Source organism: Photinus pyralis, unplaced genomic scaffold (genome assembly GCF_008802855.1).
Source record: "Photinus pyralis isolate 1611_PpyrPB1 unplaced genomic scaffold, Ppyr1.3 Ppyr1.4_LG10, whole genome shotgun sequence".
NCBI lineage: Eukaryota > Metazoa > Arthropoda > Insecta > Coleoptera > Lampyridae > Photinus > Photinus pyralis.
The window spans coordinates 16,705,069-16,766,016 of record NW_022170250.1 but is presented as its reverse complement, the minus strand read 5'-3'; the positions used below and the strand labels follow the sequence as shown (position 1 = coordinate 16,766,016).

The 60,948-nt window shown below is 37.3% G+C and overlaps 4 protein-coding genes across 6 annotated transcripts; 3 read left to right on the top strand and 1 right to left on the bottom strand.

Moving 5' to 3' along the window:
• Window positions 1–4,237: 4,237 nt before the first annotated feature.
• LOC116160865 (zinc finger protein 845-like) lies at window positions 4,238–6,497 on the bottom strand. The gene is made up of 2 exons (XM_031474001.1): window positions 6,451–6,497; window positions 4,238–6,403 (listed from the first exon to the last, which is right to left on the bottom strand). The coding sequence occupies exon 2, from the start codon at window positions 6,395–6,397 to the stop codon at window positions 4,262–4,264; it is 2,136 nt and encodes a 711-aa protein (XP_031329861.1). The 5' UTR covers window positions 6,398–6,403; window positions 6,451–6,497; the 3' UTR covers window positions 4,238–4,261.
• A 6,067-nt stretch (window positions 6,498–12,564) lies between these two features.
• On the top strand, window positions 12,565–19,178 carry LOC116161581 (PIN2/TERF1-interacting telomerase inhibitor 1). Its single transcript, XM_031474973.1, has 4 exons — window positions 12,565–12,919; window positions 12,998–13,120; window positions 13,172–13,971; window positions 18,600–19,178. Exons 1-4 carry the CDS (start codon window positions 12,847–12,849, stop codon window positions 19,119–19,121), a joined length of 1,518 nt encoding a protein of 505 aa, XP_031330833.1. The 5' UTR covers window positions 12,565–12,846; the 3' UTR covers window positions 19,122–19,178.
• Window positions 19,179–22,328: 3,150 nt separating this feature from the next.
• Window positions 22,329–35,489, top strand: LOC116161611 (endothelin-converting enzyme homolog). Of its 3 annotated transcripts, XM_031475013.1 has the most exons (12): window positions 22,461–22,475; window positions 22,532–22,591; window positions 22,932–23,001; window positions 23,056–23,225; window positions 23,273–23,507; window positions 29,018–29,400; window positions 29,448–29,618; window positions 29,674–29,825; window positions 29,875–30,044; window positions 33,411–33,593; window positions 33,643–34,077; window positions 34,126–35,489. In XM_031475013.1, exons 2-12 carry the CDS (start codon window positions 22,580–22,582, stop codon window positions 34,488–34,490), a joined length of 2,346 nt encoding a protein of 781 aa, XP_031330873.1. In that variant the 5' UTR covers window positions 22,461–22,475; window positions 22,532–22,579; the 3' UTR covers window positions 34,491–35,489. The 3 variants fall into 3 exon arrangements, with proteins under 3 accessions (XP_031330874.1, XP_031330872.1, XP_031330873.1); XM_031475014.1 differs by lacking the exons at window positions 22,461–22,475; window positions 22,532–22,591 and adding an exon at window positions 22,329–22,374; XM_031475012.1 differs by having other exon boundaries at window positions 22,423–22,591.
• A 24,244-nt stretch (window positions 35,490–59,733) lies between these two features.
• Window positions 59,734–60,750, top strand: LOC116161981. Its single transcript, XM_031475489.1, has 4 exons — window positions 59,734–59,815; window positions 59,862–60,034; window positions 60,081–60,218; window positions 60,269–60,750. The coding sequence occupies exons 1-4, from the start codon at window positions 59,734–59,736 to the stop codon at window positions 60,530–60,532; spliced, it is 657 nt and encodes a 218-aa protein (XP_031331349.1). The 3' UTR covers window positions 60,533–60,750.
• The last annotated feature ends 198 nt before the right edge of the window (window positions 60,751–60,948 follow it).

The following is a 60,948-nucleotide window of genomic DNA, read 5'->3' as shown; positions in this document are numbered from 1 at the left end:
GTTTCAAAATCAGTTAACTTCACACTACAAGTACACGGAAATAAAGTCAACCCGGCAACGTTTAAAAATAGCCACCCGAATGAAGATTCCCTCCAAAACTAAACAAGATCCCGCTTAAATTTGAAAAGTGGCACGTGATCAAACATCTAAGGCAGAGCCCCCTTACGTTAGTTGTAGATAACGCTTTGACCTGAAGCACAGTAGGGAAGGAACGTAAAATAAAACACTCAAAATTTGAAAAGTTTGTTTAATAGTTATTGCTCTTATTAAGATTGTGAAAGCTCGAAAATTTAAGTTCAAGTAAATTACATTGCAAAAATAAACTTTGAAAATTGTAGTTCGCCGAATAAAAATAGAAATAGGCTGGAAATAAAGAACTTACCAATAAAACAAGTTAAAAAGTAATCGTAAACGATTTACAAAAAGCGCATTTCTACTTGCATTCATTTCCCATTTGTAAGATACAACTTCTGTTAAAATCGTAATTATCCGGCCACAAATATGAAAAATAGTGTTGCACATGTGCAATCCATGTTTGACGTCCTACTTTAATTTCTGTTTATAAGAAGAATTTCATTTCAATGCTTTTCTAAATAAGAAAGTTGAAACTGCGCATGCGCAAATCTAAATTTTGAAACTAACGTTAGATTTTCCTTTGTTCCAAGCGCCTATGTATCAAATTTCATTCAAATACTTTTATAAATAAAAAGTTTGCAATTTGGTTTATAATGGTCGAGATGCGAAAAGGGCACTGTGAATTTTGAATCGATTCGACTCAATTTTTGGCATTGCGTATTATATGGCTAAAGCTATGCCCATATTGAATTTCATGCAATTCAGTTGATAACTAACGGAGATGTAAAAGCGATCGGACATTTCTAAACAAAGTTATCGTTCACACGGACAGATAGAGGGACAGACAGACAAAGGAACAGACCAACAGACAGACGACAGACAGCAATACAAAATTATAAACGATCTCTAGGATTGTTAATAAAAGGCAAAAGTGTAAAATTATGGAACATGTAAAAAACGGTTTTTTGGTTTTTTTTACAACTTTTTTAGCAATAAACGCAGAAAAAATTCCTTCCTTGGTGCAAACCTCGACACCATAACGAACCAAATAGCGAAAAAAGTAGAACAATAGCGTCTCAACGAACGAGCGGACGGACGGACGAACGGACGGACGGATAAAGTGGTCACAATAACACATTTTTTTGTAGAAATGCGCTAAAAACCAGCCGTCAAATTAATATTAAATTGTGTAGTAAAATTAATTGTTTGTAATGATGTGAATGTGTAACATAAAATTATAACAACACAAAAAGTAGCGGGTAAACTTCAACTTCAAAAGGTAAGAAGTTGAAAACAAGTTTTGGGAATTATGGGTCAGGTAAGCAGGTACCAAGATTCTAAGAAAGGGTGAAATACGCAGGATGTGACTCATCTTTGTCGCAATAAAGCTCTTTTGTTAAAAGCAAGATACGAAATTACATTGCCTTGTAGGCAAATTTAACTAAAAACAAGATATGAGAAAATTACGAATCGTAACTCAGTTATCGCACATATATTCTAAACTGAAGAGCTTTGATTAGCGTAATCCCACTCCTGCAAGATAGGTAACCCGTCCCTGGTTTCGGGGTTTCGAGCCTACAGTTGAATGTCGAAGACAATCACGGAATTAGGTGTCGTAGCTCAATTTTGACTACCGTTTTACCACTCCCGTGTATGCTTCATTCACGGACAAAAAGGTTAGTTACAAGCAACAAGTCAGTACATACATCAAACGAATCGGTAATTTCCACATATTAAAATGAAATGATCAAAACTTATATGAATATTACTTCAGGGACAAGACCAAGTAATCAACATCAATAAACATAAATTAAGCAAGCATTACACCAAAAACGTAAACAATTACAAACAATAGCATAACGGTATCACATATGTAACTATGCATTGCGGTTAAACCAAGTAAATTTCAAAAACAAAGATTCAAACAACAAAAAGTATAAAATGTGGCATACAAAACACAAATACGATATAAAGAAATGCAAAAATTACTACCTGCATTACACAAAATAACAACAAACATTTATGGAGCGACGCGTTCACGACCGCCATTCAAAACAAGATGCCAACCCCCGTTCGTGCTCTCCAGATAGCGTAAAACGCTTTCCCCTCCTAAAATTTGCGTGGTTGCCAACTCTCAAAAATGTCTGCATCGCCGTAAGTTGTATATACAGGGTGGAACCTCTCAAACTCACATCAAATGTGGGTCGGGCAATGTGAAGTTAGCCTCGCCCATTTTACAAATGTTGTAATAGCTATTCTATTGCGAAACAAACGATTTTGTTGTCAAAGTAATCAATAAATAACAAAAAAACAAACAATATCATCCCTGAGTTTTTGGATTTTTTTATGGGGCGAGGCTAACTTCACTGACGTCATTTTGCGCTAATTTGTGCTGCTAATTTAGAATTTTGTGCTCATCACGTTAATGAGTATTTCAACTTTTTCAAATGAACGCTCTTACTGATATTTTTAGCTTCAACTAGCTTGAACTAAGTGGCTATTGCGATCACCATTTTTTGGACATGTCAAAATTTCATCAAATGTCGACATTTTAGATCCTTTTAAGCAACTTTTAAAGAATAACATTTTTTCCGTCTGCGTATACGACGTTGGCAATTTTCCGAGATAACGGCTCGGCGGACAAATCAAAATTGAAACTCATCGTACACATGCGGCATCTGTAGAAGAAAATCTTAACATTTTTCAATTTCAATTTGAGGAACTTGGTGGCCTCGAAAAGAAAAATCTGACACGAAAAACTCTATCCGGGTGGCACAATGGATTCGAATTGACAAACATTTATTCCAAAACACAACGAAACAACAAGAAAAGCTTATAAAGCTTGTTTGGACATTTTACCCCGCACGCAGACGGGCGACGAATACAATAAGAAATCTTTAAATTACTGCAGTGTTTTTCTTAACAATCCAAATAATCTGGCCACATTTAACTCACACAGAAACGCTGACAGGTTCTGAACTTCACTTTGCTTTATAACACAAAATTAAACGAATAACGGTTTGATGAGTAAGATAAACCAATTTTCGGTGGTCGTTCGGGAGGTAGAAACATTTAACTTTGAATAAGAAGAGAACCTTAACAAAAGGCCTCGCTGCGCTACACTGCTTCCTTTTTCAACTCAACAAAATTTTTTCCGTAATGGGACAACACGCGTTAAACTTCTCACACAACTTTGATGAACTTGCTTCTGCAGCGATTTACTATAAAAAATACCTACTGCGTCTTCAACAAAGCAAATCGGTGAGTGCGCGACTCTGATGCTTAAACGTCGCTTAACAACGCAACCGCTACGACAACGGCGGAAATCCGCTACTCTTAACGAAATCACCGAGGTACTGAAACACCTAATCATCTAATTAATCGAGTTGCGCCTCTTTATATTGCTCACACAACGCTCTAATTTAAATTTAGTATTCTCACGCCATCTAGGTATTTCCTTTGTAAACCCCTTTAGTTTAGAAGTCAGTTATTTTTATAATAGATTTGTTATTACCTTAGTTCTTTAGTTCGCCGCTAGAGGTCGTAATTTTTTTTTGCATATTCTCTGCACTTCTTCCATCCATTCAAAGACGATCCGGCCTTCGTGTTGGTTGCGTGCAAATTTTTCTTGATACACCATTACTTTTTACTTGTTTTGGCTATTACCATATTTCTTTGGAGTGCTTTCTCTCCATTTCTGGTGTGCTGTGGCTGTGCTTTGCGGTAATTTGCAAGTAATTAGTGTGAGGAGAAATCTTATTATTATTTCTACTTCTTAATAAATATCACTATATGTATGCATAACAAAAATGATCTATATTTATTATATGTTTATGAAGATTTTGGGAATTAACATATTCACAAATGAAGAATCACAAATGAAGAATTACAGAGGCTTGCAGTGATTCAAATTACATAATTTATAAAAGGGATTGTAATGACTACTTAATCAATCGATATCTAAAATTTTTTAAATTAATGTAAACTCTAAAAGAAACGTTAAATGTTACACAAAGATAAAAAATAAAGAATTCAATTATATAAACCAACACATTATACTACTAAATTCTGTTTTCACTACCTCAGTAAGAGCATTACCATTGAATTTATAATAGTTATAATTTCAATGGCATTACCTACCAATTAGAAATGGAAATGCAATTTAGCAATCAGGTCACATTTAAAGTTAAGATACATTGTGCGTTAAGAAATGTTGCTTCAAACGGCTCTTCCTATTTGTTGCATAATCACAAATATCACATTTGAAATCTTTCGAATCTTTGTGTATTGAGAAATGTTGCTTCAAAATATCCTTCCTATTTGTTGCATAGCTACAAATATCACATTTAAAACCTTTTGAAAGATTGTGTTTTAGAACATGAGCCCTCAAATTCTTCTTAGTATTTGTTGCATAATCGCAAAGGTCACATTTAAAAGCTTTTGAATCATTGTGCTTTAAGAAATGTTGCTTCAAACTGTTCCTCCTATTTGTTGTATAATCACAAATATCACATTTTAAATCTTCCGAATCATTGTGTGTCAAGAAATGTGCCTTATAAGAGCTTTTAATGTTTGTTGAGTAATCACAAAGGTCACATTTAAAACCTTTCGAAACATTGTGATTTTGCAAATGATTCTTCAAATTCTTCATAGTATTTGTTGCATAGTCACATATATCACATTTAAAACCTTTTGAAACATTGTGTTTTAGAACATGACTCTTCAAATTCTTCTTCATATTAGTTAGGTAATCGCAAATATCACATTTAAAATCTTTTGTATCATTGTGTTTTAAGAGATGTACCTTAAAAGTGCTTTTAATATTTGTTGCATAATAACAAACGTCACATTTAAATACCGTCGAAACATTGTGCGTTTGTAAATGATGGTTCAAATTCTTCTTAGTATTTGTTGCATAGTCACAACTGGCACACTTGAAATCTTTTGAATCATTGTGTGTTAAGAGGTGTGCCTTATAAGTGCTTTTAATATTTGTTGAGTAATCGCAAATCTCACATTTAAAACCCTTCGAAACATGGTGGGTTCGCAAATGATGCCTCAAATTCATCTCAGTATGTGTTGCATAGTCACAACTATCGCACTTGAAATCCTTCGAATCATTGTGTGTTAAGAAATGTGTCTTATAATTGCTTTTAATGTTTGTTGCGTAATCACAAAGGTCACATTTAAAACCATTTGAAGCGTTGTGTTTTCGCAAATGAATCTTCAAATTCTTCTTAGTATTTGTGGCATAGTCACATATATCACATTTAAAACCTTTTGAAACGTTGTGTTTTAGAACATGACTCCTCAAATTATTCTTCGTATTTGTTAGATAATCACAAATATCACATTTAAATGTTTTTGTAACATTGTGTTTTAGAACATGACTTCTCAAATTCTTCTTGGTATATGTGGCATAGTCACAAACATCACATTTAAAACCTTTCGTAACATTGTATCTTGCATTGTGTTTTAGAACATGTCTCCTCAAATTCTCCTTAATGTTTGTGGCATAGTCACAACATTCACATTTGAAACCTTTTGTAACATTGTGTGTTAGAACATGACGCCTCAAATTATTCCTAGTATTTGTTGCATAATCACAAATATCACATTTAAAATCTTTTGAAACATTGTGTTTTAGAACATGAGCCCTCAAATTAATCTTCATATTTGTTGCATAGCCACAACTTTCACAATTAAAATCTCTCGTATCATTGTGTTTCAAGGAATGTTGCTTCAAACTGTCCTTCCTATTTGTTGCATAATCACAAACATCACATTTGAAATCCTTCGAATCACTGTGTGTTAAAAAATGTCTCTTAAAATTGATCTTACTATTTGTTGCATAATCACAAACGTCACATTTGAGATTCTTTGAATCATTGTGCCTTAGCAGATGAACCTTGAAACGACCTTTAACATTTGTGGTATAATTACACACGTCACATTTAAAAACTTTTGAATGATTATTTACAACGTGATGCCTCAAATTCCTTTTACCACTTGTTGAATAATCACAATTTGCACATTTAAAAACCTTAGTATTCTTGTGCGTCTGGAGGTGCATTTCATAATGTGGTTCATTATCTGTTGTGGAGTCACAAAACGTACATTTAAACTTTATAGTTTCAGACTTAATACTTGACTGCTCCATTTCCTCCCCATTGTTTTCTTGCCAACAATATTCTGCCTTCGAGGTTTCTGCTTTTGTAGTTTTGAAATAATCATTGCTTACAAAAATGTTTCTTTGGAGGGGCAAATTTATTTCTTCTTCTTGTTTTGGTTCAATTTTAACAAATGCGATGTTGTCATCCATGACTATCTAAAAAATAAAATAACACTTTATTTTGAAATCCTTACAAGATTTACCTCATAAATTTGGTGTAGGTACAGCAGCAAATTAATCAAAAAGCTGCCTTTTGTTTTCACCGGAACAACAACCACATCTTCCACGTGACTTCATAACTGTGGCTGCATTCCGACCTACAGCGCTCTCCAAAACTACTTCGTATGCGCGTTGCCTACCCTCCAGGTTGTAGGCTGGTTTAATGAAATCACCTTGGTCACAAATTTCACGTCACCTATAGCTATATATACAAAATAAAAAATTTTTATATTTATTACATTTTTATTAAACTAAGGTTTTGATAATTAACAAATGATTAAAACAGAGCTGCAAAGATTTTTATAATTAATTATAATAAATCGCAAATGTCATATTAGAATTAAGACATTGTGTCTTAAAAAATGTTGCTTCAAACTGTCCTTCCTATTTGTTGCATATTTACATATATCGCATTTAAAACCTTTTGAAACATCGTGTTTTAAAACATGTCTCATCAAATTCCTTTTATAGTATTTGTTCCATAATCACAAACATCACATTTAAAATCTTTTGAAACATTGTGTTTTAAGGAATGTTGCTTCAAAGAATCCTTCCTATTTGTTGTAAAGTTGCAAATACCACATTTAAAACCTTTTGAAACATTGTGTATTACGGAATGTTGCTTCAAAGAATCCTTCCTACTTGTTGTATAGTTGCAAATACCACATTTAAAACCTTTCGAAACATCATGTTTTAATTCATGTCTCCTCAAATTATTTTTAGTATTTGTTCCATAATCACAAATATCGCATTTGAAATCTTTCAAATCCTTGTGTCAAAAGATGTGCTTCAAAAGTGCGTTTAATGGTTGTAGTGTAATCGCAAACGTCACATTTTAACCCGTATGAAACATTGTGTTTTTGCAAATGAACCTTTAAATTTTTCTTAGTATTTGTGGTGTAGTCACAAATATCACATTTAAAATGATTGTGTTTTAAAAAATGTTGCTTCAAACTATGCTCCTTATTAGTTGCATAATTACAAGTATCACATTTAAAAGTGTTTGAATTATTGTGTTTTAAGACATGTTCCTTCAAACTGTGCTTCCTACTAGCTGCATAATTACAAATATAGCATTTAAACTTTTTTGAACCATGTTTTAAGAAATGTTGCTTCAAATGACCTTTAAAATTTGTTGCATAATCACAAATATCACATTTAAAATCTTTTGAATCGTTGTGTTTTAAACTGCCCTTACTACGTGTTACATAATTACAAATCTCACATTTAAAAACATCTGAATTCAGAACATGATGCCTCAAATTCCTCTTATCTTCTGTTGCGTAACTACAATTTGCGCATCTAAGATCCGTGTGCGTCACATTTTTAAATCCTTTAACCGCAAACCCAATATTTACCTACACCAATATAATGGCTTACTGCATTAGCATTCAAAAATATATAAAAGTAAACCACTTGGTGTATGTAGGTGCTTGCTCGGATAACCTAAAATTTTTAAGGCAAATGTTTACGTGCACCACGTGATTAAAATACAGCTGGTAGAACAACCACAATGCTCATTACGTTTGTCTAAAACCTCCACGTCTTTCCATACACTGCGTCACTGCGAATGTCAGAAGCATTTATATAATATGTTTGTTGACTCCATTTTTGTTTGAGTGACTATTTAATAAATGATGAAAAATAATTGACTCAAAAATTTTTTTTTTATGAAAAATAATTGACAAAAAAAATTTTTTTTTTGAAAAATAATTGACTCAAAAAAATTTTTATTTTTTTTCCAAATTCAAATTTCAAAACATGTTTTTGTCTCCGCAATTTTCTCACCATACTATGCACAATTTATAAGTTAAACGGTAACTAGATATTTGATTTATACACGTTTTCATGTAAAGTTTTTCAGCTCGGCCTGAAGATGACATTCTAGTCGAAATCGATAGCCCTTAGAAAATAAAAAAATGTTTGAGTCCCAATTTATTTTTCATCATTTATTTTATGTTAGCTTTTCAAACAAATTTAAAAAGAAAATCTTAAACCTAACGAACACGCGAGCCCTCTAGATGGTTGCCATCCGGCTATTCTACCACTACACCAATATGCGATATACATTATATCGTGGTGACTAAATCATATGAATAATAATAAAACATGTGTTGCATAGTCACAACTATCACACTTGAAATCCTTTGAATCATTTATTGTGTGTTAAAAAATGTGGTTTATACGTGCTTTTTTGTTTTTGTTGCGTAATCACAAACGTCACATTTAAGAACCTTCGAAACATTGCCAAAATTTGTAATTTTATACGCAAAAAATTGTCAAAATGTGTTAACTTGATACCCGAAAAATTGCACGAAATAATGTATTTTCCTTTATAGGGACAAGGTACTTATTATGGAATCTAAAAAATGGTCAAAGTTTGTAATTTGATACCCAAAAATTGTCAAAATTTGTAATTTGATACCCGAAAAATTGCACGAAATAAAGTATTTTGCTTTAGGGACAATATACTTATTATGGAACATAAAAAATAATCAAGTTTGTAATTTGATACCCGAAAAATGGCCAAAATTTGTATTTTTATACCCAAAAAATTGTCAACATTTGTAATTTGGTACCCCAAAAATTGCACGAAATAAAATATTTTTCTTTCGGGACAATGCACCTATTATAGAACCTAAAAAAATGGTCAAAGTTTGTGATTTGATACCCAAAAGATGGCCAAAGTTTATAATTTTATACGCGAAAAATGGTCAAAATTTGTAATGTGATACCCGAAAATTGCACGAAATAAAGTATTTTCCTTTAGGGACAAAGTCAAAGTTAGTGATTTGATACTCAACAAATTGTAAAAGCTTGTAATTTGATAGCCGAAAAATGATCAAACTTTGTAATTTTATACGCAAAAAATTGTCAAAATTTGTAATTCGGTACCCCAAAAATTGCACGAAATAAAGAATTATTCTTTCGGGACAATTCATCCATTATAGAACCTAATAAATGGTCAAAGTTTGTGATTTATACCCAAAAGATTGTCAAAGTTTGTAATTTGATACCCAAAAAATTGCCGAAATTTGTAATTTGTACGCGAAAAATAGTCAAAATTTGTAATTTGATACCCGAAAAACTGCACGAAATAAAGTATTTTCCTTTAGGAACAATGACTTATTATGGAACATAAAAAATAGTCAAAGTTTGTGATTTGCTACTCAAAAGATTTTCAAAGTTTGTAATTTGATACCCAAAAATTGCCAAAATTTATAATTTGATACCCGAAAAATTGGACGAAATATAAATAAATAAAGTGACAGTTTGTAACTTGATACTCAACAGATTGTCAAAGTTTGTAATTAGATACGCAAAACATTGTGAAAGTTTGTAATTTGATACCCGAAAAATAGCCAAAATTTGTAATGTGATTCACGGAAAATTACACGAAATAAGGTATTTTACCTTTAGTAACAATGAACTTATTAGGGAACCTAAAGAATGGTCAAAGTTTGTAATTTGATACACAAAAGATTGTGAAAGTTTGTAATTTTATACCCGAAAAATTGTCAAAATTTGTCATGTGATACCCGAAAAATTGCACGAAATAAAGTATTTTACCTTTAGAGACAATGCACTTTTTATGGTACCTAAAAAATGGTCTAAGTTTGTGATTTGATACCCGAAAATTGCACGAAATATAAATAATAATAAGGTGACAGTTTGTAACTTGATACCCAAAAGATTGTCAAAGTTTGTAATTAGATACACGGAAAATTGTCAAAATTTGTCATTTGATACCTCTTTTGAAATTTACCTCGGAATTTACTAAAGACTAGGCCGCGGCTACTCGGTTTACTACATTCCGAGAGCTTTTGTGTTTTAAAACATGTCGTGTCAAAGCGCTTTGATAGTTTGTAGCATAGTCACATTTAAAATCTTTTAAAATTTTGTGTTTTAAAATATGTCGTTTCAAAAGCCACCTGACTTCTGTGACATAATCACAACGGTCACATTTAAAAGCTTTAGAACTATTGTGTGTTAAGACGTGCGATTTCAATCTACCCTTAAAGTTTGTAGCATAATCACGATTATTACACATAAACTCTTTGGATGTGCTGTGTGTGTATAATCAATAGTAGGTAGCTATAAGATAAGCGCGCCGCAAATGGAGGTGATACACATACAATATTACTTTTGCTTTATAAAATTACCGGAAGAGGCGCGCACTGGCATAAGGTGTAAATTAATAGTGTTCGCACTACTTCTGTTTATCATTAATAAATGTCTACTTACTTTCCTGAAAATGCTTCTGTAGAAACCACACACGTTGACTCAAAATTTTCACTCAAAATCATATATTATATACTCAAAACCGCCACCGATATGCGGGCAGCCGGTCAATTGCCCAGAACAAAAAACTTAGAAGGGAAACGTAAACGGGAACAACTGAGTACAAACATAATTAGTTTGGAGAACATTCAATAGAGGGCGCATAGTTAGCGTGCGTGTTAAAGTTACTAAATCTAGTAACTTTAGTGCGTGTTCGCCATTATGACAGTTGAATTTTGAATTTCGATTGACGGCTTATTGTGCTTTAAGTATAATTACTATTCATTATTACAATGAATTCTGCATACACAAGTCGAGAACGTACATGTTGTGTGACAAATTGTGAAGACGTTTCCAAAAAATGGAGCCCGAAGTTTTTAAGAATTGGTTTAGAATATAATGTGGAAGAAATTTACACAAAAGTTTTTGGTTTGTGAACGTCATTTTTCTGGATGCGGTTTAGAACCTGGAACACGAAGAGATTTAAAGCGTGTGGCAGTTCGCACATTATATTAGCAGGTAACACTAATTGAATTGTAATAAATTGCCACATATTTTATTTTTAGAACGATCTGGAGAGCATCATACAGTAGAGTTCCATGAAGTTGATCTTGTATCTTATATAATCGTATTAAATTAAATATAACTCCTTGATTGGATTAATTGGAGTTGTTACTTATAAAACAAGTGCCCTGTACTCTTTGAAGGCCCTGACTGGTGAGGTGCATCCGCATTAAACTGAATTTATTTGGAACCCTAACAAATAAAATTGGACTTCACTGGCTGGATTCATTTACCTTTTAGGTTTCAGCTAGTCAAATCCAATGTTATTGTTACAGATCCGGAGAAATTCACTATAATGCGGACGTAGCTTACATTTAATATTTAAATTTGGCGCCATTCACGCAAAAGCTGCTGAGAACATACACGAGATGGCGCGTCATTTTTACATTACACTACAGTTTCCATTCTAAGTTTGTTGTTCTATGGGTCAATTGCAAATCCGAATTTCTTTTCTGTTTAAAGCGACATCTCTGTAATCATGGCTACACTAAAATGATACTTTTTAGTTCCCGTAATTGACACACCTCCAATTTTTAATCACAAATCTCATTTAATGCTAATCGCTTCGATCTCAAACTGTGAAGGTATTACAGTAAAAATTATCGCTCTTTCAATAAACAAAATTCATTTAAACTTTGAACTTCGATTTATCGGTTATTTTGTTATAGATTTGCATGTAAATACTTTAATACCTAAACCAAACCTGCCTTTTTCAAATACAATATTTCAAAAACTATGTACTCATTCGCGAAAAAAATTATTTGTATGCTTAAAATTGAGGTGATATTCTACACTTTCGCCACCTATCGGCGTAAAACGCAACAGATGAACCACCCACCAACAGAGGTTCAGTTTTTACATTCACTGTCATTTGAGGTTCACACCGAATAAAATATAGCAAATTCATGAGAATTTCCATTACATAAACCATTTATATAAAAGTCTTAGGTTAGGACTGTTTATTTACATAATATCATTGTATTGATAAACGAAATTAAAGTAGTCGGCTTCAAAGGGGCCTATATCTATTAAACTGATCCACCAATGCTTGGTTTACTTTACAAATGCTGTATTTTGCAGGCAATTGAAACTGTCCGCAATCATTTTGGATCACCCGGTACATGCAAGATATGCAACACACATTTACCGCTTTCCATTTGAGTGAAAGAGGAGCTCTAAGCTGTACCGTGCACGATGCCCTGTGTTCCTTTTAAGAAAGCTTCGAGCTCTGACGCGCCCGAAATTGGATTTCCCTTGTCCCCTCATGCCCCACCTTTTTGCTTGGGGCTTGTAACACTTTTGTGGTTATTTACGTACTGTGAATGTCAATTCAAATGTGTTAAAAATGAACAACTTGCAAAATGAGCTGCTCCGAACGAACTGCACCAGAGCTTCACGCACTCAAATGGAAAGCAGTAATTAAGCTGTCATCAAATTCGTGCGCATTTACGGAAACTTAACCTAACATTTACATGGGGTAACGTTAAAATTTTGCATTAAATTTACTCTTATTTTACACATTGAACGTACAAGTAATGTCTATGTTGGCTGAGAAAAAACGCAAACAAAAATGGTCATTAAATCCGCAGGGTAAACACTGGATATCAGGTAAAGAAAAATCAACCTGCCCTCTCACAATAGACAGTTTATTTGTACTCCTGTCAGCTCATGCGTTTCAAATTTTAGATTCCAACAAGTTTGGCTTAAAAATATTAGAAGGTTTGGGCTGGAAAGAGGGTAAAGGTCTGGGAAAGCAGCAGCACGGCATCACGGAACCGATTAAAATTTCGTATAAAAATGACAACAAAGGTACGTTCACTCTCCCTCCGCTGCCCGTTTGTTTACCTTCGCCAATTTCAGGTTTGGGCTTAAAAGAAACGCAAAGTTCGCTACAACAAGAGCATTTCAATAACTTATTGGCAACCTTGAACGACACGACGCCGCCGAACAGTTCTCCAATGCCGGTCGGCTCATTGGAGGAGAAATCGCAGAACTCTCGCGCGAGAGTTCACTACAAGAAATTTACACGTGGTAAGGACATTAGCCGGTACTCGCAGAAGGATCTAGCTAGCATTTTCGAAAAGAAAGGCGAAACTGCCGAATCGAAAACAATCAACGCCATCTCGACGAGTGGCCATTTTAAACATCGGGTGCCTCAACCCGACAAATCCGACGACGAGGGAGCTTCGCCCGGTTTCGGTTTTAAGAACCCCGCATTCGAGCCGATGGGCCAGAGTTTCACCATGGTTAAACACACGCTTGAACCCATCGTCGAGACGGAGAACGAAAGGGACACGTCTGCGGTTGTGGACGACGACAAAGGTTGCCCGAACGAATTCGAGGTGAAACGTAAAAGCAAAAAGAGTAAGAGGGGCGATTCGGAGAAGAAAAAGAAACCGAAGAAGACGAAGAATGAGTGCGTCACAGATGGAGGAATTGATAATCCGGCCTTGCACGTCGATGTCGTTGGTACGGATATCGCACACGTAAAGAAAAAGACGAAGAAGAAAAAAAATGGAGTCCCGCAAGTAGGCGACGCTCCTTCGGTTGAAATTGTGGACGGGGGCGGTGGCAAACGAAAGCAAAATGAGGATCAAGCACCGGTGGATCTCAATTGTAAAGTGAAGAAACGAAAGAAACATGTTGCTCCGGAAAATAAGGTAATAATAAACCTAGGAGCCCTAATTGCATATTAAGTTTGGACTAATTTGTACCCAGAAAGGTAGAATTTGATCCTACAAACTTTAGGCGGTAGCCACCTGGCTCAGTTCAAGCTCGCTCGCCCCCTTGCGGTGACCTTGGAAAGTAGGATAAGGTACAGTTTGCGTGCACATGACCTTGACCTTGGAAAGTAGGTCAAGGTGAAACTAGGGGATTCATTTTCGAAGTCAACGACCCCATTTTTGGCGGCGTCACATTTCACTCTACAGGTGCTTCCAGGTCAAGGTCTAAGTATATTTCATTTTCAAGGTCAAAGGTCCCATTTTTTTTGTGGTCATGTTGCATTATCCACTCAATCAGCGTGTCGTCCTAGTACTTTTTAAAGGTCATTGCCATATTTTATTTTCAAGGTCAACAAAGGACAATGACCCCGTTTCTTGTGGTGTCATATTTTATTTTTAATGTTTTCAGTGCTCAATGTCCCATTTTTGTAGATCAACGTGAGGTTTAAAAGCTACTCGCGTCCTGGAGATGACCTTGTAAAATAACTCAAAGTGAAACTCAAAGGTCCATTTCCCCTCTCTCGGGTGGTACGTGGTGATCTCCGTAAATGGGTAAAAACCTTGTTTAGGTAGTTGATTCCATAAATCGTCAGATGCCGGGCGGAAAGTAGGTCAACACAGCATCGGTCGAGTGTCGGATCAAAGGTAGATCAATGCTCAGTTCGGACGTTCCTAGGGGGAAACTGGTGTACATCCCTTTGAATTAATTTGAATTAACGTGAATTAATTTGACAACGTATATTAATGTGAATTAATTTAAATTAACGTGAATTAATTTGAATTGACGTGAATTAACTTGGATTGACGTGAATTAATTTGAATTAACGTGAATAATTTGAATTAACGTAAATTAATTTGAATTAACGTGAATAATTTGAATTAATTTGAATTAACGTAAATTAATGTGAATTAACGTGAATAATTTGAATTAATTTTAATTAACGTGAATTAATTTGAATTAACGTAAATTAATTTGAATTTTTGGTGTACACAAAAAATGATACTTGTTTCCCCCTAGGGTCGTTTACTCCGGAAAATGGGTTCAATATTTGCCTTGTATGTTGAGGTGTATTTTGCACTTTACTCTTTGTATTTCATTTTCAAGGTTAACAACATTTAATTGACTCCAACAGTGTTTTGGTGTCGTACCTGATTTTCGAGGTAAACAGAGGTCACTCATTCAGTCCAGTCGCTCACTCTACCCTGCTTCTAAACACGTTGGCCAAGGTGAAGATTAATGGTCGTTTGCCCCCTGGTGACGTCTTTGGGAAGTTGACGAAGGTGAAGCTATCTTCTGGTGGTATTAAGTTAATGTGAAGTTGCTTACACGGTTTTCAAAATTAGTTCAAGCTATCGATCAAAGGTCTCTCACCCCCCCCCCTGCTTTGGCACTGGAGGTGACATTGAGAAGTAGATGTTTCCAGCTGTCTTTAATTCAAGTGAATGTTTTCTAGACTAGATTTTGACAATTTTTCGGGTATCAAAATACGAACTTTGACAATTTTTGGGGTATCAAATTACAAACTTTAACCATTCTTTAGGATCCATAATAGAGGCATTGTCCCTAAAGTTAAAATGCCCTATTTTGTGCAATTTTTTGGGTATCAAATTACAAATTTTGACAATTTTCCGGGTATCAAAATACAAACTTTGACAATTTTTTGGGTATCAAATTACAAACTTTAACCATTCTTTAGGATCCATAATAAATGCATTGTCCCTAAGGGTAAAATGCCCTATTTCGTGCAATTTTTTGGGTATCAAATTAAAATTACAAATTTTGACAATTTTTCGGGTATCAAAATACGGACTTTGACAATTTTTTGGATATCAAATTATAAACTGTGACAATATTTTGGGTATCAAATTACAAACTTTAACCATTCTTTAGGTTCCATAATAAATGCATTGTCCCGAAAGGTAAAATGCCCTATTTCGTGCAATTTTTAGGGTATCAAATTACAAATTTTGACAATTTTCCGGGTATCAAAATACAAACTTTGACAATTTTTTGGGTATCAAATTACAAACTTTAACCATTCTTTAGGATCCATAATAAATGCATTGTCCCTAAAGGTAAAATGCCCTATTTCGTGCAATTTTTTGGGTATGAAATTAAAATTACAAATTTTGACAATTTTTCGGGTATCAAAATACGGACTTTGACAATTTTTTGGATATCAAATTATAAACTGTGACAATATTTTGGGTATCAAATTGCAAACTTTGACCGTTCTTTAGGTTCCATAATAAATGCATTGTCTCTAAAGGTAAAATGCCATATTTCGTGTAATTTTTTGGGTATCAAATTACAAATTTTGACAGTTTTTTGGGTGTCAAATTACCAACTGACAATCTTTTGGGTATCAAATTACAAACATTGCCCATTCTTTAAGTTCCATAATAAATGCATTGTCCCTAAAGGTAAAATGCCCTATTTCGTGCAATTTTTTGGGTATCAAATTACAAATTTTGACAATTTTTCAAGAATCAAAATACGAACTTTGACAATTTTTTGGATATCAAATTATAAACTGTGACAATATTTTGGGTATCAAATTACAAACTTTAACCATTCTTTAGGTTCCATAATAAATGCATTGTCCCGAAAGGTAAAATGCCCTATTTCGTGCAATTTTTAGGGTATCAAATTACAAATTTTGACAATTTTTCGGGTATCAAAATACGAACTTTGACAATATTTTGGGTATCAAATTACAAACTTTGACAATCTTTTGGGTATCAAATTAGAAACTTTGACCATTCTTTAGGTTCCATAATAAATGCATTGTCCCTGAAGGTAAAATGCCCTATTTTGTGCAATTTTTGGGTATCAAATTACAAATTTTGACAATTTTTCGGGTATCAAAATCCAAACTGACAATTTTTTGGGAATCAAATTACAAACTTTGACAATCTTTTGGGTCGCAAATTACAAACTTTGACCATTCTTTAGGTTCCATAATAAACGCATTGTCCCTAAAGGTAAAATGCCCTATTTCGTGCAATTTTTTGGGTATCAAATTACAAACTGACAATTTTTCGGGTATCAAAATACGAACTTTGATAATGTTTTGGGTATCAAATTATAAACTTTGACATTCTTTTGGGTATCAAATTACAAACTGACCATTCTTTAGGTTTCATAATAAATTCATTGTCCCTAAAGGTAAAATGCCCTATTTCGTGCAATTTTTTGGGTATCAACTTACAAATTTGGACAATTTTTCGGGTATCAAAATACGAACTTTGACAATTTTTTGGGTATCAAATTACAAACTGACCATTTTTTGCTTATATTACAAATGTTGACAATTTTTCGCATATAAAATTACAAATTTTGGCAATTTTATGGGTATTAAATTAGAAATTTTTGCCAGGAGATGGGCACCTTTGATCAATAATTTGACCTATATTTCCCACCAGAGGATAATAGCGCCTTTTGAGCTTTATCTCTTCCAAAAATTACGACAGTTTGCAATTTATTACCCAAAAAAAAACGGCAAAACTCCTTGAAAATGGAATGATACTGAAAAAATTGGTTTGAGTAAGCGACCTTTGTTTACCTTGAAATTGTAATGACACCACAAAAAATGGGACCATTGACCTTCAAAATGAAATAAGATCTGACACAAATGAGGCCAAATGATCGTCAAAGTTTGTAATTTGATACCCAAAAAATTGTCAAAATTTGTAATTCGATACCCGAAAAATTGCACGAAACAGGGTATTTTACCTTACGCACAACGCAATGCAGTTTTTATATTTCACGAATATTAGGACATATTTTTCTACAGGTACACTCCACTATACATTTACAAATATCAGTGCCCGAACCAAGGACCCTTACAAGTCGATTAATTATTTTTGGTTGCCTGTCAATGTAGTTAATTGTTTGAGATTCTCTGCCATACTTAAATTTTAACTATTGTCACCTATTGGTGGATTTTTCCACGGCGCGTTCTCCGCTTTTCAATTTCCGTTTCCTGCATTCCAGTACAAGCACATTAAATACTGTTTAGGGTGATGGTGAAACACATGAAGCTCCAATTGCAATTTCCAATTATAATTATTTTGGCGATTGAACCTATATTTTGTGGATCTACGATTTGGTTTGGACGGGTTTCCCGATTTCTCCAAGTTTTGGTAGTCTATACTTTGGGTTTTCCTAATTAGGTGAGTGCGGCCTTTTGTCTGATCCTGATACAATTAGTAGACATGCATCAGATACCATTGTTTGGTCAATGGAATGATTTAAATATTTTAAAAACCTTTTTGGAATCTTTTTGAATCGATATTAAATTTTTTGAATTTTTAAATGTTTACTTTTTCAAAATTAGTATACGAGGTCAACCTAACCTCATTTTTTTAATGGAACACTCTGTTTTATTCTTTTCAAAAATATAACACAAGAAATTCAGGAATCCTTTGCACCTTTTTTTAACATTTTTTTTAAATTTTTGAATTTTTTTGGAATCACTTGTGTATCTTTATTTTTAGTTTTTATTATCCAAATTTGTAATATCCAAATCAAGCACTTTTACATAAAACATTAACTGTTACAGGTAGCGGCTGATGGCATAGATAATCCAGCGTTCAATCCCGTAAGCGTCCCGGATATACAGTGTGATTTAATCATGAACGTCGTAGAGGAACCGGTTGCCGAAACCAAGCGCTCGAAGTCGAATAAAAAATCGAAAAGCGCAGGTCTGGACAATTACGGTTTCGATGCGAAAACGCAACGCATCGACGAAAGCATGGCGACCCTTTCGAATACCATCGAAACGTACCAGGCCGAAGTGGAGAATGACATGAACGAATGTAAGGACGCGGGAAGTATCGAGGAATATAATATGGTTGTGGGTGTGTCTAATGAGAGAGACGGCGAGAATGAGAGAGTAGAAGGTGGCGTCGTTTTGAGGTACAAATACGCGGCGTTCGGCAAGGATCCCCATTGGGCGGCCAGAAATAATCAGTCGGTCAGTTTCGCGAGAAAGTCGTATAAGCATCTTATACAAGGTGATATTGTGGTCGGATTTAACGAAAGTAATTTGCACGAAATAAAAGGTTATGGAAATAGGAGATGAATTGTGATACTTCTACACAGAAATGTATTGTACATGAATTAAAATCCTTATTTTCTTTGTCTCATTTCATTTCAAATCCATTCATATTTCCAGAGGTTAATTATTGTTTTAGCCTCGCTGTGGGGCGACAAAATGTAACAGCTGCGTTAACAATTCGAGATTGCTGGATTCATTTGTTTTTTTTTGTATTTGGTTGCGCCGGCTTTCGGGAGGCTAAATAAAACGAAAGTATTTATTTATTTGATTTATTAAAGAAACCGTTCCTATTTTGCTGAATACCACGATGGAAGAAAATACAAGTTAATAATTTGAGTGGAAGCAGCTGACGTATTTTTACGCGCAGAAGCAGTCGCTATGACCAATTCGTGCTGTGTCTAACGTACCTGAGATGCTGAACCACAGAACACAAGTACACGTGATCATGAATCAACAAATTGCCAGCCTTAAAATTTGTGGAAGTTATTAAATTATTTGCTGTGTGTATGGGTATCGACTTGTTGTTTGTAATCCAACACTTTTCGTCTTGAAAAGACAGTCACAGGGTTGGTAAATAACTGTAACCACATTAGTTAAGACACCTAATACTGGGACTGATCTCGAATCTCTACTATAGGCTCGAAAATTCTGAAGGAGGGCCCAATGTTACCTATTCCAGGGGTAGAATTCTGCTAACAAAAACTCTTCGGTTAAGAATCTATGTGCGATTTGAGTTCCGATTCATTAATTTTCAAATATTTGTTGTTAACGTTGAGAGGTTCCACCCAGTATATACAACTTGCGAGGATACATACATTTTTGAAAGTTGGCAACTATGCAATTTTTAGGTGGGAAAAAGCTGCCTGCGCCATCTAAAAAGCACGGACGGGGGTTACGTTGGGCATCTTGTCTTGAATGGCGGTCGTGAACGCGTCGCTCCATAAAAGTTTGTTGTTATTTTGCATTTTTTTATATCGTATTTGGGTTTTGTATGCCACATTTTATATTTTTTTGTGTTTGATCTTTGTTTTTGAAATTTACTTGGCCTAACCGCAAAGCATAATTACATATGTGATACCGTTATGCTATTGTTTGTAATGGTTTACGTTTATTTGGGTGTAATGCTTGCTCAATGTATGTTTATTGATGTTTTGGTCTTGTCCCTGAAGTAACATTCATATAAGTTTTGATCATTTTATTTTAATATGTGAAAATTACAGAGTTGTTTGATGTATGTACTGCGACTTGTTGTTTGTAACTAAGATTTTCTCCGTGAATGAAGGAGTCACGACGGTGGTAAAAACTGTAGTCAAAATTGAGCTACGACACTTAATTCCGTGATTGTCTTCGACATTCAACTGTAGTGTCGAAAACCCGAAACCAGGGGCGGGTTACCTATCTTGCAGGAGTGGGATTACGCTGATCAAAGCTCTTCAGTTTAGAATCTATGTGCGATAAATGAGTGGCGATTCAATAATTTCCACATATCTTGTTTTTAGTAAAATTTGCTTACAAGGCCATGTAATTTTCCATCTTTCTTTTAACAAAAGGACTTTATTGCACCAAAGATGAGTCACATCCTGTGTATTTCACCCTTTCTTAGAATCTTGGTACCTGCTTATTAATTTTACTACACAATTTGATATTAATTTGACGGCTGGTTTTTTTTATTGGTAAGTTCTTTTTGTCCCAGTCTATTTCTATTTTTATTCGGTGAACTACCATTTTCAAAGTTTATTTTTTCAATGTAATTTATTTCGACTTAAATTTTCGAGCTTTCACAATCTTAATTATTGCGATCATTATTCAACAAACTTTTCACAATTTGAGTGTTTTATTTTACGTTCCTTCCCTACTGTGCTTCAGATCAAAGCGTTGTCTACAACTAACGTAGGCGGCTCCTGCCTTAGATGTTTGATCACGTGCCGCTTTTCAAATTTAAGCGGGATCTTTTTGAGTTTTGGAGGGAATACTCATTCGGGTAGCCATTTTTAAACTTTGCCGGGTTGACTTATTTATTTCCGTGTTCTTGTAGTGTGAAGTTAGCGTAGAACCTGGGGGTTAAGTACACTACAGCTGGCTACGGCAATGGATTTTAGACGAACCGTGTTGATCACCTGCAGGGGCTGCAGGCGTACTTCGTTGGTCCGTAACTAACACAGCTGTTACCAGATAGAATAATGTGGTGGTTTACAAGAACATATATTACACTATATATACAGTCAGTAAAAGAACAACATATATGCATACTAAAATATATACAAAATCGGATAACACGTATCACACTACTATGGGTGATGAGTTGCCCTAGGCCTCAATCTGCCGACTTCCAGGGTTGATCCGAAAACGCTCGGCAGTTGGATATGATGCTAGGTTTTGGTGGGCAATGTACCTAGATGGCTCCGCCTACTGAAAAAGGGTAATAACAGCGTGGATTCTATAGTCGGTCCGTGTAAAGCACAGATGGAGGGAGGACCATTTCTATTCTGATTGAAACCCGTGCCCAGAAAACATCTTGAACTCCTGGTGAATAAAGATTAAAGGTATTTATAAACAATATTGTTGTATCGCGTGGCAGTCGCGTTACTATTTGTTGATGGCCTCGTTATAAAATTGAACTAGTGTCGTACTGTATTTATTTAATTATAACTTCTTGTAGAGAATGTTATACTGTATATTTAAATTATGTAAGGAGGCCTTGAAATTTTGCGTCAAATTGATGTTGATGGGCACAAGTTTCCAGAAGGATTTAGACCTGCGCCTGAAAGTCCTAAGCATATTAGCGTATTCCAGATGCGGCCGCAACCCTAAAGCAATGGAAGCCCAAGTCTAGAGCTGCTTAAGAGGGGCTCATAACCCAGATCCAGAGAGTCGGAAAGAATCTTTCTCTTGGTGTTAACGAGAAAAAAGCCATCTTCAGCGCGAGGGAACGCCGATGTGCGTCCCCCGCCTCAAAACAAAATTCCTACGCTGCACATGTACCTACCATATGCTACGTCTCCCCGCTGTAATGCTTTTTTTGTACCACCGCAAGATCGAGGACAAATATCCAAGTGAAACGAAAAATCGCAAAGGCAAGCAGTTTAGCGCAGATTCTTTTAGCAATTGAATATTTTTGTAACAAATTGCCGCCACTGCGTCACCTTGGGAATATTTCGATTCAAATTGTAGAAATTATAATCAGTTCGCTTCGACTTTGCATACAGAAACCGGAAAACCTAAAGCGTGCCCCTATCGAACGAAAAGCTTTCGCGTATACAAATGATTTGGTTGCGAAGTAGGTAATCAATAATGTTACATGTTCGCATCAGACGCCTGACGTCGCTTGTTGCCATGAAGGGCGTCGGCACAAAAAATACAAATACATGCAACTCAAAAGTGCGTCTTTCATTCTATATTTAGATGAAAGCGTTAATTTATGCCTTTTTTATTAGTGCGCGCCGTAATTGAACCAATATAAAGAGAAACAGAACATTTTCAAAATGAGTGTGAAGGTACGTCTTATTTACATTATCGAAATTTATTACTCTTTTTTATCATCTTAAAGACGTCATTGAGAATCGCGCTAAACAAATAGCAATTATCGTCGTTTAAATATTTACTTAAAAATCGCTCCACCATTTTAATAATATTATCATAAGACGTATCCTCCTCCCAGAATTGAGCGGTCGCGTTTTTAGAGCGGCGAATGTGAAGAGATGCGTTAATATAGGCCACTTAGGACGCTAATCTAATATCCTTCTTATCACAATCGTTATTGACACTCTCTCGTTTTGCGCGTAGCCGACGATTTATTAAATTGAATTGTGTCAGCAGTGAATCTCGCTGTTTCAGATGACGAAGTATAAGCACGCCGAGTTTGCAGACGATGACACAAGTGTCGGAAGTGTGCAGTTCGGGGAAGGTACCCATCGGGTGAGTGTCGACACGACACTAACGAATTCTCTTCAAATTGCAGGGATAACGAGCAGTGCGACGCACATAAGGTACTACACGAGTACGAGCATGTGGAAGAAGCGTTCTTTGTTAGAGAAGGCCTTGTTGATTTTGGTGGTTACGTTAACTTTTGTTATTATGGTGCTGGCTTTCTTACTGGCGGCGGCCGATACACGAATTCGCGAGGGCACGGTGAGTCACAGCAATTTGAGTGGGTCGAGTGCAAACGAATGTCGTAGGTCTTAAACGTGGCAACGAATGTGGCGCATAAGCCGTGTCTGACCAAGAATTGTATAGAAATTGCCAGTTCGATTCTGCAGGCGATGGACACGGCGGCCGATCCGTGCGAAGATTTTTACTCGTACTCGTGTAACGGGTGGATCAAAAATAATCCAATACCGGAAGGTAAAAGTAATTGGGGTACGTTCATGAAACTGGAACAGGAGAATCAGCTTGTTGTTAAACATGTTCTGGGTAAGTCGATTATAGGCTCGCGAAATGACCGACAGTACAAACTCGAAACCTTGCAACAAGTCATATAAACAATTTAATATGCGGGGCTATAATTTGTTTTAAATTTACACTCAAATTTACATGTAACAATACCTAATTATCATAACCTAATTCTAAATGTTTAAAAACATTTGTGCAACAGGAGAACTATTATGGTACAGGTGAACTACAAAGCAGTGGGACTACTATCGTCATTTATAGGGTATTCAATAATGTTGTGGTCAGATTTATGATGTAAGAATGTATCGGGCGATCAAAAATGAGTGACTGTCGAGTCGCCTTTGGAAGTTCGAGTTAAGCACGATGTCCCATGTAAACAAAAATTCCAAAGGTGACTCGACGGTCACTCATTTTTGATCGCTATGTATTTAAATTATGGACTGAAAATACGAATGCGCACTTACAAACAGAATTAATTCAAAATTAACTTAACTCAGAAGTCATTTTAAATGATACTTCTTTTACAAAGCAAAATCAATCCAAGCGTTCAAGCTAAATTTACTACTACTGTATTTGTTAGAAACGTTTTACCTAATCCAAATTTTAAGATGTTCTCTAAGTAAAATTTAAATGAAGATTCACATTGTGTTATATAAAAAAGAATAGTACCCTATAAACTCTCCTTTGCGTTTTAACAGGTTTTATTATGTTCTTGTTGCGCATTGCATTAATTGGAAGTCGGCTCACACCCGCTGGTTAAATATGACTTTGAAATTGTTCCACAGCCACATTCTTCTCTAGCTCCTCTCCATTAACATGTACATATGTGTCCTCTTCATGCACCCTAGCCACCGTCTTTTTTGTCCACTTCGCTTCTTTCATCTTGTTCCATTACCCGCATTCTTCCTTTTCTTGTTTTCTTCATCTTCTCCGTTTTCTTGTCCCATCTTCGTTAATTGCCTGACTTGCTTCATTTTATTGGGTTTCTTTGTCTTATTTTTCGGTTTTTCATTGTCTTTCCCCTTCTTCTTCTACTTCGTCTTCTGTTTCTTCGTCTTTTCCTTTTACCATTTTTCTCACACCCCCTCTTTTTCATCTTAATTCTATTCATCATGCTCCTTTCTCACTTCCATCTCTTCCCCTTTTTCATCTTCCTCTCCTCTTCATGTTTCTCCCTTTTCTCTTCACGGTCTTACCCCAGTTCTTTTTTTCTGTTCAGTTTTGTTCCGCTTCCGTTCCCGTTCTACCCTCTTCCGTTTTTGTTCCTCTTCCTTTTTGTTTCCGTTTCGTTTCTAGTTAATTTTCCAGTTTCCGAGTGGTTTCTGTTCCGTTCCTCTTCGTTTCCGGTCAGTGTCCTTTTTTTCTTTTGTATTGTCCCTTTCTTGTGAACCTCTTTGTGTTCCTTTTTCTCCTACAAGTTCCTCTTCATTTTTTCTCCGCGTTCTTCTGTTTCTATTCCATTCCTTTTCCTTTTGATTTTGTTTCCCTTTCGTCGACCCATTTCCTATTCTCTTCCCTTCCCATTCCGCGTCTATTCCACTCCGTTCCGTTCGGGTTCCGCTTCCCCTTCGTTTCCTTTCAATTCCGTTTCGTTTCCATTCCTTTCCGTACCCGCCCCATTTCAGTCTTGTTTCTAGTTGGTTCCGGTTCTTATCTTTGCAGTTTCGTTACTGTTGGGGTTTCGTTCCCGTTTCCGCTCCGCCTCGTACCGTTCACTTCCGTTTTAGGTTTGTTTCCGTTCCATTTCCGTAAATATCCTTCTCTTCCATCCTCTTCTTCCTCATTCCCCGTTTTTATTCTTCATCTCCTTCTTATTTTCATTATCCTTTTCTTTTGACCACCGTTCCCATTTCGTTTCCGTCTGACTTCCGTCCTTTTTCTCCTTTTCTCGATTTATCTTCTTTATCTCCCATTTCGGTTTGTTTTCAATTTTCTTTCTTTTGATTTTTATATCTCGTTACCCCTTATTCCTTTTCCTCTCACCTTTTCCTTTCCGTTTCCCATTCTCACTTTTTTCTCTATCATAATACCCTCATTTCCCTTCTTCTTTTCCCCTTCTTCATTAAAATTCTATTTCGATTCTGTTCCAGTTCCGTCTCAGTTTCACTCCGGCCCGTTTCGGTTCCGTTTTTATTCCGCTTCCGTTCTGTTTTAGTTCCATTTCGTTTCCATCCCGTTCCGTATCCGTTTTTCTCTTATGCCACCTCTTCCTATCCCCCTTCTTCCCTTTATTCCTCTTTTTTAGTCTTTCCGTTCCATTTCCGTTTCGTTTCTGTTTGTGTTCCATTCGTTGCCATACCGTTCCGTACCGTTCTATTTCAGTTCCATTTCCACTTTCGGTTTTCTCTTTTTCACCTCTTCCTCTACCTCTTTTCATCTTCCTGTTCTCTTCATTCTTCTCCCTTTCCTCTTCATGGTCTTACCCCAGTGCTTATTTTCTGTTCCGCACTCCAGTTCTTATTTTCTGTTCCGTTTTGTTCCGCTTCCGTTCTCGTTCCACCCTGTTCCGTTTTTGTTCCTCTTCTCTGTCCTTTCAATTCCGTTCCGTATCCATCCTGTTTCCGTCTCATTTCTAGTTAATTTTTTTTCCCGTGTGGTTTATGTTCGATTCCCCTTCCGTTTCCGTTCTATTTCGTTTTCGTTCAGTGTCCTTTCTTTTTTATTACCTCTCTTTTTTGATCTTCTTTAATTTCCTTTTCCTTCTACAAGTTCCTCTTCATTTTTTCCCCGCGCTCTTCTGTTTCTATTCCTTTTTTGTTCCCGTTTCTTTTCCTTTTGATGTTGTTTCCCTTTCGTTTCCGAACCTTTTACGATTCGCTTTCGTTCCATTTCCGTTTCGCTTCCGTTCCTATTCCCTTTCTATTCCAATCCGTTCCGGCGCCCTTCTGTTTTGTTTCCTTTCAATTCCGTTTCCTTTCCATTCCTTTCCGTATCCGTCTCGGCCCAGTCTTGTTTCTAATTGCTTCCGGTCCGTTTCTTTGAGATTTCCGTTCGGTTTCGTTCCCGTTTCCGCTCCGCTTCTTACCGTTCCCGTTCACTTCCGTTTTAAGTTTAAGTTTTTCTTTTTCACCCTTTCTCCTTTTTCATCTTCTCTTCATTCTTCTCTCTTTCCTCTTCATGGTCTTGCCCCAGTTCTTTTTTCAGTTCCGTTTTGTTCCGCTTCCGTTCCCGTTCCACCCTGTTCCGTTTTTGTTCCTCTTCCCTGTGGTTTCAATTCCGTTCCTTATCTGTCCTCTTTCTGTCTCGTTTCTAGTTAATTTTTTTTCCGTTCCCGTTTCCGTTCAGTAACCTTTCTTTCTTTTTTATTATCCCTCTCTTTTGATCTTCTTTATATTCCTTTTCCTTCTACAAGTTCCTCTTCATTTTTTCCCCACGCTCTTCTGTTTCTATTCTATTCTTCTTCCCATTTCTTTTCCTTTTGATGTTGTTTCCCTTTCGTTTCCGACCCATTTCCGATTCAATTCCAATCCGTTCCGGCGCCGTTCCGCTTCCGCGTTGTTTCCTTTCAATTCCGTTTCGTTTCCATTCCTTTCCGTATCCGTTCCGGTTCAGTCTTGTTTCTAGTTGGTTCCGGTCAGTTTCGTTGCGGTGCCCGTTCGGTTTTCGTTCCCGCTTCCGCTCCGCTCCGTACCATTCACTTCCGTTTTAGGTTCATTTCCGGTATTTTCGTTACCGTTCCACTTCCGTAAACATCCTTCTCTTCCTTCCTCATCATCTCGCTTCTATTTTTTCCTTTTCTTTTGACCCTGCTTCTTTTGCTTTAGCCTACAACTTACTCTTCTTCCTATCCGTTTCGTTTCGTTCCCGTTTCGCTTCCGTACTTTTCTATTTTCGATATATCTTCTGTGTCACTCATTTCGGCTTATTTTTAATTTTCTTTCTCTTGATTTTTATGTCTCGTCACTCCTTACTCCTATTTCTCGTAATCCTCTTACCCTTTCCCTTTCTTTTCCCATCCTCACTTTTTTCTCTATCATAATACCTTCTTTTTTCTTCTTCTTTTCCCTTTCTTCATTCAAATTTCGTTTCGCTTCTGTTTTAGTTCCGCCTCAGTTTCACTCCGGCCCATTTCGGTTTTTTATTCAGCTTCCTTTCTATTTCAATTCCCTTTCGGTTCCAATCACGTTCCGTTTTCGTTTCGTTTCCAGTCCCCCTTCCATTCCGTTGCGCTCCGTTTCCGTTCCGTTCTCTTTTCCGTGCCGTTTCCGTTCTATTTCAGTTCCTTTTCGGTTCCAAGCACGTTCCGTTTTCGTTTCGTTTCAGTTCCGTTTTTTTCTGATCCATTTCCGTTACGTATCCGGTTCGTTTCCGTTCCGTTCCGTTCCCGTACTGTTTCCGTTCTATTCCATTTCCGTTTCGCTTCCAATCACGTTCCGTTTTCGTTTCGTTTCCAGCCCCCTTCCATTCCGCTGCGCTTCGGTTCCGTTGCGCTCCGGTTCCGTACCGTTTCCGTTCCTTACCTTTGTATTTCCGTTTCCTTCCCATTCCAATCACGTTCCGTTTTCGTTTCGTTTCAATTCCGTTTTTTTGTTCTATTTCCGTTCCTGTTCCGTTCTCGTTCTGTTTCCGTTCCGTTCCGCTTCCGTTCCGTTTCCGTTCTATTTCAGTTCCCTTTCGGTTCCAATCATGTTCCGTTTTCGTTTCGTTTCCAGCCCCCCTTCTATTCCGTTGCGCTCAGTTTCCGTTCCGTTCCGTTTCCGTACCGTTTCCGTTCTGTACCGTTCTATTTCTGTTCCGTTTCGGTTCCATTCACGGGGCCGTTTTCGTTTCGTTTCCATCCCCCTTCCATTCCGCTGCGCTCCGTTTCCGTTGCGCTCCGGTTCCGTACCGTTTCCGTTCCTTACCTTTGTATTTCAGTTCCCCTTCCATCCCGATCACGTTCTGTTTTCGTTTCGTTTCAATTCCGTTTTTTTCTGATCTATTTCCGTTCCTGTTCCGTTCAGTTCAATTTCGGTTCCAATCACGTTCCGTTTTCATTTCGTTTCCAGCCCCCCTTCCATTCCGTTGCGCTCCGTTTCCGTTCCGTTTTCGTACCGTTTCCCTTCAATTTCCGTACCGTTTCCGTTATGCACCGTTCTATTTCAGTTCCCTTTCGGTTCCAATTACGTTCCGTTTTCGTTTCGTTTCAATTTCGTTTTTTTCTGTTCTATTTCCGTTTCTGTTCCCTTTCCGTTCCAATCACGTTCCGTTTTCGTTTCGTTTCCAGCCCCCTTCCATTCCACTGCGCTCCGTTTCCGTTGCACTCCGTTTCCGTTGCACTCCGTTTCCGTTGCGCTCCGTTTCCGTTGCTCTCCGTTTCCGTTGCGCTCCGTTTCCGTACCCTTTCCATTCCGTACCGTTGTATTTCAGTTCCGTTTCCATTCCGATCACGTTCCGTTTTCGTTTCTTTTCCGTTCCAGTTCCGTTTTCGTTTTGTTCCGTTTCCGTTCCCAAGAAAATCGACTGTTATAAAACTTAAGATCCTTTAATATTCCGTTGTATCGATTTATTATATGTTTTCGTCTTGCGGATAATGTCATCTGTTGTTGCAGAAAAACCAATAGAGAATCTAAAATCGAAAGCCGAACAGAAAGCTAAGTGGTATTACGAATCCTGTTTGGACGTTAACGAAACGATCGAAGAGTTGGACGCCAAACCGATGCTTAATCTCATAAGTAAAGTCGGGGGATGGAGCGTCGGCGACGCTAATTTTAGTATAAAAACTTGGAGTTTACAGAACGTTCTGCAAACCATACAGAACAAGTACAACATTGGTGCTTTGTTCTCGTACATAGTCGGCGAGGACGATCGTAACTCGTCGCGGCATGTCATACAAATAGATCAGAGCGGACTGACGCTGCCGACACGAGATAACTATCTGAACGCGACCGACCACGAAAAACTGCTCAAAGCGTATCTCGATTACATGACAAAGGTACGTTCACACTGTCGCATAAGCTCTTCCCTCAAAAGTGTCTGTAGGTGGGAGTGCTACTTAACGGTAATCCGAACGATACTCAAGCCCAAATGCAAGCTGTGATAGATTTCGAGACCAAATTAGCGAATATAACGACACCCTCCGAATTACGAAGAGACGAAGAATCTCTTTATCACGCCATGCCGATTTCCGAGCTGCAGGAACGGGCAGGATTCGTACGTCGCAGGTATTTCGGCCGACACACGCGCTCGTAACTTTATTCGCTTGCAGATAGACTGGAAGCTATTCTTCGAAAATGCCTTAAAAATTGTGGGTAAAAGGAAGATCAGTTCGAAAGAGACCGTCGTCGTTTACGCGCCCGAGTACCTCGAGAAACTGACGACGCTAATTGAGGAGTATCAGGGCACGGAGGAGGGCAAGATGTAAGTTTGGTTGATATTTTTTGCGGCGTTGTTACAGAGGGAGTTGCAGAGTTTTAAATAATTACCTGATGTGGCAGACGGTTAAGACGTTTACGAGTTTTCTATCGAAGGCGTTTCGGGATGCCTATAAGGGGTTGCGTAAGGTGCTTTTGGGCACGACGGAGGGCGGAGAGGAACCGCAATGGCGATATTGTATTGCGGACACCAATAACGTTTTAGGTGAGTTTTCGTATAAGTTTTGTGTTCAGTCGGTAGTGTAAGGCTCTTTTATGGCACAACATGCACACGTGTAGGGCATTAGATGTTGGCATTACTTAGATTTACCTATTTTGTATGGCGTGGCTATGCATTTGCGTAGTCTTCTGGTTTCTTTCTTAAAGGGAACCGATCATTATTTTTGTGCAAATCAAAGAAAATTACGTTACCTTAGTTATACCGTTTTCCAAAATCAATGGTGCAACTTGGCACTGACCTTCCCGAATTGACGGTGCTGTTTCCTTGGATCTTCCTTGTTGTGTAATTGTTCGGGCAATGAACTTTCTATTTATATTGTCTGCATTCAAATTAGCTTTTATTGTTTAGCGCACTAAAAGGACCAAACGAATTCAATATTACACTTTTAAGGTAGGAGGCAGCTGGGGGAGGGGTGGAATGCCTTTCTCCAAAATTCTCCTGGAAGCAACCCTACTATTTTTTAATTTTCAAAGACGCCTACAAGATGGAGCTAATCGGTTAAAGCGGCCATATTTAATCGTTCTCCAATAGACTTCGGCCCCTTCGTGCAATCACGCGCGTATAAATTACCAGCCCCACGGCGTCAGCATGAGAAAAATTCCGATTCGGCTGTTTGGTCACGTACAAGCTATTAAAATTGTGCTATCGCCTGTCAGACTGGCGCTAATAAATTCTCACGCCATTAATCGGCCACGGCTCATCAGGTAACCTTTGACTTACTGGAACTTCCCGTCGGATACCTTTTCTTCTCCGAAACTGCCAGGGACCTATTTATGAATGAAGTCAACCTCCAATGCTTATCGATCGTTTATTCCCGTTCAAGTTTATTATTATCCGGTTCACGAGAAATGTGGCAAATTTTACACGTTCAATGTAACTAGGCCCAGGCCTGTTTATTTCAATACATAAATAAATAAATTATTCGACTGCGAAAGTTCAATCCCCTTTTGTTCACCAACGACGTCAAGTAACAATGCTGGACATCTATGAAAACTTTTTCGTTGTACCAAATTCACATTCTGCTACAATTTTTCTCAATTCAGATAAGTATGTATCAAAGTTTTACAATGCCCCTTGCATTTTTGTTTTTTACACTCATTTTTCTTTTGTAAAATTTTGTTCAGTACCTACCTCTATTATTATGTGTTTTTGTCTGGATTTGTTCTTATTTAGGGCTCTAGAACGCGCCCAATTTTTATTTTTAGTCCATTCTCGTTTAGAATATTACGATCATTTATTTCCGCGGGTTAAAAAAATACGCTATTGTTTGTATTTATCGTAATAGTTACCAAAGAGTAAACTATCTTTTGTAACTGAATGTAACTAAAAACTTTAATTCGCGTTTAATCTTCGTTCGTATTTAATCCCTACTGCGCACTCAATTTCTCCACAAGTAAAATTTACAGGTGGTCGACGTAACTTCGTTTCGAATTCAAATAACGCATAAATTTCCGCTGAATGATTTAAGTTCGTTTGCGAGATTTTCTAACACACCCTTCCCTAATTACAGATGACCGACTGACCGACTGCTCTGAGCGCTTCGCGATAATTTTCTCTAGCGGTTCGACGCGATTTCTAACACAAAATATAAAAACCACCCTGCTATAAATTACAGGTGGTGACCTAACGGTTCAACGCACAAAAAAACAACTCCCCGGTGATCTACGGTCGACCGACTTATCTTCGTCCACAGCTTAGCGCTAATTTCAATTCTCTGTCGGTTCGACGCAAATTCTCTCGCGGCTTAAGCGCGATTCATATGTGCCGTTACCTTCGAGATTGATCAACGAGAATATTTTCCCCCGTACGGTGACGTGACGGTGTCGGGACGTATAGTATAAATCGGAATTTCCTGCGGTGATTCTCTCCGAACAACCAATTATCCACTACTTTACCCTTTTCATTGATGTAACATCAATTTTTTCGTTCAATTTGAATGGTTGGCGTCCATACATTTATTCTATGCTGACCAATTTCCCACAAAGTTAGCAAAACCTACGCTATAGCTTGATAACGACGGATGTGACCTTTGTAAAATCGCTCCGTAATTCTAGCTAATCTCGTCATGTCCCACGACTTCCCGGCGCCTTAAGTTTTCACACGCATTTAAACAGTGAGGACCATATTTATGGTCATATACTTACTACGTTGCGAGATAACCTAAAATTCATGAGAGCTGAGGTACCGGGTGACCCAATAAAACTGTTCCTCGGCCATATCTCGGGAACCGTTCGTCGTATGACTTAGGGGTAACAAAAATTATCGGTTATGAAGAATCGCTTGAAAATATTTTCAAGTTCTAAAAATGACCAACAGAGGACGTAACTGCCATTTTAAATTTTAAAATTGCATTTTCTTTAAATTTCGCATAATAAATTAAAAAAATTTTTTTACATTTTTAAAGAGAACCAGTTTATCTATCATTTTCGTAAAAATAAAAACTCAGTTATTTCAAAAACAAAGATGGTGTGGGGCGTTCAATTGTTTTTGCAATAACCTGCTTTAACTTCTTAACCGTTTGACCGATTGCAACAAATTTGGTATCATTGAAAAGAGCATTCCTTGGGCAACAAGAATCAACCTAACCGAAAACTAATCTTCTATCGCCTTGATGGCGGCTGGTGGCGCCCCGATGTTTCCCTAGATTTGTAGAATGTAGAACTACAGATGCTTTTAGTAAAGACAAGCATATCGCATATTGTAAAAATCCGATGTGCGCATGCGCAAATTGCGCAATGTCATCTTTCTTATTTTTGGACATATTTTTTTGAAGTTTTAACCACAGATGCTTTTAGTAAAGACAATCATATAGTTAATTTAGTTGAATCATTCTCCGTCAGGGGGCAAGTTTTGACACTATGATCCAAAATCGATAAACTGGTTCTCTTTAAAAATGTGAAAAAAGGTCTAGTTTATTATGCGAAATTTAAAGAAAATGCAATTTTAAAATTTAAGATGGCTGTTACGCTCCCTGTTGGTCATTTTTAGAACTTGAAAATAACTTCCAGCGATTCTTCATGACCGATTTACACAATAATTTTTTTACCCCTAAGTCATATGACGAACGGTTCTCGAGATATGGCCGAGGAACAGTCTTATTGGGTCACCCGGTACAATGCAGCTGAATCGCATCCGGTCGTTGATAAGAACACTGCGCAGCTTCTTAAAAACCGCTGTTTGCTGATGTTTAGTGGGGACTGGTTGGTTCGGAGAGAGCAAATTAATAAATTCGTTTTGAGCCGTCATAGAGCTCACGTCGGGTTTTGTGAGAACTCAAGTCAAAACAACCGTAATTCAATTTGTCCTATCGTCAATTTTTTGTATTTGTCGATTGAAAAAGTGTTGTTAAAGGTTTCGCAATTGGTGCGATTTTCGTGCGAGAGGTATTCCAAGGCGACTCAAAAACGCAAGCGGAAACGATGGTGAACAACGTACGAACCGCGTTTAAAAACAACTTTAAGAACCTAAACTGGATGGACGTCGAGACCCGGATAGCGGCCGAGAAGAAAGCCGACGCCATTTCGGATATGATCGGTGAGTGTCGACGCGTTTCCCCGACGACGCGTTAACGCCGTTTCCGCAGGCTATCCCGAGTTCATCCTCAATCCCAACTTGTTGGACGACCGTTACAGTATTCTCGACATTCGCAACGACGAGTACTTCGAGAATAACATTAAGGTCAACCTGTACGCCCTACGGAAAAATTTGGAGAAGATCAACGAGCCGGTGAACAAGACGACGTGGAGCATGTCACCTTCGACCGTCAACGCCTACTATACGCCGACCAAAAATCAGATGGTATTCCCCGCCGGAATTTTGCAGAGACCGTTTTACGATTCAAGGTATCCGGCGAGTTTGAACTATGGCGGTATGGGGGTGGTGCTCGGTCACGAGCTGACGCACGGTTTCGACGATCAAGGGCGCGAGTACGATAAGAATGGCAACATGCACCGGTGGTGGAAAAATGAGACAATCGAAAGATTTAAGGAGCGAACGAAGTGCGTCGTAGATCAATACGGTAGGTAGTACGTTCCGTGTGTTTTGGTTTAACGGTGGCCATTTTTAGATAAGTTTAAGATTAATAATAAAAATATAAACGGCAACCAGACCTTAGGAGAAAATATCGCCGATAATGGCGGATTGAAGGCTGCGTATCACGCCTACTTAATCGTTACGGACGGCGAAGCGGAGCCACCTCCACTGCCCGGCTTGAATTTAACCCATCGGCAGCTCTTCTTCATCGCATTCGCGCAGGTGTGGTGCTCGTCGGCGACGAACGAGTCGTCGAGCTTACAGATCGAGAAGGACGCCCATTCGCCGGCGAGAGTACGTGTCTTAGGCTCGCTAGCCAATTTAAAGGAATTTAGTGACGAGTTCAAATGCAAGTCCGGTAGTAAGATGAATCCGAAGAATAAATGCGAGGTATGGTGAACTGGCCTAAACGTGAAACTGGTGATCTAGCTAGTCTGCGATAAGATTTCTACTACCTACATATAAGTTTTGTACCTGATTAGTTGCGTGTTTATATACTCATTCAGGTCCTTTGTTATTTCGGCTGTGGCGCAAACAATGAGCTTCGCGAAATGCCGCGGTTGTTTGTTCATGGCGATGGTGGTACCAATAGACTCCCATCTGGATAGGGACCAAGAAATCGCGTCCTAAAAATTGGAGTCTATTGGTAACCCTTCTGACATCTATTTATTTGTATAATCCTTATGGTGAGCACTGTTAGCAAACGAAATGTTTCATTTCTTGGCAATTTGTGACGTCACCATGAGTGGCCGTCTCGTCTGGACAGTTGAGTTGACGCTCCTACAAGACTGAAAATAATTCATTACTGGATTTATCAGCTTCTCTGATGTAAAGGTGTGTCTTTGTTGAATAATGGATTAATTGCTTCGGGATCGGAGTTTATGAACAATTTTTTACTTTGCGCGAATACGTCCTTTCTATTTTTGGTAGAACGAGTGAAAATGAATTTAATTTGTTGTCGTTTGAAATTACTCCAAGAAAAACCGCTAGTATGCCGCTCTCCCGAAAACGCAACGACTAGATTACGATTCTTTTCACGCTAACCGCCCGATCTAAATTTTTGTAATCGCCGACCGACCGACTGCTGACTGTCTCTATCTCTCCCCTTTATCCTTCTTCTATACTATCTATGTTGAGGAGCAGAAACTCTGAAACGGACCTAGCGAAAATCTCGCGACAGCGTCTCCTTTTAGCCAATCCGCGAGTCCCGTTTTCGTTATCTTGACTCTGGAAAAGGGAACTAACGAAGTTAGATGGTTTACCTGCTATCTCGGTAAGAACCCTCGCCCCAATGTACCGGGTGACCCAATAAGACTGTTCCTCGGCCATATCTCGAGAAGCGTTCGTCATATGACTTAGGGGTAAAATAAATTATTGGGTAAATCGGTCAGGAAGAATCGCTGGAAAATATTTTCAAGTTCTAAAAATTACCAACAGAGAGCGTAACTGCCATCTTAAATTTAAAAATTTCATTTTCTTTAAATTTCGCATAATAAACTAAAAATATTTCTCACATTTTTAAAGAGAACCAGTTTATTTATCATTTTCTTAAAAACAAAAACTCAGTTATTTCAAAAACAAAGATGGCGTGGGGCGATCAATTGTTTTTGCAATAACCTGCTTTAACTTCTTAACCGTTTGACCGATTGTAACAAATTTGGTATCGTTGAAAAGAGCATGGCAACAAGAATCAACCAAAATATAGTTAATTTAGTTGAATCCTTCTCCGCCAGAGGACTAGTTTTGACACTATGATCCAAAATCCTAAAAAAATCAAAAAAATCAAATGGAATGATATAACTTTTTCTTTATGAAAAAGTAGCCAAATAACATCCAAAGAGACCAGTGAAAACCATTTTTCAAAATCTCGTTCCTAACCTCAAATATTGGGAAAATGAGATTAATTGATTAATTAATAAAAATGCTTAAATTGTATCTTAGTTGATCTTGGAAAATTAAACAAACGAAACACGATGCATTATAAAATAACAGCCGTAATTTGTAAATTATTCTGCTGTGTTGACATTCAGAAAGTGCAGTTTTTTGAATTTGTAATCTTTTCTAAAATGCCGATTTCAAACCAAGAAGCATTCAATATGTTGGCGAATGGTTCGTGGTCGATTCGGATAACGCAAATAGAAGATGTGGGCAGCGATGGTCGCATTTTGAAAATACTCAAAATATATCGACAGCATATTAAATGCTTCTTGGTTAGTAATCGGCATTTTAGAAAAGATTACAAATTCAAAAAACTGCACTTTCTGAATCTCAACACAGCAGAATAATTTACAAATTACGGCTGTTATTATTTTGTAATGCATCGTGTTTCATTAGTTTAATTTTGCAAGGCCAACTGAGATACAATTTAAGCATTTTTATTAATTAATCAATTAATCTCATTTTCTTAATATTTGAGGTTAGGAACGAGATTTTGAAAAATTGTTTTCACTGGTCTCTTTGGATGTTATTTGGCTACTTTTTCATAAAGAAGAAGTCATATCATTCCATTTGATTTTTTTAGGATTTTGGATCATAGTGTCAAAACTAGCCCCCTGGCGGAGAAGGATTCAACTAAATTAAGTATATTCGATTCGTGTTGCTGTTGCCATACTCTTTTCAACGATATCAAATTTGTTACAATCGGTCAAACGGTTAAGAAGTTAAAGCAGGTTATTGCAAAAACAATTGAACGCCCCACGCCATCTTTGTTTTTGAAATAGCTGAGTTTTTGTTTGTACGAAAATGATAGATAAACTGGCTCTCTTTAAAAATGTGAAAAAAGAATGTTTAGTTTATTATGCGAAATTGAAAGAAAATGCAATTTTAAAATTTAAGATAGCAGTTACGCCCTCTGGTGGTCATTTTTAGAACTTGAAAATATTTTATTCTTCATAACCGATTTACCCAAAGATTTGTTTACTCCTATGTCATACGAGGAACGGTTCCCGAGATATGGCCGAGGTCACCCGGTACAGTATGCCTCAAGGATATGACCTAATGACTGTATAGCTTTAACCTAAAGTTATATTAAAACTAGCAGTCCCGGCCATTTCGGTGGTCAAAACTTTCTTTTAGACGAACTTTACTTCCTCGCGGTCGCTCTTCTTCTATGAACTCTTATACCTCTTCCAGAGAGCCGCCTGGAAAAACCGAAACGGAACAGGAATTCAATCAGCGCCCAAAGAAACCGTTAACTAACCCCAACGCAAACTTGACGAATCGCGTCTGTTAGTGAATGGAATGCGCATGCGCAGAAACGTAAACTTGATCCGAGTGCCGAGATCTCAAACCCTCAGACAGATGGCGGGAACTCACGCGGGGAAATCCCCACATACCAATGGAAGTTCAACAGATAATATCGTAGGTACTATTCGACAGATCCTTTTCAGATCTGATAGATCTTGTCATATACAGGGTGTTTAAAATGAATTAATATGCAACTTAACCACGCCTTCTGAATGAACCCCTGCGTACTTTTTTGCTGCTTTATGAAGAATTAAATACTGCGTCGACGGGTATAAGAGTATACTACACCATATTTTCTGGAACACTGTACATCTTCAAAATTGTCTACGCAATCAACAGCGCCGTGTCGTCAAAATGTAACGCGTAATTTCCTTCAGTTGGATGGAGTAATACCTTGGCTAGTCCGCGTGAGCTGGTCTCGTATCTGGATACTTGTTGGAAATACACGGACCGCTCACAAAATTCAGTCAAAGGTCATAAAAGAGAGCGACACTTATTGTGCTGCAGAATAAATCTGAAACATTTTCTCCACAGACGGCAGTTTCTTCTCAATAGCCTGATGTAGTCGACCTATCAGGCTCGTTCGAAATAAAAGAGGCGTGGCCGTTCTCGGAGTAGAAGGTAGATTTCTAATATTTTCCCGGCGACAATATTCACGTGGAAAACGTAATGGTTCTTCTACTTGTAATTCGTGACTGACCACGTCTACCGCCAACTGACATAGGTTCGACGTCAGCGCACCCTGCTGTACAATGCTTCAAACCTATCATTTCATACCTTTGGGGCACGCTTAATTGTCAACGCCTTGTTAACAATCCATTGAAACACATCCATGTTTGTAGGATGCCGAAACGAAGCGCCATCTACCTCACAAAACCGCATTCTGTCTTCCATACGGTCTTCTTTATACTAAACGTCTCATTTACATTGTACGGTTTTCTACTCGCCGAATTTGATTATTCTTATTATTATCGCTAGGAGAGAATGTCGCTACGTCATAACTATATGAACCTAGCTCGCCAAAACGTTACAGGGCGTTGTTTAAAGTCTTCCCTTTATACATAAGATAGTAAATAGTGCGGGTTCCTAACACTTTGATTTCATATACTGGCAGTATGTACGACTAACTTTTTTTTGGCCTGAGGATTAAGCGCAGTTAAATAGAGGGGGTCGTTAGTCATCTTAGTAGAAATAAATTTGAAATGCCTCCGCAAAGTTTACGAAATCGCTGATACATCTCATTTCCTTCTTAAACTCGAATTATGCGCTGTTAGAATGGAATTTTGAGCTCGAACAGTGGAATTATTTACACCATGTATAATAACATACAATAACTAACTTAATTTTTTGGGCCGCTCAAGTTCTGAACGCGAATTCTCTCGCGGCTTAATCTCAATTATCTGACGGCTCTCTCCGACCAATCAAATTCCCACTACTTTTTCTTTTACCGTCATGCCCATTTCAATCTTATCCACCAATAAACGCTAATTTTTTCGTCCAATCAGAACTCTCGACACGAAAAATCTGCACGCCAGGTCAACCCACCCATGCTACGTCCGAAGCTTGATAACGACGGTTCTGACCCTTGCAAAATCGTCCTGTAATTCCAGCTAACTTCACCATAACCCATGACTTCTGGGCGCCTGAAACTTTCAAGCGCATTTAAAAAAACAGGACCGTATTCCGGGACCGCTCGCCCAAATACAAAAATCGAATAAAGCGTAGGACCATAATGGAACGTACCATTATACAGGCCGAGAAAACGTTCACTGATGGGCGGTATGAAGTTCGCTGAACATGCGAGGTGAGGCGGCGCAGCGCATGTTCCACTCAAGAAAACATTTGCTGATAGGCGATATGAAGTTCGTTGGATGCGTATGTCCCATCCAAGAAAATGAGATTTCCAATAGGTGGAATCTGCTAGTAATTAAATGAGTTCCACTAAGATTTCATTGCGGTAGGTGCTGATGTATCAGCCGAGTGTGCGAGTCGAGGTGACGCAGCCGCTGAAACCGAGAGTATGTCCCACCCAAGAAGACGTTCACTGATAGGCGGCATGAAGTTCACTGAGCGTGAGAGGTGAGGCGGCGCAGCGTATGTCCAACTCAAGAAAACATTGATTGATAGGCGGTATGAAGTTCGCCGTATGTGCGAGGTGAGGCCGCCGAAACCGAGCATATGTCCAGGCCGAGAAAAAGTTGACTGATAGGCGGTATGAAGTTTGCCGAAAGTGCGAGATGAGGCGGCGCAGCGTATGTCTCACTCAAGAAAACATTACTGGTAGGCGGTGTGACGCAGGATGCGCGAGGTGAGGCGGCGCAGTCGCCGAAACCGAGCGTATGTCAAAGTCGAGAAAACGTTCACTGATAGGCGGCATGAAGTTCGCTGAGCGTGCGAGGTGAGGCGGCGCAGCGTATGTCCCAGTAAAGAAAACATTGACTGATCAAGGCGGTGTGATGTTCGCCGCAAGCGAGAGGTGAGGCGGCTGTGCCGCCGAAACCGAGCGTATGTTTCATCCAAAAAAATGAGATATCCCACGCACTGTAATTATCAGTTTTATTCACGTGATAGTTCATCGTCACTGTCACGTGATTCAATAATTTCTGCTTAATGAACTTTGTCCTCATAAAATTGGCCCTTTTCTTAAAAATCTACACCGCTAGGATTTCAACGTTGATAGTGCTCAAAACCGCTTGCCCCTCGCTGATCCGTTGGAAATATTCCCATAATAAACTAAAAAAATGTTTTCACATTTTTAAAGAGAACCAGGTTATCTATCATTTTCGTAAAAAATAACTCAGTTATTTCAAAAACAAAGATGGCGTGGGGCGTTCAATTGTTTTTGCAATCACCTGCTTTAACTTAACTTCTTAACCGTTTGACAGATTGTAACAAATTTGGTATCGTTGAAAAGAGCATTCCTTGGGCAATAAGAATCAAAAATCAAAACAAAGTGAATTTAGTTGAATCCTTCTCCGCCAGGGGGCTGGTTTTGACACCATGACCCAAAATCCTAAACAAATCAAATGGAATGATATGACTTTTTCTTTATGAAAAAGTAGCCAAATAACATCCAAAGAGGCCAGTTAAAACCGTTTTTCAAAATCTCGTTCATAACCTCAAATATTGGGAAAATGAGATTAAATTAATAAAAATGCTTAAATTGTATCTTAAAGTTACTTTTGATGTATTTCCGGTATTTGTCGATGGCGCGAAAGTTTGCTTGGAAAAGCACCCTACGCCGTTCGATAGGCCTTGGAAAATTAAACAAATGAAACACGATCATGCATTATAAAATAATAACAGTCGTAATTTGTAAATTATTCTGCTGTGTTTACATTCCGAAAGTGGTTTTTTTGAATTTGTAATCTTTTCCAAAATGCTGATTTCTAACCAAAAAGCATTTAATATGCTATACTAGCCCTCTGGCGGAGAAGGATTCAACTAAATCAATTATATTTTGTTTGTTGATTCTTATTGCCCAAGGAATGCTCTTTTCAACGATACCAAATTTGTTACAATCTGTCAAACGGTTAAGAAGTTAAAGCAGGTTATTGCAAAAACAATTGAACGCCCCACACCATCTTTATTTTTGAAATAACTGAGTTTTTTACGAAAATGATAGATAAACTGGTTCTCTTAAAAAATTTGTTTATTTTGTGAAAATTAAAGCAAATGCAATTTTAAAATTTAAGATGGCAGTTACGCCCTCTGGTGGTCATTTTTAGAACTTGAAAATATTTTCTAGCGATTCTTCACCACCTATTTACCCAATTTTTTTTACCCCTAAGTCATACGACGAACGGTTCACGAGATATGGCCGAGGAACAGTCTTATAACGCGATTTCATTAGCTATCATCAGAGCACTTTCTTGGATATAGCGACATAAAAAAAGGGAAATAAAAACATTTCTTTATTTCACATTTTCTTTAAAATTTGATCATGTTTTTTTGTTGCCATATTAAAAAAAGGTTCATCATTTAATAATGCCTTCCGAAAAATAGTGCTCTTAAGCGTAATTATACATTTAGTTAATGATTTTTGATACAATAATGTGTTAAGATATAAATAACAAAAGAATAACTATAAACCTTATGTAATATAATAAATTTTTTACGTTTCTATATCCAAAAAGGTTTAAGTTTTAAGAATATGTAACAAAAAATAGTGGATGCTATTAAAAAATATATGTCCCCCTTGACTCTGCAGGCGTACGGCACTGACCACAATTTTAAAGTATGTAGATTGATAGCAAACTTTTTATAATTTTGGATAATTTTGGGAGGGGGGGGGGGGCAGATTTAGATTTTGTAAGTTATGTGTGGGTCTCCAAAATAGAAAATTAGAACATCTCTAACCTTTATCAATATCTTGAAAATTACGTGTGCTGCCGAAAAGTTCCGCTTGCTTTATTATAGGTGGCCATTCCATACTTACACGATAGCGTAGAAATAAGTAAAGCCCTTTTCAAATTCAATATATTTACAATAAACTGTTTCTAAAAATTCACGCAATTTTGTGGAGAGGGATTATACGTTCAATTTTGTGATTACAATTACAATATACATACAATTAAATGGAATTTCACCATTAGAAATTTGGCAACCGTGTAACTCCTAATTCGTGTTTGTTATGTATTTGATACATGCAGGAGAAATTCTTTTCTATGTTGTTTCCTTCGTACGCCACTGAAAAATGGCCTAATAAGGTTGGTGTGTTGCCTATACATCTACATTGATAAAGGTTGCCAGATCATCAAAAAACAGCAAAACATTTGAATGCTAACAGTGCCCACTGTAATGGGTCATGAATGTTAAGAAAATAGCGAACTAGTAGTGTGATAAAATATGAATGTAAGTCTTAATTTATTCAATGTACCTAGTTTCTATGTTAATTACTACCAGACCAGATGTACCTATTTTTAAAAGAATGCGTTATGTAATTAAATGCATTATACAAATATACAAAGGAGAGATTTATTCGCAGTCAACACACCTGAATCTTTGCTCACCTCATCGATGCACAGGTAAAAAACAAAGTTCAAGCGTGATGACATTGATTACATCGGATCCCCCTGTACAATTAGATTTGCGCAATTAGGGCGAAAAGCGGTCGACTTTCACACACCTGAAACTTTGCTCACCCCGACGACACGTTAACGGGAGGGCAAAATTTCAAGCTTGCGAACGCCGACGTCATCGAAGCGCGGCCTCCTCCACGAAGGGCTGCACCACCTGCAAGAACGAAAAACAGCATTAGCTTCCTCGCAAAAATTACCAAACAAAAATCGACGTCTTCTTCTTCTTCTTTAAACGAGTTCAGTAAAGGTTAATGCATTACTATGAACTTCAGACAAAGGATTTAAGTTGACCTACTGAAGTTGCAGGAGGCCAACGTGATGTGCACGATATTTTTTTTTAAAAAGCATCTAGTTTGTGATCGCCGCAAGATTAGAAGGAGTAAACACAGACTCCGTTATGTAACAAAATTTCGTATGCGGCACACGAGTTTTCCTCCATCCCAACACCGAAAAAGCTTAAATATCCATTAACTTCTTTGTTACTTTAATCGCCCTCCTTCTCTAATAACAAAGACAATGGGAAACAAAAGAATGGAAAAAAAACCTACGTGTGCATTACGCGCAGCCGAGCGAAGTTCCTGTCAACTAAAAATAATTTAAATAAAATTAACACTCGGCGACAATCTGTTGATCGAAGCCGCCGTCGCCGTCGTGTCATTTTTTACGAAATCCGCCCACCGTCATTGTCCAGGTTGGACGAGAGAAGAGCGGGAAAACGCTGTTAATTCCCGTGATACCTAATTAGATTGGGAATGTCGCGGGAGCGAGTCGGACGGGAAGCAAAAATCCTACAGGTGGTTGTAACCTGTTAACGATCCAATTGGGACGGCGGCGTAGGTGCGCTTTCTGATTAGGTTTTTGTTCCAGGTCTCGGTGCCGTCGTTGGGGTAGGTCGCAAGTTTTTTTTTTTACTTCGGGAATTAAAACATCTGGTCGTTTTTGAACCAAAGCGATATCGATCGTGGAGAAGTGGCGCGTTTCCGGTTTCTTTTACTGCTCCACTTTAATATATCGCATCATGCAGAGCAAATGTGGAACCACAATGTCGCGAACCCTTATATTTTTCTTTGAATTTAAGTGTATTTTCCTGAAAAAATTGACAAGGTAGATATTGTGGACATTTTGCTCGTCGGTTCGCTTAAATGTTTTTACTGCAAAGTGCTATTGATTCGAAATATCAGAAAAGGGCACGTTATAGAAATGAAAAATATACGACACACGTCCTCGCCTTTGCTGAACACTCTCTTACCTTACTCACAGATTTCGCAATCCATACAACCATCGGAGACATTAGAAATGATAACCGATATGTAGACCACAAATAACTTTATTCACTCGGAGCACTTGCTCCACTCGCTCGCTCGTGTCGCAAACGTAAACCTGAATAACATCATGCTTGTAATCTTACCGAAGGAGATGTACGACAATTTTAGATTAGAATATTTGGAATTAACAAAACAATTGAGCACTATTAAGCAAACCGTATCAACAGTATCATCTTGATGCGACACCGTTGTCTTTTGGTCTTGAACGAAACTCGTAACTTTGTACCCATATACGAAAACAAACATTTCCGATGTTCAAAGAAGTATTTCCAAAAATGTCCCAAAACGTATTGTTCCCCGATGAGAAAAGGTTGTTTATCCACATTCTAAAACTGGTTTCAATTAAATCAAAATCTACATACATACACTACTAGTGTTCTATTTTGGTTGAGACCGCTGTTGTGAAAGATAGAGACTGGCGGTTTTCGCGGCCCTGTGTCATTGTTTTGCGAATCTAGCTACGTTTGTTTCCGAGATACAGGGTGAAAACGAAAAGTTTGATTTATTGGGATGGTATCATATTTTACTGCCGATGTAAGATAAAACAAGTATAAATTGTGTACAGCTCTTGTGCAGATTAACCGAAATAGCTTTTGTTTTGACATCACCAATGGATATATTTCTTGCAGACGTCCCAATCGCCCTTTGTGAATACCCTCTTCCTATAATCCGTTCTTGAGGTATAAGGGAATATACCCGATCACGATAAGAAGTCGAGGAGGAGGGCTATGGTCGAGGCTATGGTTGATAGAAATTAATTCCTTTCGTTGACACCTTTCATTAGAGTACCATGAAGGATAAAACTAGTTCCACCCCCCCACCGCCCTCCTCCCTCTACTTTGATAAGAGGACAGAAATAAGGGCAGTAGTTGGTAGTAAACGGTTCCTTTCGTTGAAACTTTCAATTAGAATGCAATGGGAGATAAAATTAATTTTTAACCCCCCTCCCCCCCTCCCTCACAGGCACCGTTGATCTCGAAAAAGAGTCGCACAAACAATCGTACAAACCAATGTATTTCGATGAGACCTTTCATTAGAATACCATGAAGGGTAGAACATGTGTTTACCCCCCCCCCCCCCCCATTTTCTAAAGTTTAACTTGGCACCATTAAAAACAGCGAAATTTAATGGCCGTCTGGCACACCTTCAAGGTATAGGCTACCTACTGCAAACAATTCCAGGGCTCTAGGACCATTCCCCTAGAAGTAGTTCAAAACGGCAGAAGTGGGTTCGGACGGACGGACAAAACGCAAACAATAAGCACATTTATTTTAATTCTTAAAAAATGCGCTAAAAAGGAAAGAACTGCCCATTTTCCATATTTTTACGTAAAATCGAGTGGCGTAGTCAAAAAATTTTTTTTGAAAATCTTTTCTGAGATTTGACCCAAACTTTAGTTACCATCGATACAATAAACAAAACCAGGAATCCATGGCCTACTATTTAAAAACCGTACAAAATGAGGTTTTTATTTTTGGTTCATGGTTAAAATTAAAAAAAATATAGGTTGTGGTACATCAATGTAATCAGGAAAAGGAATGCCAAAGATGGACGTTAAGATATACAGGGCGTTACATTTAAAAATACCAACTTTGAGTCAAACGGCGGTCAAAAAATGTTTAGCGCCACTAGATTCTACGTAAAAATATCTGAAATAAAGAGTTTTTACCTTTTCTCTATCCTAAATGGGCAGTAATGATATGATAAAAAGTCTAACTTTTCGTTTACACCCTGTAACTCAGAAACAAGCGTAGTTAGATTAATTCTATTTGTGCTAATAAAAGCACCATTTTTTTAAATTTTGGAAATTATTTTCTAGATTGGGTGTAGGCGCGATTTTAATCATTTTTTGGGAGTGGAATGGTATTAACGGTGGTTCCCCCAAATTAAGGGTTCGGAGGATGGTTTTCAGGGGCGAGTATTATAAGATACAGGGTGGTCTAAATTGGACACTTTCTTATGGACACACTCTTTCTTTTAAGGGATAAAAAATGGACCTAGGCGTCTGGAGCTCAATTTTAAAGAGAAAATCACTGGCGAAAACAGAATTCAGATATCTCTAATCGTTTGGCCGCTAGGGGGCGTTTCTCAAATTTAGTCGATTTCTTTAATGCCCCATAACTTTCTTATTATTAAAGATACTTGATTTTGGCAAAATCATTCTTAGAGCACTTTTTTATGCAGAATCAATTGCGATAGACAGTTTTTCTAAGAAAGATTTTGCCAAAATCAATTATCTTTAATAATAAGAAAGTTATGGGGCATTAAAGAAATCGACTAAATTTGAGAAACGCCCTCTACCGGCGAAACGATTAGAGATAGCTGAATTCTGTTTCTGTGTTAAAAATTGGGCTCCAGAACCTAGGCCCATTTCTCCTATCTCTTAAAATAAAAAACGTTTCCATAAAAAAGTGTCCAATTTGGACCACCCTGTACATAATAGTCTCATTATAGGGCAACGTTCGGTCGCTCTGTTGTTTTTGAGTCTATGGTTTCCGGGTACGACACTGATGCATTGACTGCGTGAGAAAGTTGGTAACGCCAGTCTGACGGGGGATAAGGCAGAATTAGAGGGTTATACGGGTCACAAATTTAAAGTATGTTTATTGGTGGCAAAGTTTTTATAATTGCGGAAACTTCTTTACAAAAATTGTAGTTTTGAAGATAAGTGTATATAATAATTTAGCATTATTTTTAATACGCGCATATTCTTATCGCTCTTGTGAATCGATACGATATTTTTGAGTTTACGTACTTTACCCTTTTTGTCGCTACAAAGAATATACCTCCCGAAACCGGATTTTGTCTACATTACTTTTGTTACTCCAAAGGTTTATTCGTACGAGCTTAACTGGGTTTCTGATCCTTCATATTAGTCTGTATACCGATTTAACGATTATCGAGACCTATTCTGAAACTGATTCATACGATTTTTAGTTACGTCACTTGTGTCGCTCCGAAGAATTTGCTCATACCTTGGTTCATACTATCTCATTCGAATTATTGATTATTTAATTACGGTTTTAGTATACGATTGACCCTAGTGTCAAACGGTAGACATTGCTACCGCGATATTTATGTGCCGCGCTATTCACTATCTCTTTTGTTTGTTTTTTTGTTTGTATTTTTATCTGTTACAGATAACGCAGAAAAGCGCCCTTCTGAGCTCATAAGGTAATTTTTTATTTTTGTCGACTTCTTGATATAACGTTTGATTACATACTCCTTTTCGATACAATCGAATTGTAATTACCACATTTGTTTGATAGTCATTTAACAATTAGTCACGTGGCGGTGACCTTGGGCAGTAAATCGAAGTAAAGCTCAAAGGGCAAGCTGTAGTTATCGTATTTAATTTTTTAGGGTGTCAAATTACATTTACTAGAGCATACAAAGACAATGACCTAATTTTTTTGTGGTGTCAAATTATATTTTCAAGGTCATAGAAGGGCAATGACCTAATTTTTGTGGTGTTGAATTACATTATTCAAGGTTATACAAAGTCAATACCCTCATTTGACCTTTAAATAAACTACAGGTAAGTTCTAGGACATATTACTAGAATATAAACATTTATAATTCGGTCAGCCGGCGCTATTCTTTGACTAAAGATGTATTTCTTCGATTTAAATCGTATTACATTGTATAAGTTTCTTGACCTTGAAGGTCAACAAAGGCTAAAAATTGGGTCATTAACCTTGGTTGACCTTGAAAGTGAAATACCACATAAATGAGACCATTGGCCTTGAATATGAAATAAGATTCGACAAAGATGAGGCCTTGAAACTCAAAATAAATAGCATTACATAAATGGGGTCATTGACCTTTAGTGACTTCGGGAGTAAAATGAGCAATATCTTCAAAGTGAAATTTGACACCACAAAAATAGGTTCATTGACCTCTGATGACCTTGAAAATAAAACCTAACACGACACAAATTGGAGATAATTGAACTTTGTTAACATTGAAAATGAATACCACAAAAATGGAACCATTGACCTTGAAAATGACATTGAGTGTAATTAAACACCACATAAAAGTGAGGTCATTAATCTTCTATGACCTTGAAAATGTAATTTGACAGCGCAAAAATGGGTTTATTTCCCTTCACAATGTAATTGGACACCACATAAAATGGATTCATTGACCTTATATGACCTCGTGAATGTAAATAGACGCGTTCGGCATAGCTCGGGCTCCCCCGTAGACTCGTCCCTAGTGGCAAACAACGTTTACTAACGAGTTTATGATTTTGGACTTTCAGTCCGTCCGTCCATCTACACTTTTTTAGAAATTTTGAATTTTTTTAGAATATTCTAGAATTTACTAGAATTTTTTTTACAATTTTTCCGAACGCACAGGCACACACAATCATTAGTTTATACAATTTTTAGAATTTTCTAGAATTTTTTTAGAATTTTGTGCACACAAAGTATAAAGTGGTGCACCGCGAGGGGAAATCACTGTAGGATTTTAGTGTACCCCACTCGTATTTTGTATTTGTATGTGTATTTGTAATTGTATGTGTAATTGTAATTGTCTAGAGTTTTTTAATGAATTTTTTAGATATTTTAGAATTTCTCTACAATTTTTTAGAAATTTTGAATTTTTGTTAGAATTTTCTAGAACTTTTTTTACAATTTTTTTCGAACGCACATGCACACACAATCATTAATTTATACAATTTTTAGAATTTTCTAGAATTTTTTGTACACAAAATGTGAAATTTCCAGTATCTAGTTTCTATGCGCAGTTGTGCGCTCTTGGAAATAAAGTGAAGAAATGCGCTACTTTGCGCCAGTGTAAAGAAATGACCGCCGCAACAGTCGTAAATAATTACCGGCGCCGCTACGCCAAATTGAAAGATTTATGTTCTACAGGGACGAACCACTCAGTCTCAATGGAGTGTAAGAAAATTAGATCCAACAAACGTTTGCGGTTACGCATAGTTAAGCGTGTTAATAAAATTTTCTTAGACGAAATTGAATGTCGGCGGCCCATAATTGGCAACAATTGTATCTATTAATTTGATTTTCAAGTTTCGTTTTTTTTCGATTTTTTTTAGATCCCTACCTGATGGCGCCCATTATTACATCATTTTTTAAATACCTCAATTTTCCAATCTAGCAATTAAGCTACATGTGACAATACCGTTTTATAATCGGCCAAAATTTGTCACTCTGGAACTGTTGCATTCGCGAAGAGTTCGCATTGCAAAAATGGTCCAATCGGAGACAATTGAAACAAAAGACGCGACTTTCATTTTTTTCGCGATATTATAGTGACCTATAGGATTGCATGATGAATTGGGAGGAACCTACCACGCCCAATTAAATTTAATGTACTCATAAAACTAATTAAAAAAACCAAAAGAAAAGTTGCCCGATTATAAAATTTTACGATAGCTACGAGTGTTTGGCTTACGTATCGGAATCTATTTTGAGCGAACGTTATTGATGGATGATTCATATAAAAACATTTATCGAAGAAAAAAAAGTAGGGAAATTTCGCAGATGTCCTTTGGGAACCGCTGAAATGGAATAAATTATATTTATTTGTCGTTGCGACTGTTTATTTTTGGTATTCATTAGAAGCCTTCGATGGCACTTCAACTTGTCAATTATTTTCGATTTCGTTTACAAGTGGTTTCCACATAAATGATATGTTTACATCTCTTGACAGTTGGGAGCGACGTTTTTTCGACGTAATTGTCGAAATGCACTGAGGTCAAGTTGAAATTATTAACAGTTGAGGTCATTTCCCATTTAAAAATGATATTTTCGTACGCATAGCGTTATCAAAAGTAATTTCTGAAAGTAGTTATTGATAACAAACCTAAATGGTCGTGCCTTTTAAAATTTTACAAACACTCGCACGTCATTGCATAATTAAAATTTAAATAATCAAATTAACGGGTAATTGTCGCGGTTTTTTAAAAGCGATATTGACTTACCCGGCTGCGTTACCATAATAAAAACAAAAATCCGAATCGCTAGAATAAAACAAAAACAAACGAAAGCACAACTGTCAATTCACTATAAACGTTGCTACAGGACGAACAAGAAGTAAAACACTAACAAAATAAAGTTACACCACGCGATCCAAGTTCGTAATTCTTCGCGCAAGCTCGCCGTCTTCCGGTATTACGTCAATATTGGGTCTCTCTCGCTCTAACAACACCCCCGCAGCGGGCGCCATCCCACCATCGCTCACCTTCACGTCCGCGTTCTTACAAAGCGCACAAAAAGAATCCGTTACCGTTTAAAAGCAGGAAAGAGTCACCGCAATGACTACACCAAAAATCCTCGCGATCCTTTTATGCGAGTTAATGACGGGAAATTAAGCGGGGCCCCATAATACGAGAGAACGAAGAAATATTACACACATCGATTGCCCTCATAAAATGCGAACTCATTAAAAGTGTTTGTCGAATCGATTTTGTACACCTTAAATTTCGCTTACGTGTCATTTAACCGTCTTTGTCCATTTTATTAGTTTGCGAACTCATTACGCGAACAATAACGGTCCTCGCGATCGGTGCCATCTCGCGGCCCCGCCGCCAAACACAAATTAACCTCACTTAATAATAAATGACATCACGCTGGTGATTTACTTTTTTTTATGGCGTTGTTAGTCACGATTACGTTTCTAACAGTATATCATCTCCGCACGTGATGAGTAATCTACGGTTTAGTTTTAATGATTGAGCGAAACGAATGTAAGTTCTCTTTGGCTTCGGGATGTTATGACTACCTAAAGCTAATTGGGAGTAATGATTGTTATTAGAGCAGAAGGTCGCGCCTACGCGTATTGTCTTTTTTTGTTTTTAATTTAATTAACCGCGTTTTTTGAGGCACTCGTACGAAATGAACGATCGTTCGTCAGCTTTTCGATGCGGAAACAGCTGAGTGTCGGATCGGCAGATGGTCGTATTTTATCCACCTGCCCTGTATGTAGTATTAATCCGACTTTATTGTCGTCTCGATAGTGTGCTTCGGAAAGTCTATGAACAGCGGCCCTTCAATATTAATTCTATTCCGTACTCGCTTCTACTCTCCACATTTTACTTGCCTAACCAGCTTTCCAAACAAGAAATACACCGAGAGAAAAATTATTACAACAGAGTCCATAAAGTTAGTAACGTGACGTCATCACCGGTATGCGTGTAACCAAACCGATTCCCCCTAAAAAAAGGTAGCAACGAGCATGGACACAGGCGATTAAAACACTGCTTTGAATATCCCATTTGATCTGCTACTTTGCATCGATATTGATCAATAGATAAAAAGTTACCAATCCATTTCCAATATTTCTACATTATGGAAGATTGACATTTCTGAAACATTTCCTTGACACTTCCATCACTTCTGAAATTTTCTAGAGATTCCAAAATGTCGTTTTTACACCTTTTTGAAATTTTTTAAAAAATGTTCACATTCTTGTTCACTTTTCACATTTCCAAAATGTTGATTGATTAGAAATTTTTAATAATTTGAGAAGGAATCCTAGAATGTCTCAAATGTCCACTTCAAAATTTCCTACGCATTTTTGAAATACTTCCAAAATGTTTTTGAAAATTCATAAAAAAACATAAAAGTTTATGAAACGATTCGAGTATTTTCTGAGCATTTGTGACAAATGGTCTGAAGTATTTTCAACATTTTTTAAATATTCCAGACATTTTCAGATTTTCCTGCATTTTTTCAACGTTTTTGAAACATTTCTATAATATCTTACAAAATATCCTGGACAAATATTTCCAAAATTTCAAAAATAAAATGCAGGGTAAATTTCTACAATTCTACAATTTCTTAACCATTGTCACATTTACAACATGCTTCATTTGAAATATTAAGCTAGAGAAGATGAAAACGAAATTTGACATTTTCAGTTTTTCGGTCATATCTCAGTTATGTTTAAAGATTTTTCAAAAGCGTTTCTTTAATATTTAGTCACACAAAGGAGTAACCCATTTAACCTGCACTGTGTATCGTTGCTGAGATCCCAAAGGTGAGTCACGGATTTGAACCACCCTGTACATTTGGCATAAATGACGTAAGACGTAAAACGTTTTTTAATGTTTGGTTTGAACATTTTTTTTAATTCTTTTTTTATTTTTTCGAATTTTTTTAAATTATTTCAATGTTTTATGAATAGTGTTATATTTATGAAAAGAGAATTGCTATCTCCGTAATTGTTAGGGCTGTCAAACAGTAATGTGCTCTTTTGAGGTCAAACCAAAAATGGTAAAATCAAAAATTGAAAATATTCGTTCGCTTAAGAGATAAGGGGTAAAATTGAAAAATAGTCAATTACAGAATGATCCTTATTTTATTAGTTAAAAGAGACAATCAAAATGTCATAATGATTGATAAATTAATCTGCCGTCAGGTGAAAAGTTGTCGCGCCTAACCTCATTTTTTAAATGGAACACTCTGTATACTTTAACATAAAAGGCAAGCATATTAAATCATTTTTTCAAAAATATGCCACTAAAAAAATTCAATATTGCTTCAAAAACAATCTTTTTGGAATTTTTTTAAATCTCTAGATAAGATTTTTGAATTTTTTTAAATCTACTTGTATACATTTTTTAGTGTTTAGAGGCTTTAAATGATTCTGTTTTCACGAGCTTGTTTAGGCATCATTTAGCTACTTTTTCATGAAAAAAAAATCGAACCAATGCATTTAATTTTTTTGAGAAAATTAACCATTTCTGTCAGAATGTCGAAAAAAGCCCTCAAGCGGCGATATGTGAAACTAACAAAAATTCAAATATTATAATATTTGTAGCCGAAGAATAACTCTTTTGAATTAACCCGAGTTTGTTAAAATCGACTCAGTCGTTTCGAAGATACAGGGTGTTCTTTACGGAAACCTTTGAATACCCCCCACCACTTCATTTTTAGAGACACAAGAAAAATTGTCAAACAAAAATTGTTCAGATTATCGTCAAAGACCGGACATTTTTTTGGTAGGTTAATATAGCGGAATTCACAAAAACATCACTTTTTTAGATTCCAGACTGCAGTTACGCCCACTAGCGGTCATTTCAGAAATTTAAAAAATATTTTCCAGGTTTTGCTCGTGGCCGTTTTAGTAATAAATTGTTTTACCGCAAGCCTCTACGATGGATAGATTCTCAGATACAGTACCCCGCATTCTTAGTTGGCCACCCTGTACAACAACATTTTGAAAAACATCTATTTTTCAGATTTTCTTTAGACAGTGAATAGCGAGATAAACGAATTCCGTTTATGGGAAGTGTTGAATCTGATCTGTTTGTAGTAAAATCAGTGGCGTAACTACAATGCCTCAAAGGTACGCAATGAAGATGGGCCCCGACTTATTAAAAGGGGCCCCATACAAAAATGTACAAAAAATTTAACTCTATTCTGAAAAAAAGTTCCCGAACTCCTTCAATGGTATACTTCTATTGATTATTTACATATTTTCCGTTACTAAAGGAATAGATAAAACGTAGAAAAGCGTACTGCAAATGTTAGCTCATGTTTTATTTACGAAGGGCCATGTACCTGCTTATTTTCCAGTTTACAATAAAATTACAGTCCGAAGACAATTCTGAATCATTTTTCACTTAGGGTAAATACTATAGGCGATAAATCTGGAGCAATATCTGCAATATACAAAAATTAACAATCAGAGGAGTTACAAATTCAAACTCAAATAGATCTAAAAGCAACTCCACTCCTTTCCCATTTGTGAAAAATAGCATTCCGAAGTCTCTTACATAAAGTAAATGAAATACTTTGTTAATTAGGGAGACTCCAATCCAGAAGGTATCTGGAGGTCCTGGATACGGTAACCTTAGACTGAAGTTGTATTTCGAGATGAATGTTGCTAAGTAATTTTAACACTCCAGCATTTGCCTCTGCACGGACGAAACAGTTAAAGACGTTAAAAAAGGGCAGATTCATACACAAAAAATTGAAGTCGCTAATCAAACAAAACATCGAAGGAACTGGCCAATATTAAACAAACCAAAATAAGAATGTGATAAACAAATTCAAGGGTTACCTATTTACAAATAGTTAATATAAGTCACAATTAAAATTATGTACCGGGTGACCCAATAAGACTGTTCCTCGGCCATATCTCGGGAACCGTTCGTCGTATGATCTAGCTAGTCTGCGATAAGGTTTCTACAACCTACATGTAAGTACTGTACCTGATTACTTGCGTGTTTATATACTCATTCAGGTCCTTTGTTATTTCGGCTGTGGCGCAAACAATGAGCTTCGCGAAATGCGGGGATGTTTGTTCATGGCGATGATGGTACCCATAGACTCCCATCTGGATAGGGACCAAGAAATCGCGTCCTAAAAATTGGAGTCTATTGGTAACCCTTCTGACATCTATTTATTTGTATAATCCTTATGGTGAGCACTGTTAGCAAACGAAATGTTTCATTTCTTGACAATTTATGACGTCACCACGTCCCACAAGACCGAAAATAATTCATTGCTGGATTTATCAGCTTCCCTGATGTAAAGGTGTGTCTTTGTTGAATAATGGATTAATTACTTAGGGATCAGAGTTTATGAAAAAATTTTTACTTTTACGAATACGTCCTTTCTATTTTTGGTAGAACGAGTGAAAATGAATTTAATTTGTTGTCGTTCCAAATTACTCCAAGAAAAACCGCTAGTATGTCGCTCTCCCGAAAACGCAACGACTAGATTACGATTCTTTTCACGCTAACCGCCCGATATAAATTTTTGTAATCGCCGACCGACCGACTGCTGACTGCCTCTATCTCTCCCCTTTGTCTTTCTTCTTTACTATATTGCGGAGCAGAAACTCTGAAACAGACCCAACGAAAATCTCGCGACTGATTAGCCAATCAGCGAGTCCCGTTTTCGTTATCTTGACTCTGGAAAAGGCAACTAACGAAGTTAGACGGTTTACCTGTTGTCTCGGTAATAACCCTCGCCCCAATGTACCGGGGGACCCAATAAGACTGTTCCTCGGCCGTATCTCCGGAACCGTTCGTCATATGACAGGGTTAAAAAAAATTATTGGGTAAATCGGTTATGAAGAATCGCTGGAAAATATTTTCAAGTTCTAAAAATGACTAACAGAGGGCGTAACTGCCATCTTAAATTTTAAAATTGCATTTTCTTTAAATTTATAACTAAACATTTTTTTTCACATTTTTAAAGAGAACCAGTTTATCTATCATTTTCGTAAAAACAAAAACTCAGTTATTTCAAAAACAAAGATGGCGTGGGGCGTTCAATTGTTTTTGCAATAACCTGCTTTAAATTCTTAACTGTTTGACAGATTTTAACAAATTTGGTATCGTTGAAAAGAGCGTTCCTTGGACAACAAGAATCAAGAATAGTTTTGACACTATGATCCAAAATCCTAAAAAAATCAAATGGAATGATATGACTTTTTCTTTATGAAAAAGTAGCCCAATAACGTCCAAAGAGTCCAGTGAAAACCGTTTTTCAAAATCTCGTTCCTAACCTCAAATATTGGGAAAATGAGTTTAATTTATTAAAATGCTTATAAATTGTATCTTAAATTACTTTTTTCGTATTTCCGTTATTTGTCGATGGCGCGATAGAAAAGCACCCCACACTTTTCTGTAGGCCTTGGAAAATTAAACAAATGAAACACGATGCATTATAAAATAATAAAATCAGCCGTAACTTGTAGATTCGGTTAAATTCGGAAAGAGTTGTCGTTTTAAGAGCTTATTCAAGATATGCTTTTGTTTTTTGAAAAAAAAACACAGTTTACTAGATATGAGCGAAAAACAGATTTAGTGATTTTTCTTTTAAATGTTGCAGAATCGTTAGTATTAGAAATACAGAAATATGCAAAGAACAAAAATTGTAGATTTTGTTCCGCTTAATAAGGTACATTTATTAATTTTCATTCTTGTTTTATAATTTTCGAGTTATAACTCAAACTTACATATTTTTAAACGGCAACCATAGCTGACTGTGACATTTTTAAAAGTGCATTTTTTTTCTGTTTACGATGATATAAGGTTCAATGTACAGGGTGGCCAACTAAGAATGCGAGGTACTGTATCTGAGAACCTATCCATCGTAGAGGCTTGCGGTAAAAAAGTTATTACTAAAACGGCCACGAGCAAAACCTAGAAAATATTTTTAAGTTTCTGAAATGGCCGCGAGGGAGCGTAACTGCAGCAATCTGGAATCTAAAAAGTTATGTTTCTGTGAATTCCGCTATATTAACCTAACAAAAAATGTCCGGTCTTTGAAGTCGACGATAATCTAAACCTTTTTTGTTTGACAATTTTTCCTGTATCTCTAAAAATGAAGTGATGGACGGTATTCAAGGGTTTCCGTAAAGAACACCTTGTATCTTCGAAACGACTGAGCCGATTTCAACAAACTCGGGTTCATTGAAAAGAGTTATTCCTCGGCTACAAATATTATAAATTTGAAGTTTTATTAGTTTCACATATCGCCGCTTGAGGGCTTTTTTCGACATTCCGACAGAAATGGTTAATTTTCTCAAAAAAATTAAATGCATTGGTTCGATTTTTTTTGTTCATGAAAAAGTAGCTAAATGATGCCAAACAAGTTCGCGAAAACAGCATCTCGATATCTTGAGATATATATGTACAGGGTGACAATTTGAAAACTTACCACCCCCCATATCTTAGTAAATAAACGAGATATTTAAAAAAATCAAAATCCGTTTCGGTAATTCGGAGGGGAATCACAATGACATAGTTGGCGACGCACCCCCTCCAACCCCCTGCGCCCCAGCCACCCCAACTTTTAAATCTTAAATAGTGACCCCCCATGTGTGATACGTCGTTGGAAAGCTCTGAAAAAATGCTTTCCAACCATACCAAATAGCATTACATTTAGGTTAGTAATTATCGTGCAAATCAAAAAATAAACTAATATGATACATTTGAAATCTGTCGTATTTAAAACGCAACCGGCGAACATAGACGAACTAAGACAGAGAATAATTCAAGAATGTCGAAATATTGCAAAACCAACATTGGAAAGGTTCGACAAGAGTTTGAGAATAGATTATAACTGGCGATCAAAAATGAGTTGCTGTCGAGTCGGCTTTGGAAGTTCAAGTTAAATACGATTTTCCATGTTTATTTTTTGATTTGCACGATAATTACTGACCTAAATGTAATGCTATTTGGTATGGTTGGAAAGCATTTTTTCAGAGCTTTCCAACGACGTATCACACATGGGGGGTCACTATTTAAGATTTAAAAGTTGGGGTGGCGGGCGCAGGGGGTGTGAGGGGGTGCGTCGCCAACTATGTCATTGTGATTCCCCCTCCGAATTACCGAAACGGATTTTGATTTTTTTAAATATCTCGTTTATTTACTAAGATATTGGGGGTGGTAAGTTTTCAAATTGTCACCCTGTATATCGTGATGATCAGCATTTCAAGCATTTACGGCGGTTTCCTTTTTTTAAATCGACCCACCTTAGGGCCACAAATTACATAATAAAAATAATTCCGGAAAAATTAGCTCAAAAAAATAAAATTTTGAGGGTATAAAATTTTCTTTGGCCTAAATTTTAGGTTAGGAACAAGATATCGAGATGCGGTTTTCGCGAGCTTGTTTAGGCATCATTTAGCTACTTTTTCATGAAAAAAAATTAAACCAAACGAAAAGATTCGCAATAGAATTTACAGCTTTCTGTACTATCCTACTATCTAAAATGCGAAAGGCATTTACCACAGGATCATGTATAGGTATAGTCTTTTATCGCAAGAGTCCACTGATAAATTAAACCCTTTTAGAACACCGAAGAGCAAAAATCTAAAATTGAAAGATCTGGCGATCTTGGTGACCAAAGGGTCGACCCGTTCCTACCTATCCATGACCTTGGAAATAGTTGGTTTATGTGCTCTCGTACTTGCAGTTGGTTGTGCGGCGGGGCACCGTTGTGGTGAAACCAGCGTAAATTATGTCTTGTTTCCAAATCTAACCCATCCTACATATCTTGAAATTCATTTGGTAGCAAACGAAGATAACGTTGGCTTGTCCAATTTTCATCGTAAATCATAGGTCCATGAATTCCGAACCAAACTTTAAATCCAAGTTTTCTTTGAGGTCTTTAACAATAAACAGCAGTTTTGTTTATTTATTGTTTTCCATGGCATGATACGATCTACTTTTAATAGCGTATTGAATATAATTGTTAATTTAACTTTCATAGTGAATTTTCCAAAATGGCCTTTAAATATGTTAAATGTGCCCCAATTGCACCATTACCTATCTCAGTAGATGTTGTTTTCCATGGCAAACTCTCGAGCAAACTCGCTGTTTATTTATCTCTCAATAATATTAAAATTCCTGCAGCGCGCTTATTTATTAAAGTACATTTAGTAAGCCTTATATCGTTATAAACGGAAAATTTGTCCTTTTTAAAAATGTCAAAGCCAACTATGACTGTCATTTAAAAAAATTAAAGTTTGTATTATAACTCAGAAATTGTCAAATATAGAAGGAAATTAGTATGTTCATAATGTTAAGCATTAAAATGTCGAAAACTTTTATTCGTGTCATTTTGCTGTATTTCTAATAATAACGATTCTACAACAGTTAAATGAAAAATCACTAAATCTGTTTTTCGCTCATATCTAGTAAACGGTGGATTTTTTTCAAAAAACAAAAACATATCTAAAATGACAACTCTGTTCTCATTTAACCGAATCTGTATGTTATGGTTTCCGAGATCCCAATGCTTAAAATGAAAAAAAAAACTCACCCTGTATATAGATTATCATCGTTTAAAATTTGATGATATAAGGAAAGGGACCCCAAATATTGTCGGAGACGGGCTTCTAAAATGAAGTGGGACACATTGTATATTGTAACTGCTAGTCACATGTCGGTGTCTTTTTGCAAGAGGAATTTCTAATTGGTCTAGGAAAAGGGAAATAACTACCATAGAGAAATCATTACAGTAATAGTCGCAATAACGATCCTCAAAGGGTCGCTCGAATCGAATAGAAAGTTTGTAATTATCGAGGAATTTTGAAGCACCTTTACTCTGGAATAATCCGTTACGTTATTAGTAATTTGGGAACACGTCGCCTGGTCGTTTCGTGGTAGTGACAGGCCGATTGTTAAAATGCGAGTAAGTAGATGAAGGAGGAATTTTTCAATAAATTAAAAGAACCGCCGAGAATGCTATAAATAGTGCATGCGGGCAACAGGTGTTTCGGGGGGGTAGATGTACGCAAACCGTCCGTGTACTATACAGAATGCGTCGTAAGTATTTTTGCTTTGAAATTTAATCGAATTAAGGTAAAATTGAAGTATGGGAGGGTTGGTCCGCCGGTAATGAGTGTATTCCTGTGACACGGCGCGCCCTTCGCCGCACCTCTTTCGCTTCCGAGACACTCCTAAAACATTAGCTAATTGCTAGGGCTCGGCCCTGCGTCAGTTCCTCGACGTGAGACGTCTTATCCGCCTTAATGACAACAAAAGAGGAGAGGATCGCCGCCACCCTCGGCGCGCGTTAATAAAAATAAACTTTATCGCGAAAACCGCCCGCCGGTGGCGGCAATCGAATTATTAATTAAAGCCGAATTTTACATGTCAAGATATTATGTCGGGGCGCACGCGAAAAGGTTGAACATTTTCCATTAATTGAATACCGCAGATCCAATTTAGGAGCTTAAGTAACCGTATCCCTCTGCCAACCCCGTTTCTGTTTTTAAAACAAAACACAAATACCTGCCGAAGCGGATAATTCCCAAACTGTCATTTACATGTGCACGGATTTGAAATTTGCGGTAGGTGCACAAGGCCGCCTATAAAAATCGGCCTACGACGACGGCGTGGTATAATGAAATCTTCGAGCCGAAAAATGATGTCTTTAATAAGATAATTACGGCTATTGATATATCATAAAGTTCGGGGGGAGAGTGGGCGGCTAATTATTTTGATGTATAAAACGAAAGGGATGGGTGAATTTTAGCTAGTTTTAAAGCATGTCATTGTATATGAACGATATGGGTGAGAACGACGATACCAACAGCGAACTGAGCGACCACGGACGTTTCCTAACTAAGGGTGAGTGCAGACGAGCGCTGCGATTTTTTTTCGACCGTCATTGCAGGCGCCTTCCTACTGACTCCGTCGTACGAGCTGAGCCTGGACAAGGCGGCGGGCATTTGCGACAAGCTGAACTTTCGCGGAAGCTTTAGTCTGACGAAGACCGCCACCGGAATCTTGTTCAAGTTCTCCGAGCCGGACGACTATCAGCAGGTCTTTCGGAAGGGCTTTCATAAGGTTGGTGGTAAACGGGCGAGTAGTTGAACTAAAAGCAACGCACTAGGTGACCGGTGGCCGACTGTACAGAAAGGTGGCGATTCCGTGCCGACCCCAAAAAACCTTCTCCCTGCTCGTGATGGAGGTACCTAGCGATCTTCCGGAGGACGACATTAGGGCCAGCTTGTACCGCTACACCTCAGTCGTAAGTAACCCACGCGCCCCGATACTTGTAAAAGAAACCCAAGCACTCAGGTGGAGGTAACTCGAGTCACGAGCAAGCTTGAGCAACCCGGAGTGCCTGCCCCCATCAGAATAACGATGGCCTCCTTGGAGGAGTTCAACAGTCTACTACAGCAAGGCTTGGATTTCTACGGCGCGACGTACTTCCCAACCGAGGCTCTCAAGAAGGAGGACATACGAGGCAGTCAAAAGCAGCTTCTGCCAGTCTTCGACGCGTCCGGTTTCAGCCGTCTACCACCACCGGCGAGTCGCACTCTTAAACCAAGGTCAAACTAGTTCCCACTTCTGAAAACCACACACTAACCCCCTAACAACTAACTTACACCAAATTGGTGATCAGTTTCCAGCCTCCCGGAAATAATGGACGAACTCGATCGGGATACTGGATACGTAACGCGATATTTTCGGTTAATTACTTTAATTGGACTCTGTCGTTTGTTAAAAGTTGTACGGTTAATGATGCCTTTTTCTTAATAAAACCAAAGCAAATTCGTCGTTTGGTTTGAAATTTCGCCGTTCCAATCGATAACGTGTAATTTTCAGTCCGAAAAATTGGCCTCAGGAGGACTTCAGAAGTCTCCAAAGTCACCCCATATTGCGGCGATAAAATCTTTACAAAAAAGAAAATGCGAAAAAAGTAAAACGAAAGGCGACTCTATACTATCGCGCGTCCAAACTCAAAGCGAAAAAAA

Bases quoted from the DNA above. Each gene is read 5' to 3' on its own strand.
- LOC116161981 (XM_031475489.1), top strand. From the start codon at position 59,734: ATGTCATTGTATATGAACGATATGGGTGAGAACGACGATACCAACAGC. The intron at 60,035-60,080 runs GTTGGTGGTAAA...GCAACGCACTAG, and splicing joins TTCGGAAGGGCTTTCATAAG to GTGACCGGTGGCCGACTGTA. The intron at 60,219-60,268 runs GTAAGTAACCCA...CCAAGCACTCAG, and splicing joins TGTACCGCTACACCTCAGTC to GTGGAGGTAACTCGAGTCAC.
- LOC116160865 (XM_031474001.1), bottom strand. From the start codon at position 6,397: ATGGATGACAACATCGCATTTGTTAAAATTGAACCAAAACAAGAAGAA.
- LOC116161581 (XM_031474973.1), top strand. From the start codon at position 12,847: ATGTCTATGTTGGCTGAGAAAAAACGCAAACAAAAATGGTCATTAAAT. The intron at 13,121-13,171 runs GTACGTTCACTC...CGCCAATTTCAG, and splicing joins GTATAAAAATGACAACAAAG to GTTTGGGCTTAAAAGAAACG. The intron at 13,972-18,599 runs GTAATAATAAAC...TAACTGTTACAG, and splicing joins ATGTTGCTCCGGAAAATAAG to GTAGCGGCTGATGGCATAGA.
- LOC116161611 (XM_031475012.1), top strand. The intron at 30,045-33,410 runs GTGAGTTTTCGT...GTGTTGTTAAAG, and splicing joins GGACACCAATAACGTTTTAG to GTTTCGCAATTGGTGCGATT. The intron at 33,594-33,642 runs GTGAGTGTCGAC...CCGTTTCCGCAG, and splicing joins CGCCATTTCGGATATGATCG to GCTATCCCGAGTTCATCCTC.